Source organism: Cygnus atratus, chromosome 1 (assembly GCF_013377495.2).
Source record: "Cygnus atratus isolate AKBS03 ecotype Queensland, Australia chromosome 1, CAtr_DNAZoo_HiC_assembly, whole genome shotgun sequence".
In the NCBI taxonomy this organism is placed as follows: domain Eukaryota; kingdom Metazoa; phylum Chordata; class Aves; order Anseriformes; family Anatidae; genus Cygnus; species Cygnus atratus.
Window position 1 is genome coordinate 94154619 of NC_066362.1, and position 72089 is coordinate 94226707.

General features: G+C 41.1%; 1 protein-coding gene across 1 annotated transcript; it reads right to left on the bottom strand.

Moving 5' to 3' along the window:
* Positions 1-29438: 29438 nt before the first annotated feature.
* Positions 29439-32865, bottom strand: LOC118245075 (lymphotactin-like). Its single transcript, XM_035540635.1, has 3 exons — positions 32796-32865; positions 30216-30333; positions 29439-29544 (listed from the first exon to the last, which is right to left on the bottom strand). Exons 1-3 carry the CDS (start codon positions 32863-32865, stop codon positions 29439-29441), a joined length of 294 nt encoding a protein of 97 aa, XP_035396528.1.
* Between the last annotated feature and the right edge of the window lie 39224 nt (positions 32866-72089).

The window sequence follows — 72089 nt, forward strand, 5'->3', positions numbered from 1 at the left end:
GCCAAGAGGGTAGAGGAGACTAGAGGAGACTGGCTACAGAATGGCAAACTAACTCCTTCATAGCCTAGTTCTTGCTTTGAACTTCACATATAGTGGTGATATTTGATGGTCCTAGATTGTTTTATGCTGGCCAGTGTGAAATGAGTTAGTGTCATCAGTCAAGTCTGAATGGACTGGCACACAAACATCTACCTTGTGGGCTTCTGATGTGAGCTGCTGTGATCTGTGTAAAGGTCAGTATAGATTTTCTGCACAGAGCCACTCCTGTCTTTTATTTGCTTACATTTCCCATCTGCAGAGTGAGGAGAGTGACCCCTCTTGTAGGTTCAAGCCCAAAGCAGAGTCAGAAATGGCACCTCTTGGTCCAGGCATTGGACATCACAGGTAATTATGGTAGTTCTTCTGCTACTTCTGACTCTTCTGTGCAATCTCTTCATAGAGACTGGTATTTTTCATTTAGGAAATGAATCCTCTGTATTGCATTCCAGGTCTGTTTATGGTGGTATTTCTGCCTTGCATGTTCTCTGATCTGAGCATTTTAGTTTCTGAAGTTCTTTATCATCACTGCATTTGCTTAGTGTGACCCACTCTCGGAAATCATGGAGCTGGGACCCAAAGGCAGGAGCTCCATGTGGACTGGCCATTAATGCTTGCAGGAAGATGTCTGTAACAGAAATAGCAGTAAAAGTCTGCATGTCACAAGTGAAAGCATGGCTTGTTAAAGAGCACAGCAGCCTTGTGGCCAGGAAATAGTGTTTCTTCATGGTGTAAAGTATGTGGTAAGGTGGGGGAAAATACATACATGATGCGTTATACTTAGTGGGAAAGTGTTAGCTGAGCAGAAGGATGGAGTGTGTGGGGAAGGGTTTGCGTGTAGTACATGGGTAGGAAAGGGTTTGTGTGCAAGGAAGGCTGTGAGTTAGTGAAGGAAAGAGTGGGCTTTGACTGCTTTGTGTGCTTAGTAATGCTTTGGCTTGCAGAGGAGGAGAGTTGTGGAGAGAATAATGGTGTCATAAGGCCTCTTCTGAGGCAGTATGTAACCTGTGCTTTGAGGACACTTACCCATAATTATGGGTGGCCATCTGAATGGTTAGAGTGGAGAATATGCACTCTGGTTCAGTTTCCTTCCCTTTCAACTAGTCTTAGTAGTTTTAAAACAGTGGCTTGGGGTCAAGTCTTTCTGTTGAATCATGGACAGGTTGAAACATTGATCCGAAATCACGCGCACTACTTTTTTACTGTCTGGGCTGTAGAGGATGCTCTCTGAAACGGGGGCTTCCAGAGGTTACGATTGAGTCTGACATATAATTCTTGTCTAGCGACTTTGAGCATTAGGCAGTTCTTTGGTTCTCTGTAGACTTTTTGGCTAAGAGAAACCTTTTGATTCTTCCATCTTGCAGAGGTTCTTTTTGTGTGCTGTAGTTGGTATGGCTGTGCTCTTCCCCTAGGACAGCTACATCTCATCAGATTTAGGCAGTGGTCCATCTGTGCAGTCTGACACTTGCTCCAGTTAATTTTGTAGTATCCAGTAGCGGAGAATATTGTGACTTCAGGTACATAATAACACAAGTACAATTTAAGACAGCTCAGACAGAAGCTTTAATAGACATGATCATAGTGAGAGAATATCTGGGCAGCATTTCAGAGACCAGAGTTATAAGAAAAGAAAAAGAGGGAGGCAGGGGGTGGAAATCATTCTGATATTAACAAGGCCAGGTGTCCATCCCTTCAGATGATCCTTTGTATGTTAAAAAGACCCAGTACCTGTGCCTGGGAGAGATAGACTCGTTAAGCAGCATGTTAACTACCACAATTTACAATATAGGGAGATGGCTCTTGTTGGAGCCTATAGAAGATCCAGTATTATTTTAGTGTAGAAGTGGGGGGCTGAAAACAATCACAGGCTACTAGCTTTTAGTCAAAAGCAATGTTTCTCATGTTAGGATGAATTTCTTAGACAGACTGCTCAGATGTTAATAATTTTACCACCTCACCAGAGTACAGCTCAAAAGCCAAGCACTGATAGTCCTGAAGTGCTAACCTGTGGTCAGCGTATCCCTGAAAATTCAGGCTAAAGAGCAAATAGCTGATTTAACACTGCTAAGTGTGTAACTTAATGTTTCTTTCTATTCCTTTGTGAAGGAGTGTCCAGGCATAAGTGAAGACGCCTGTGAGGTTTTATTTTTAATTGAAAATTAAACAAATAATTCTTGCCAGTTAGGTTAAATCTAGTTACTTGCCAAGAAATGCCTTGTTCCTACAAGGCTGCAGGCATACATATTTAGCTGGCAACATTCAGAGGCATCTGTGGTGCCTGATGTTTGGTGATATTTACCACGTTGCAGACACTTCGCTAGTCTCCAAAATGCATTTTATGAAAGCCAGCTTGTAAACTGAAATTAGAACTTCAGGCTTTTCTTTCAGCAGAGCTCTCTCTGGGCAGGGGGCACTGAGAATCCGTGAGGGGGCAAATCAGACGTGCTTTATAAGGACAAGTTTGTTATCCTGCCAGCTTCAGCGTTGAGACTGGTATGGTGACCTCTTTGTATCCATGGCCTTTTTCACTAACTTTTCAGCCTCTCGTTCCAAGTAGGTCTGTGATGAGCCCCCGAGTTTTTATTTGTTACTGCAGACTTTTTCTTTGGTTAAAGAACAAAACAACGATAATTTTTCCAAAGGATGCATGGAGGAATATATGACAGTTTGGTTTTTACTGCATTGCACTACCTTAGAGCTGGATAGAGGGAATGTGTGATGGCTCACTTGCTAACTGTAAATTGTGTGAAGGCAAGACTTCAGAGATGGATTGTTGCAGGCACTTTAAAGTCTTTACTTTTATAGCACATTCCCAGGTTTGTTGGAGAGAAAGGATGGGGATTCAAGGTGAGGCTGAAACAAAACTTGCCAGCTAATATGCTTTCAATTCTACTGATCTATTTATGCTGAGGATATATACGGTACCTTCAGCTTCTGTTTCAGGTAGATCCAGTTTTATTGTAACTGGTTATTACTGTTGGCATGGGAAGCAAGGGAGCAGCTGCAGGCTCAGTTTGCTTTGCTTTTGAATTTAACTTTTGGCAAAGGCAATTTTGTACGCAGGATCAGTCATTTCTTTTCCATCTATTTGTTATAAAATCAGATAAATAGAAGTATGCCAGCACAGAAGTTGGAGGAATGGCATAGTACTATTGGATGAAAAGACAAAGAGGATGAAATAAACTAGGCACCATATTAAATAACCCCCTTCCTGTCAATTATGATGTTACAACATGTTTCCTACCCTGCCACATAAATGGTTTGTGTTTTTCTATTGTATAAAGCATTGTAGTCTTCTTTGACTTACCTTACATTTTTGTCCATCCATTGCCTTAATTCTTATGAGAAAACCCTTTTTCCTCATAGTCTGCAGGTCCTGTTCAGGAATTCAGGAAATGTACTGTGGGTAACTAAGAAGAAAAGGCAGGTAATTAAAAATATCTTTGGCTCATCAAGCCTTATTTCAGCCCACAATGAATTGTCTGAATTCTGTACTATGTTAAGATACTCAGCTTTGTATTAGATTTTTCCATGTTCAGCCCTGTAACAGGCTTTTTGACACATTGCTTGTGGTCTGGGAAATATAGCTTGTGTCTGTGTTTGTGCTGCAAATTCTCAGCTGTGTGCATTTGGTCTTTCAAGCCTATTTTAGTTCAAACTAATGACTTGAGAGAGCATTACCTAGACTCACAAGTGGTTTCCCGCACTTGAATCAATTGACTTAAATAACCAGAAGGAAAATAATTATGGAGCATAGATACGGGATAAAAATGGGTATACAGGGTAGATACATCCTTTTAGGAAATGCACACTGGGAACTTCTGGTAACAGATCTATTCTTTTGAAAACCCAAGTCTGAAAAATCTGTATGACCATCTCCAAAATTAAATGGGATATGCCTTCTTACACTGAACAGCGTGACAGACTGTAATGTAACACAGTTCAGACTTTGTTCCTTTAGGAACGTGGTGTGATTTTAATGTGCATAGGAAGGACAGGGGCTGGCTTTGAAAAATCTAACCACAATGCTCAGCTGAACATTGCTGGGAATCTTTCACACAGCTGGGTTATCACCTCAAAATATGTTCCCAGTCCAGAAATAAAACATCTTTCACTTGTGTTTGGTGAAACATTTAAAGCTGACCGTGAAGCAGATGTGACATATCAACAGCAGTTTCTGCAGATGAGTAACAAGGCTCTTTGGGAGTGCTAAAAATAATCATAAGCTATAATCACGAAGAGGCAATCCCTAGTAGCCAATCTACAAATAACTAAGCTAATGACTAGTATGGGAGGTTTACATCTTTCATATGTTTTTAGTATTTTTCAAAGCAGAGGTAATGTGATCAGGAGGTTAAAGCAAAGAATGGGAATGTGAGGATGGTTTCTAGTCTTACACCTGACTTGTGGGACTTGGAATAATCACAGCAATAGGATTTAGGATCTTGCAGAACTGTGATACTACTTTGTCTTCAGCAGTTTCAAAATTCAGACAGTTAATATGGGAGGTACATTTTAAAATGCAATTCCACCACTAAGTAGGGGGAAATAGTTATCTTGACAGTAGTTTGCAGCCCCCCTTATTAGAAGGAAAAGCTTTACTGTACATGCTGCTTCTTTACCCTGTAAGCTATTTTTAAACACGGTTCATCTGACCCAGTGTGGATGCCTGCAATCTGAGTGGGTCCCTTTGACTCTCTTTGTTAGATAGAGAGCAATAGCCACGTTGGTGGTTTGCTTGCTCTTTTCCTGAAGTATATCTCCATATCCAAGCTACTGAATGACACTGTAGAAGTGCTCGTTTCCCCTGTACTAAACGATAAAGGGGATCCTGAGGGGATTATCAGAGATGTCTCCATCTTCACTGTAGATGTCAAAAGGGGGATGAAGCAACATTTGATTCCCACACCATTTGATTTCAGTTGCAGACACGACCTTTCACACTCTTCCCTTCTGGGGGAAGCACTGTTTGCCTGCTGGACTGAAAGATGAGTGAGGGCCTTCCTCTATCTTTGAAAACGTGAAAGAATTTGGACAAGTCCATTCACTTGTTTCACCATCTGCCTCCTCTTCAACAGCCTCAGGGGAGTAGGGTTGCCTTGCCTATATGCAGAGGGCTCTTGCGTGCTGCAGATTGCACAGTCTGTCTCATCAGCGTCACAGGTGCTCCAGCTCTGTGGTTACAGCCGTGGGAGATTAAGGTTCATTTCCACACCTACTTCCTTCTACAAACAACTTTCGCTTTAACTCACGGAAATGTACAAATGTCTGGGGGGCTTCAAGTGGTTTTTTTTGGAGGCAGTACTTAGTTTTGTAAAAGTGCTGTCTGTTATGATACCGAAACCAATAATGTCCATTCAGGTAGTTCATTTTTACACAGGTATTCTTGAGAGACTTAGGGCTTGATTCAACCCACAGCAAAAAGTAATAGCAAAGTTTTTCTGAGATTGTGTTGATGGAAGGGGCTCAGGATCCAATCAACAAATCCAGATGAAATCCTGTGTTCAAATTTTCCAGCAAAAGTGCTTGCAATTACAGTTTAGTTGGAAGTTGCTAAATTGTTAAAAGCCTTTTTTTTTTAATAAAAAAAAGCTTCCAGTCTGCATTTCTAAAGGCTAAGTAATGTACTTCCCTGATCTTTGTTAATGCTAAGTTAAAAGGTCACAAGTTATTGTAACCTAGGTTGCTGATAGCTTCTCTGAAGGTAAGAAGAGAAACAAAGATATTTCGTCCATTCACATGAAAGGCTATACCTGCCAAAACATACCTAACATCTCAAATGTTTCAGAGGCTTCCTGCTTCCTCTCTAACATGTAAAAATGTGGTTTTACTTGCAAGCAGCTGATGGTGTGAAAACTCAGATACACCTTTCTTTTAGATATTGCTATTTTGTATTCAGTATTTCTTTGTCTTTAGAAGTGATTGGCAGTAAGTTCTCCTAATGGTCTTGCAGGCTTTTGGTAAAGGTCAATTTTGTATCTATATGAGCATGTACACAAAAAATAGAATTTTGAGTAAATCATGACATATACTTTATGTTTTGGGATGAATGGAAATATAGTCCATTCGGAAGGATAAATGCTTTTTTTCCCTTAAATTAAAGGAAGCTGTTTTTGCTTAAATACATTTCTCCCAAATTATCCCTTTAAAATGAAAGTCTGAAATCTTAAATTTTGACAATTTCAAAACAAAATAGTCTGTCTTCTGAGTTTTTTTTTTTTTAAGGTATTTTCATCCAAATGCATTGGGTGTTGTCACAAATTTTATCGCTTGTCTTAAAGACTATAATTTGGAGGAAAAACAAATACTTGAGGAGGGGGAAGAGGAGGAAAAGAAACCCCTCACCACCAAAAACTGCAGCAGCTCTTACAATGCAACGAACGGTCTCCTTAGATGAAATCCAAGGACAGGTGCCACTGCCAAAGGTGGAGTAGTTGCTTTAGATAGAAGTAAAGCATGCTGAATAAGCAAGGAACCAATTTCACTTGCCAAGACTGATAGCCTTGACTTTTTATTGCCATTATAACTGATTTTTTTATAAGGTCCAGTTGAGAATCTGGACATCTTTTCTAAGGTCAGGGGTCTGGCTGAAAAGCTTGTAAGGTCCTTCCCATCCTCTTTAGACAAGGACTTTGGCCAGACACCTTGCAGTAGTAGTTTTCTGAGTTGTTAGTTTTCCAGCATTTTACAATTCTACTGAAGCTGGGGAAAAAAAAAAAAAAAAAAAAAGCACCTTTCACTGGGAAATAAGTGTTCAACAGGAACTGTGAAAGAAATATGCTGCAGTTTCATGGTGGGAAGGTTATTTTTCTACCTGAACTATGATATAATAGTATTTTTAAGCTTTATATCATTCATCTCCCAGCCAGGACAGGATTGATCTTTGAGGCATAAATTTTTGTTCTGCCAGGACTACTCTGAGTGAGAAGAGTGTGATTTAGAGCGGAGCTGAGAGCCAGGAGTGCTGCATTCAGTCCCTTGATGAGTTTACGTGAGCAACTCTTCTCTTTGGTTTTGTGTCATGTATGAAATGGGCTGAGACAGACATTCAGTTGCTGTTCTTCTTGTCTCTGTAGGTTCCAGAGCATATGGCACATGAGTTGCCTCTTGGTGCCTAGGACACTGGGGACCCAGATCGTGGTTGTGACTTCCAATGCAAGTGATAAGCAATAACAGGAAACGAGGGATTTTTGGTCTTGCCTCTGTTTTGGAGTGACCTTGTTAAGGTCTTCATATTCCTGCATTTAATCTGTAAAGATGGCCAGCTAAATCCTAGATGGCGACTAGCCACTGTAAAGGTGAAAGGGGTATCCCCAAGTCATTGTCCTGCCAGGAGAAGCTCCTGCTTACCTGATCCTGCTCTCCAGACAAGTCTCCTCACTTTGCTCGTACTGAAACTGGCCTGAGCATGACTCATGAGCCAGCAGAGGGAGCCTCTTCATGAAGCAAAAAGGAGCGAGCAAGTGGGTGTGGCAAGAGTAAAGAAATGGATGCATAAAGCAGCATAAGTATTACCTCTTGTTAGGAAGGATGTTTACCAGCATGGGAACACAAATGGGACAGACAGAAATCTTATTTAGAGAAGAGGAAAACAGTGGTGGAAGTGTGTGTATGGGTGTAGCATGACAGTCCTGTACAGGGTGAATTAAGAGCTACTAAGTCCTGTATATTGTTCTGTTACTGGCATGGTAGTAATTTTAACGAAAATTTCCACAGGAAAAGCCTGTCTTTGATTTAAGAAACGAAACAAACAAACACAAACACCAAAACCCAGGCATTTCCTATGAGGAAAAACTGCCTAAAAATTTACAGGTTAAACCAATATTTTGAAGTGAAATGATGATTTCTATTTCCCTGTCTTAAAGTAGTTCTGTTTTTCTTATTTTTTAAACCAAAATTATAAAACAATTCTGTTTTAATTTGACACAGAACAAATCTTTTTGCATCTAACCAAAAGTGTAAGCTTGAAATGAGATTTTTCTTTTCTATTTGCAATTATTTGCCTTAATTATCAGTAAAGGTAAAAGTGTTATCACTTGAATTTATTACTGAAAAAAATGTGGGGTTTTGGCTCATTTTTAACTACTAGTAAGTCATGCAATACAGTTTAGGCATAGATAATATTTACGGATGGTTAAAATGAAGAAATGTTTTGTTGTGAATGAATGGCTGCAGTGCTACACACTTACAACTTGGTTCTCAAATAATCCTGCCTTGCATGATCTCCTGCTGAATTTGAAGGCAGAAATGAGGTACAGAACAACAACCACACACATCACTCATAAAACAGGACACAGAAATGGACGGCCTCCAAGTACCACTGAAATCCTGCTTTATGATCATCTGTCCTTATTTGCAGGGCCAGTTGTAGGAGCAATAAGCAGGCAGCTGCCCAAGGTAAGCAGGCTGCTGCGAGCAGCGAGAGGGCTGCCTGCTGGGCCTGTGCCAAAGCCCTGCTGCTGCCAGAGGTGTGAGCATGTGGCTGGCCTTGACTTCCCTCCTGCCATCAGCTGTGCAGCAGCTGGGGCTTCACATCATGCAGCTCTTCATCCCAGGTCCTTCACTTCATCCCTGGTCGCTTATCCTTGGGCATCCAAACTGAATCAGTGTATACCGAGGAAAAGCCTTGAGCTGTCTCTGCCTGGCTCTGCAATAAACAGCCTCCAAGAGTTTGCTTCTCACTGCGTTAAACGGTGCTGAGGCGTTCATCACCTGCAGCTGCTGATCAAAGAGGAGGGAGACTTCCTTGACAATACCTCCTTGCAGATTAAATTGTGCATGTTGCCTGAGTCGACCTAATTTTTAGCAGGCTGCCATAAATCTATGCACGTCTTTCTCTTTTTAGAATAGTATCTGCAGCTTTCCTTTTAAGATAAAAAGCTAGAAGAAAGTCAAGCTGACAGTAAAAATAATTCCTTATATGTATATACAGTTTGCATAAAATATATTCCAGCAATGTTTGTTCTGTCAGCTGGAGAAGAGAGCTACTTTTTTCATTTACACTTCTTTGAGTTTTTTTGGGGGGGCTGTGATGACATGCCAGACACTCTGGAAGAGACTGGGGAGCCTAGCCATCTCTGGGTTGAAGCAGTGTATAAACTGTTCCATTTTTGGTGCAGATCTAACATCATAATGGAAGTCTTTGAGATGTCAGAAGAGAAACTAATTATGGTCATGAGTTTTGAACTGTCACCTTCTCTTGACAAATGGCTTGGTAATTGGAAGCAGTAGAAGAATCCATGCATTCTCTAATCTTGCTGGGGGGAAAAATGTCATCTATCGTCAAATAAATCTTTCCTCTTGCCAAATGACTGTTGAAATGGGGGTTCTCTAGCATTTGCTCTAGACTGTTTGGAAATAATAATCCAAAACACTAGCAAAGTGAGTTACTGTGTTTGCATTGTATATGTGCAGGAAGCTGTAAACAAAGTATCAGAAGAAAGGAATTGGAATTGAAAAAGTAGACTAGCATTTGGAGCTCAGAGATGTATATTATATTCATTTTCTGGCTGCTGGGAGCAAAGGTCATGTTTGTCTGGGATGTCTTTTAACATTAGAAACTGTCTGAACTATCCGGTGAGTACTTGAGTAGGAGCCTTTTCACTGACATCCATACTTCTCTGGCAGTGATGGTGATGACTTGCTTACTTTCTGAACCAACTTCAGACTGATACAAAGGGGGTTTGTAGACTTCATGTTGCAGGAAATACCATCCTTTAAGCCATATCTAAAATTGAAGATGTAGCTGTGCTTTATATCATTTCATTCCACTCATTTCCCAAAATCTTTGTGTTTGCTATAGTTTTGTTATTTTTGTTTCTTGCAGTGGTAAGATCTGATTTGTCTGATATCCCTTGTTTCTTCTTTTCAGACTCTGTTTTGGATGTGAGTTATGTTTGAATTCTTCTAAATCCAAGTCTCTCTCTCTCTAACGCTCTTGTTATCTCTGTATTAAGCAGAAGCATGTCTGTTTAAAGGAGCCCCCTTTGGAATCAAACATAAGGAGTGCTTTGGATGTCACAGGTGCTATCTGTGTTTGACACTTGCTAGAAAATGGCTTAAGCTGGAGTGTAGTCCTAATGGGTTTAGTACGTTTCTGTTACTAATCGTAGTTGTATAATAGGAGTTGCCACGTGGAGATCTGAGCCTTGTTGCACCAAAAGCTGCATCACCTGTGGAGAGGCTCTCAGTGCTCAGGAGTGGCTGGGAGATTGTCCTTGCTCCCTGACTCTTGCACACAGAAGAGTAAAGGCAGAGAGGGCAGCAGGTGGGAATGGTGCCTGGCTCGGGGCTCCAGGGCAGAGCCAAACTGCCCAGCAGTCAAGGGCAGTTTCTCAAAGGGTAGAAACACATAATGTTCTACCTGCGGATGTGAGCTCCATTAAGAAATGTATTAGCAGGGACCAAAATGGACAGTAGCTCTAACTTCTGCTTTTAATGTTTTTTCATTCCCCGATTCATGTTTTAGTGGTTTTTATTTTAAGTTTTAAACATTTAGAAAAATCATTAATGCTAACTGGGCAGTGTGCATTAACTGTCCTTTCAGAGCTTGCTCTGCAAAGCTTATGGGACTTTTTACTGATTCAGCTTTACAGCTGTTGTCTTTGAGTATAGACTCTCCTGTCTTTAACAGTGGAGATCCTACTCCGCTGAAGTGCATCAGGCATGCTGTATTTCCAGACTGATAGGCCTCATATCTTTACAGACCAGCCCTTCTTTGGAAGACTTTGAGCATGTGCAGGATATCTATCTACTGGCGTATATTAGTCTGACATATTAGTTTACATTTCTTGGGAAATTAGTTTACATTGGGCTTGGGAACTGGAGCTTCAGACAGATGCACTGGTCTAAGCTGGTGTAAAGTTGGTGGAATTACAGCAGAGACAGATCTGGACAGCTGTTGCTCCTGACTTGGGCTCAGTGGACTTGAACAGACTGAGGGTGTCCGGCTTTTCTGGCCAGTTTAAGATGATTTCCATTGAGCTGTTTCATTAATGAAGCAGGTGCTGTTTTCCTCTGGAGAATGTAGTTTAATATTTCTCTGGTTTCATCTGTTCTTTCTTCCCTCTGTAGGATTTCTCAATGAAAGTACCAAGCATAAAGTTGAATTGGTGAAACTGAATCCAAAGGCTGCTTCAGGGATATGCTCACCCGCTCAGTCTTGATTGTGGCTGCACAGAGGTAGATGAGTTTGTGTTTCATGTAGCTAACATACCACGACTGCCTTTCTAATAACCTGTCCAATGTCCTTTACTCAAAATCCAGAGTATTGTGTATGGGTGTGTATAGCTTCATTAATAAATAACATTGGTACTGGACATGGTTAGCTGCAGGTTTCACTGCTTTAATACAGACAAACCAATTTACACATGGCCCAAGTCTGAGATCAGGACTGCCCAGCATCTGGAATGATCAGCTTTTAGCCATACTCTTCAGAGGGCTGGGTTTACCTTTGGCTTATACCTGGCTGCTGGCAGAGTGGATGTCTGTGTCCTTCACAGCTCATCTGGGGTCATGCTACCTTGGAGGAGGTTACATTACCTAATGCACATGTTAGGATGATGTTAGGAGGCTGTTAGGACATGTTCCTACAGCACACAAGCGTCTCTGGTGGTTGCTTAGATGAAGGCAGTGTTCATTGGCTGCTGAAGACAGACAAGATATCAGAACTGAAGGCAGCTACAGGATGGTCTGGAGAGCATGAGGAGAGCTGGGTGCCCTTCCAGCCCTGTGCTTTGAGCCGTGCTAATGAGATGGCTCCAGCTCTCACCGTGCTTGTCACTCCTCCTCTGCCCACCTGGTCAGTGTTCTGTAACGCCCTACTGCCTTGCACAGGAAAGCCATGCTGACCTGTGGAGCACAGGGACTCTCTGAAAGACTGAACAATGAAGACTAAGAAAGGAGCTCAGGGGTTGGCTGTAAGATTTGTTTATATGTTTGCTCTTGGGCAAAGCACAGTGTGTGAAGAGATGGATCTAAAAATAAGAAAGATGAGAACTTACCTACAGTAGGAATCCCTAGAAAGAGGATGACAAGGAAAGCAGCAGAAATAAATTGGACAGCAACACAGGCTTGGAACAGAAGGTATGGTAGGAAAACTAAGGTGAAAGCAATCACTGAAGCTCCCTCTTCCTACATCATCTTAAATGTAATTCTACAGAAGGCTCACCTTGCTTTCACACAAAATGCAGCCTGCTTCCTGCAGAGTTTTGTGTAGGTGTGGAAGATCCATCCTTAGAGCTGCTTGCCACTTAGTGCTGTTTGAGGAAAGGGACAGTTGCCAGGAGAGGATTAGGGACACACACACACAGAAAAAAATAATACTGGGATGTAGCCACATTTGCAGCATCTCATCAACAGCAGAGTACAAGCTCAGCTCCTGTGAGAGAAAATGAGATGGCCTTTTGATTGAAGATTTTATTGAAGAGAGATGCTGACTGACCTCCAGTATAGGCCAGAGGTTTGGCAAAGGGAAAATACCAAGTCAGCACTCTGAACTGCTGCTATTTTTTTGATTCCATTAAAAGCTCTAAAACCCATTTTAATATTGGGAAAATACCTGCATTTTTAATAGGCTTTTATCCATCATACGATCATAAAAGCTTTCAATGAACATCCGCTGCCTCTGGGAAGGCTGGAGAGACTAACCTTCAGATTTCAGAGCCTAGGATGACAAATATGCTGACAGGGCTTTAAAATAAGTCACAGAAGAACAGACTTGCTTGCAAACCTGAAATAGGCTGTGAAGGGGAAACACCTTTGCATACTTGCTGGAAAAGCTCAAGACAGAAAGTCTGCTAATCACTGTGCAGCTGAGCTGTCCATTCAACGCCTTTGTGGAGTTAACCTGGAATGTCAGCAACAAGCGGATCTTAGCTAGCTAAATGTGTTTATATATCTGTTACGTAGGTATACATTGTGGGCTGGTCTACAGTTACTGGGAGGCTGCTGTACCCCTTTCTGGCAGAGCACAGCTGTAAGAACGTTACCCTGTATGTGTGATTGTGTGTAAAATGTCTGTAGCTAATACAAAATGAGGAGGTTGAAACAGTGCTGGAACACTCATCTGAAACAATCTATGCTTCTGTCTAGATAGTGTGCATGTCTAATACACAATTTATTTCAAACTGTTTTTCAGAGATAGCTGGCATTCTAAAATCATTGCCCTCAATGAGGGTGGAGATATCATCTTTCTGCAGCCACCATTTATCAATGTTTTCAGTTGCAATTTGCTTATAATATCTTGGATGACATTTAGCCTCTGAAAGTGTGTGTATATATAAAGAAAAAAGGAGAGACTTCAGTGGTGTAAGCAACTTTGATTTATACTTGGGAATATTTTTTGAGTTTTCTACCTAAACAATGTAGTAGGACTTGCTGTACTTCAGACAAGTACTTGCTGACACTTCAGAGCTTCTGAGTTTCCTTTGTCATGAGTTTCCTTTAGGCTTGCCACCCTAGAAATAAACATAAACCAGAAAGTGGTTAGCCACCCTAGCTAGAGGTGATCTACATGTTTAGTGAATGCACCACTGACCTAATGAAATCGTCAAATCTTTGTGACTCTTTTCTTTTCTCACTCCTGAATTTTTGAAGCTTCAAAGAAGTCATTGACTTACAGGGTTAAAAACCTGTAGTGAAAAGCTTTGAAAACACTTCTCTTGCTCAAAGCCTCCCTCTCCACCCTCAAAGATGAGTTTTAGTGCAAAATGAGTGCTAGACACCACTGAATCAGAACACAGTTTTATAACAGATTTACGTGGGATTCCAATTCTACCTAAGAATTACCCATTTGCATTATTTTCAGGACTGTAGTGAACCAAAGCACAAAGCAATAGAAAATTTTCATAGAAGCGTCCACAACTCAACTGCGTTGTCATTCACGCAGTCAAACTTTCTGCTTTCTAATGTTCCACGTATTTTTTCATATGTTTTTTCCATTTCTTTTAGATATAGAAAACGTTTGTCCTCTGATGTAAATGTACGTACAAAATTGTGTGAAAAATGCATAAGATGGGTGCATATTGGATGGACTGCAATAAGAAAATGCTTACATTTCAGACAAAGTAGAGGTCTCTCTTCAGCAGATCTTTTTTTGGAGGTGGTTGAGACTTGATATATGTTTGGAGAATCCACTAAATAGAAAGTAAGCAACAGATGACATACTACTTGAAACTCTTGTGCAGTACTTAGGATATTTTTGAATTAGATGGATTGCTATACAGAACAGTAACAGAGACAAGAACCCACAGATTGCAGTGTTCTCCAAGACTCTTGAGAATGACTTGAAACAAAGACTCTTGCCCTGTTTCTAGGTCTGATGCTTACTAGTAGTTTATCAACAGATAGGCCAATCAACTTCTGTGTCTCGCTTTACTCATTGCATGCTGGATATCTAAGATATATCAATACCTGACTGCTGGTGTTGTCATGAAATCTTAATAGATGTTCATTATGCAGCAAGATACAGTCAGGTAGGAAAGGCTATAGAAGTGTTGCTAGGTTTTACAGCTAGGGGGAGTAGAGACTCAAGGTTATTGACCTATGGGAAATCATGAAATTAAGAACAAATAGGTGTTTCCATTTGGGAACAGGAAAAAAAAAAACAAAAAAAAAGGAACTTCTGTTACAACATTTTATTTTTTTTTTCTGTCTTGTGGGGAAAAACCTGAACCCTTTTATATTAAGCACATTCTGGCTTCAGGTCTAGGAATTTTCCACGCCACTGCCAAGAATTTAAGGACAAATGGCATGCCTTGGTAAGGAAGTGGATTTGGTAAATTGTGATCATGCTGACTTGAGCAAGGATTCTTTGGGCTTTCAGGCTCCTGAAGTTGAAGTCCATGTGTTCACCAGCCTATTTCTTTGGAGGAATGCTACAATATCTGCTTTCCTGATGTCAGGGACCCCAATTAACATTACACCAATGTCTGGTGCTTTGTGGTTTCCTGTTAAACTTTTGGGGTGGTCTGAGCTTGAGGGAGATCTCTGGAAGCCTGTTGGAGTCCTTGTGGAGTCTCTTTAGAGCTTGTTTGGCTGGTAGGAAGGAACCAGGCAATGAATCAAGAAAAGCTCTCTCAAAGCTGTGACGTTTCTATATTTAATCTTAATCTTAGTGGATCGCGGTTTTCTTTGTTATAAAACTCATGTTGAGCTCTAATTACAGTTTTGGGATAATGCATTTTCAAGTCAGTGCCCTGGTCTCCATTAGACTGACTTCAAGACAACACTGCTAGCATTCCCCAGCTTACCAGCAGGTCCTTAGCATTTTTCTGTCTGTACTGAATTGTTGAAGGGTGTTGCTAGAGAACAGTTTCACACAGCTACTGAATTTCAGTGCTTGTATAATTCTTTGTGCATTTGTGTGGAAGAAGTAAGCCTTTACTTCATAAGGATTTGTAAGGCTTTGTTTGTTTGGAGATGCCTTGGGTGAAAGATAATGTGGGTGCAAAGTAATGGTAATAGAGGTCTATTGTTTCAGAACTCGTAGCAAAGGAATATTGGTGTAACAAAATGCTTCCATTTATTGTACTCTGCTAAACAATGGGTAACATAAGGATATGAAGAAAAACAATGGACTGACTTGAATTGAAAATAAGAGAGGAACAAGCTCATCTTAGCATTGATTACATAAATAAACATGGAGAAAGGGCTTATCTGCCTCTGGCAAATAGCTGAACTGTGTATTTTAAAACAGGACCTCTTCTTCTCCTCAGCAGAAAACATCCTATTTATGTTGTGAGCTTGGCTTCTCTTTGCTGCTCATCGTATGGTTTAGAAGGAAGAGAGTATTATGATTTCAGTCACCTGAGCATAGCTGGAAAGTGTACTACACTGACATTGCAAGCACAGATTGAATTTCCAGCCTTGCATGTACCATCCCACCTTCTCAGCTGTAAAAGGGATAAGGCTTGTGAAAATTGCTATAGAAACACTATTGGCATCTTTACTGTTACAGCCCTTGGCTGCATTTCCTGGTAGTCACGAGCTGGTGACCACAGAGACAAACCCCCATGTGAAAAGTAATTTGGTTTTATAATTCAATGTGGTGGTATTGACATGATCTAGAGTCAGACCTAGCACCTGATGTACTCTTTGTACAGAGTGTTCAGTCTGAACACCTTCAAAACTAGCTGTCCTCAGGATTCTCAACACTGTTTAATGGGTACCAGATGAAGGAGCAAGAAGGGAGATTCTCTATACAATCTAGATCAGTGCTGCCCAAAGCAGGCTATGAAAACACCGAGACAAGATTGCGAAGCATAGAAAAAGTCAAGAGATCAGCAGCTCAGTTCATCCAGAGCATATTTGTGTGGGGAGGTTAGTTCTAGGACCTTGAGCTAGGTCTAGACCTTCCAGTGATGTCCAAAAGTAGTATTGGCATGGATAGCTGCCCATCGGCTGGCCAAAACCATTTCCTTAATGGTTAACAAGCTTCCAAGCATTTCCACAACTCTCTGTGGCTTCTCATCTACAGAAGGTATGGTCATACCAGCAATAAGGGAGTAGAACAATCCTTTTAGCCTGTTATCAGTCCCTCTTTTATCAAACTCCCTGTATCATGGCTTGCTAAACGGAACTGTAAGTTTTTAGGTGTGGATTGTATTGTTTCAATTGTTATGAAGGATTCTTTCTTGTTAGCAGTAGCAACCCAAGATGTCTTTTAGTCCATATAATTCATTATCAGCACACAATGCACTCAGATATAGACTGTGTTTTCCTCATCACATCACATATGGGACCTACTGTTCTTTTTTTTAGTGGAAAACTATCCTCCTGAATAGTTAACAGAAAGTAAAAAGAAAAAAAAAAAGTGCTTTTGATGACCCAAGGACCATTTGTGGTTGTGTGACTGAGTAGATAAATTTTGCTTATGCTTAGCTAAGCAAATAAAACTAGTAGAGTATTGTCTCTGGGATAATAATAGCTTTGTAGAGAGTGGGATGTTCTGACACTGCAGCCCTGCATCCCAGAGGAATCATGGGAGACCTAGATAGTCACCGGGCTTCCCAAATGCCTACCTCTTCTTTCCATAGAAAGACTGAGTGGTGGAGTATGCCTGCAGGGATTTATTTGGGTGCTTGGACTTTCTTCTTGACCTGTAAGCTTCACATCAGTTCAGCAAGTGTTTTCAGAATTAAGAACAGGAAGAAATTAAGTAGTTTAGGTTGTCATCTGGGAATTTAAACTGCAGGACTGTTTTCTGCCAGATGTGTTGAAAGTTAATGGGGCATCCACGATTTACACCAAAGAATCTGGCCTGCAGTAAGTAGAGACAGTGCTTTGCATGTCTGAAGTAGGTTTATAACTGGGTGTTGTGGTTTAACCCAGCCGGCAGCCAAACACCACACAGCCGTTCGCTCACCCTCCCCCCTCCCTCTCTGGGATGGGGGAGAGAAACGGGGAAGTGAAGCCTGCGAGTTGAGATAAAGACAGTTTATTAAGACAGGAAAATAATAATAATGATAATAGTACTACTACTAATAGTGTGTACGAAACAAGTGACGCACAATGCAATTGCTCACCAGCTGCTGACCGATGCCCAGCCTATCCCCGAGCAGCCGGCCCCCCACCCCGGCTAGCCACCCCTATATATTGTTCAGCATGACGTCAGATGGTATGGAATACCCCTTTGGCCAGTTTGGGTCAGCTGTCCTGGGTCTGTCCCCTCCCAGCTCCTGCTGTACCCTAGCCTGCCCGCTGGCAGGACAGAGCGAGAAGCTGAAAAGTCCTTGGCTTGGTGTAAGCACTGCTCTGCAACAATTAAAACATCAGCATGTTATCAGCGCTCTTCTCATCCTAATCCAAAACAGCACCCTGCCAGCTACTAGGAGGAAAATTAACTCTGTCCTAACTGAAACCAGGACACTGGGTTACAGTTAGCTCATTGTAATTCTACATGACTTGATCTAACGCCAGGAACGGAGATGGAGCAGCTCACGTAAAAATGCAGTCTCATGCAGTATTGTTTCATTCTTAGCAGTTCTTTTTCTTTCTTATCTTGCCTAGCTATATGTGGAGGATCACTGAGTGTACAAGCTTGCATTTGGAGACTTGGGAGGATGGCTCTGGCTGAAGGAAATGTGAATCTTGCACAGCTATGGCTGTCCATACCACCCAGAAGCAGAAAGGCAGTCATTCATACAGCGCTGAGTAAATTCACAAGAGAACTTGGCAGAGAAAAGGAGCTAAAGGTTAGTTGATTTGAACAATCTCAAACTAGCACCAGTCACCCACCTGCTACCCCCATAAGATCTGAATTACTTCTTCTGAAGTATGGAAACACTTTCCAATAATCTACTTGCACAACAGTGGAAAGAAATCCCATAGGACTACTCAGCTAAAACAATCATGATTTTGGCAAGTGGAAACTACTGGGCCAAATTCGGCAAGTCCTTCATTTGTGTTCTGCTAAATTTGTGCTGACATCAAGGGGAATTTTGCTTGAGTAAGAGGATACTAATTGTATGATGCTGCTAAACTGAGTGAGTAATTCTGGATCTGGTTTCAGCTTGAGTGCAAGAGCACCAGGAACGCTTGTCTGCCACAGGGATGACCAAGAAAGTGTAACTAGTGTTTGCCAAATAGTAAATCACACCAAGTGAAGGACTTGATTATGTCCCACAATCACAGCTGAACTGACAGATGAGGATTAGAGAAATAAATAGCACTGCATGTTTCATCCATAATATCTTTAGCTTGGAAAGAGGGTCTGGCAGCATTTTTAAAATTATAGAACTTGGAAGGTGTTTTTGCTTGTGTTTGCTGTGCTTTAGAAGGCTTCTTTCAGGATCCCTCCTCTTCCAGTGCTGCTTGAAAGGACTGCTTTGTTGGTGGCAAAAACAAGCCCCAGGTGATATCAGATAAGTGGATATATCCAGACAGAAAGGGAGGCTTCATGGAGCCCTTAGAAGTACCCTTGCTTTGCTCCAGCTGAAATTCAGGATAGGTTTTTTGTTTACTGAAAAACAGTGAGATAGGGACCATGTCCAGGGGAAATCAATCTGAAATAGTAGAGGTGAAGGGGGAGAGGAACTAATTACAGTGTAAGGCTGAACGAACTGTCAATGCTTTGCTGCAGGTGCTGTTAACTGGTGGTGGGCCTAGACCAAAATGGTACAGACCCTCCTTCCTTTGACAAGGTGCTGTATATGAAGGGGATATATATTTTCTGGGTGATCCTAGTTCATTTAGCAGCTTCTTTAAATTTGTAAGGAAAAAAAAATCTATATTTGTTAAATATATTTTCAGTCCCAGAATTGCAAGCTTCCTAGATTTTTAAGGGTGTTCTTCCGTCCTTGTTTACTAAGTTCTCTAAGGGATGAACTAATTGTATTAGTGTAAGCCGGGGCACCTTTTAAACATTTGCTGAAAGGCATAACGTGGCTAGGTGGTCAAAAATAATCTTTCACCATATTAAGTTACAAATCAATTGTATAGCTAAGTTGTGTTCCATTTTCTCTTCCTGCTCTTCTATGAAGGTGGTGTCTGTACGTGTGTCTTCATTGAGGGCAGTGCCTGGCTGGGATCAGGACAATGCATTGAACACTGAAGCAAGCTGCTTCATGCAAGAAAATTTCCATAGCCATTGAGTAAAAATGAGGTTTTGTTAGACCTTCCCACAGCCACCCTCATGCAACAATTGCTTTGTTCATTGTGGCTTCCCTATTTGATGTATTTTTCCCTCCATTAGCCCCCTTTTGCCAGCCCACCGCTTTGTTGTATGCGTAAATGTCAAGTGGCTTTAAAAATGAATCAGAACATTATATCTGCCGCCCTCAGATATCTGATCACCTCCATTTTTGTACTTGCCCTCTAAAATGCTCTTGGTAATTACTTGCATGGGCTAAGTTGGACTAATTTAGTAACAGATCGGCGCAAAGTGAATTACTGGAACTTATTCAGTTCCTCAGTCAGATTTCAGACTTCTCTCATCTTAGTTGTAACAACTAATATGTATAATACCTCATCCCACACCATATTAGCATCAATGCCAGGATTTGGGAGGGTTTACAAGAATTCCCTTTCCACATTTGGTCTTAAGTTACACCAAAATGCAAACTTTAAAAATAATAATAATAAAAAAAACCCAACATTGTCTGGGGAACTAATCTTTAATTTCTTTAATTTTCAAGGTTTTTAAAGTATTTTTAATTAAACATGAGATTTAAGTATAACTTTTAAAATAATATAAATTAATATTAATTTTAAATATTAATATTAATTTTAAAATTAAACACAAATCTATATTATTGAAACAGGTCATTATTTCAGGATTTTTGTGGAATAAGCAGTTTGTATTCTCAACTCAATTGTTTGGCAAGGTAAACATGAATTTGCAAATTGTTTTGGTCTACATGAGGCTTTTTTTGTAAATTTCAGCAAAGTTTAAACCACAAAATGCCCTCTTCACCTGCATAAGCAGCATTCTTTATTGGAGTAAAATAACAGCTCCTGGAAGCTAGAGCATATTCTGGCTTACTCAGTGAGACTGGATTTACTTGAAAAGTTCTGGACATTGAGAGAACTCAAACCTCATCTTTCCATCTCATTAGCAATGGTCAGTATGATATATGCATTCTGTCACAGGGTGTAATTGCAACTGGAGAGCCATATTAACCTTATAGTTAATTCCCCCAAAACTCAAGTGGAGGTGTAGGGTTGAATGGAGTCCATTTAGAGCTCGAGACTTCCTTGCTGCCTAGCAGGTAGCAGTTTCACGAAATTGGTGTGTGTGGTTTGTATGCAGTTTCCTGCTGTGTCTGGTGCCATGCTTAGTTAGCTGCTGTTTGTATTGTTGCTTATGAGCAGGTTTCAGAGAGGCTGTGCTGTGGCACAGCGTGCATTTGGGAGAGACAGGGGGGTTGTAACTTCAGGAGTGGTCTTAGAAATGGATGTGGCCTTCGGAGTTGGTTCCAGAGACGACATGGCCCTGAGGATACATTTTTGGGGAGCATCTGGGACTGGGAGGGAGGGCTTTGGGAGTAAATGGAGCCTTATGAATGCATTTGGAAGATGACATGGTCTTGGAAGCAGTATTAGGAGTGGGAATGACCCTTGGAAAAAATGCAGTCCTTGGAGTGCTCTTAGGATGTTCTTGGACTGACTTTGCCTAACAGTTTGGGATCTTGACTTGTGTCTTGTTAGGGCTGGCACTTTCGGCTGTTGGAAAGCCCTTTGTTGACATGTCTTACGTCTGATATTTTCACGTCATTCTGTACCCACTGGAGGTCAGTCCTCATCTTGCAGTGAGCTGTAGTAAGCAACTAGCAGAAGAGAAGCAAAATCGAGCAGATGTTACACTTCTGATTTCAAACCCACAGTGCACTATAAATGTTGCAATGAGATCTCTTGAATTCATTTGTCATCACATACACCATACAAAACCAGACAGCAACACCAGTTGTTCATAAATTGCAGATATATGTATTTGTACATACTTGTACTATACATTTATCGCTGTTTTGAGCTCATGGATAAGCTCTGGTTGAGGGTGAACCCTGAACTCGTCAGACAGCTGGTGCAATGTGGTTGAGAATTCTTGTCTTCCTCTTGGCTTAAAAACTTGTGTCTCATTGTTGTGCACAGTGAAGATACCAAGCCAGAGTGACCAGGACAGCTGTGGTGTGGAGTTTCTGGTGGTTTCTGTGTCAAGGCAGAGAAGAAAGTGATTAACATGAGCCCCCTTTCATGGAGTTTGTGCTGTTGTACGTTGGTCAGGTCCCTTTTTTACCAAAACAGGTAACGGAGTGGTGGGAAAGGGGTTACATATATAGATGTAAATTTTGTTGACAGAGGGCCACCCCTTTCCTGTCCATTACCTGTTAGTGACCACACTGTGAAGTCTTTTCCTGCTCAAACCCTGTTGTGGTTGAAGTTCTCTGAAGTAAGTTTTATTTTAGTGACTTTTCTGCTGTACTGTGCTGTCTAGATTTTGGACATTGTACATAAAGAGTCCCACAGAGGCACATAATGACAAAGTTATCTCCTTGACCAACAGAGCACTGAAAAAAGAGAACAGGCACCCAGGGAAAGCAAGTCTTATTAATGGAAACAGCAATGAGGTACCTCAGTCATAGCAGGCTGTATAAGTCAATGATCACTCTCAATGATACCTTTAGAAGCAGCTCTGCAAGAGGTGTACCACATGTCCCCCTTGTGGACTGGAACTCATCAAAACTTTTCTGCTTTCTCCTGACCTCGAGGAAGCCCAGGCTGATACCACAAAGTGCTTTGGCCAGCTGAGGGAAAGTGCAGAAGACTCTCACCTGCAGAACATAACCATCTCCCCAAGTCACCTCAGGAATCACACCTTTGTGTAGGGACTCTGTTAGATAGCCACAGGGAGGTTGGTGGGGCTTCATGTCTGCAAGCTCTCTAAAACATATTTTGCTTGGTTTCTGGAATTCCAGACTATCAGCTGAAGTCCTGAGATCTGTTAAATGATTTCTGAGATGAAATAAACAACCCAATTATAATCCTACTGAAATCCTTAGCTGTAACCACAAAGCTTCTTCCAAGATTTTCTGATAACTTTCTTACGATTGTAGTTCTAAAGGCTGAATTTAAACATTGTTTCATTCGCTGTGAGTAGTCAGAACAGGAAGGAATCAAAAATTTGAGTCTTAAAAGTGAAGTTTACACCAGTTTTTTATCCAACTTAATGTATTTTCATTTAAGAAGTTAAATATGAGCCCCTAAAATGTATACCTTAAACTAAAATCCTTATGTTATTTTTAAAAGTGACTTACTAGATCAACAAGCTCTTGTGAATGTTGATACATCCAATACAGCTTTTTATGTAGAAAATCAGGAGAAACCATCTTTACTTATGAATTCTGGGTTTATCAAAAAGGCAGTATTTGGAAGGGTTTTATCTCACCTAACTTTAGATGTAGAAAAAAGTGGACTTATTAAGTGCATCAGTTACTGTAGTGTCACTTTTTAGCAAATGGAATGAAATTGGAGCTTTTAGGCTGTTATCTGACATCTAACTTGATCTATCTTAAGTTCAGTCTGAGAATTAGATCATTTCTGTCCTGGAAGCATCTGTTTCTCTCTGACTTCAGAAGAGAGTCTAGAATGTTGCTATCTGCTTTTGCTGTAGTGACTGCACATTAACATTTCTCAGGTTAAGGTTATTCCTGTGTAATTATCAGGCTTTGAACTAGATGGAATTCAAATTTCATGGTCTCTACTGTTTTAATCCATTCCTTAGGTCATCCTCTATGGCACTAGATTTTGCAAATTGGAAAACAGAGGAAAAATTTATGAAAAATGACTTTAGGGTGTTGTGATTTACTATATTTTAAATGGAACTCTCTTTTCCTTCCAAATGCAATTTGACATAAACCATGACTAAAAGTCTTAATTACTATCCAGTAAATTACCACTTAACTTTTTTTCTAGCATAATAAAAATCTAGAAATAGAGATTTGCAGTATTTTGTAGGTCCTCATGAGAGATGCTCATGTTAGAAAGTCTTAAAAATCAACCCTCAACAGGCCAGCACCTTAGAAAAGACACCCTAAGGATAGTAGCAGGTGAATCAGCAGCTCATGCTGTGGCAGTTCCTGATAAGTGCTTATTTACTGATAGTGTTAGGATAACCCTGGAGTCAGGTTGTGGCCATAGTAAGAGTCATTTTCTTAATACACTGCACAGAGAGGCACTGAGCAATACAGGTCACTTGAGGACTTTTGTAAGGCAATGTTGGTCCCAATGGGGCAACAACACAGAGTAGGGCAATTCTCTAGTGATCTGAGAGCAGCAGGCATGTAGGAGTTGGCACCAAGGTGGACATCAGGCAGCAGGTGTTGGGAAAGATACAGGTATTTTTCCCCACTGAGAAGCCTACGGTAGCCTCATCTTGCAAGTATATTCATATGTATGCACATACAAATGATTGCCTACAAGTATATGCGATCTTGCTGTCACTCACTTCAACACCGGTCTCAGGGAGGCTTCAAGTCCTTGTTCTTATATTTTTTTTCACCTTATGCGGAAACTGTAACCTCAGTGTAAAACTAAAAGGCTCAGAAAACCAGAGACAAGGAGAAAGTTCTCAGATCTATCTCAAGTATTGTGAGACTAAAAGGTAAATAGCTTTTGTGGTCTTTTCTCTTTTCAGTTTTTAAGGGCTCAATGCAAGAAATATTCAATATGATATAGAACAATCAGCCCAAATCAAGTGAAAGCCACTGCACAAAAATGAACAATTAAGGACATGTACTTGTATTTTGGAGTCTTTTTCTTGTGACGGGTGCAGCCTCTTCTTTGCACAATGAACATGTGATAATTTGGTCTGAAATATTCTAAGACACAGCCTGACAGAGGAAACACAAAACTTCACTAGGAAAGGGCCTGCTGTGCAACTCTGTTTTCTTTGCTCTCTCTGAAGGAGCATAGTGGAGGAAATAAGCAGAACTTCAACCAGAGCACATGCTCTGGAAATGTCTCAGATAAGCCTCTTGAAGTTAGGAGGTTCATTTAAATGGCTTCCTCATACTTGTGTTAGGGTAGTTGTTTACTGTTCCATAAAACAGGCTTCTCAAACTTCCTGGAGATCAGGTGCTGGAAAGTGTGCCCATGTTTTGCTCTAGTCATGTTGTAGATGGGATCTTGTATGGGCCCATATATTCTCTTTCTAACTATGGCGAAATTAATAGCAGAAGAGTGAGTTTGCAGTACTTCCTTTCCTGTTTGGAGTGTAGAAGTGCATAGACAGATTGTTTGAATGTGGAAACACTATTTTTTTTGTTAGTGTGAACATGCTGGTTTATTTTTTTTTATGTTTTCTAGACCAGAAGGTGAGAAGGATAAGGAGAAATAGGTTTTCTTCACTGCTTGGGTGTTAGCTCTTTGTTGTGCTATTTCCTCTCTCTCTGCTGCCTTTAACTCTCAAATGAAACAAGGGAAGGGTGAGCCATGATATGACAACAGAATGCTGTTGAAATTTTTTGTACAGCCTCTGTAGCTGTTGTCCTGGCAGGTTTGTTCCCTTGTTCTCAGATGTCCTAAACCAAAGTACAAGTTGAGGGTAAGGGTGGCTGGATAGGATGGAGTGGGAAACAGCAGGCATAAATAGCTCTTGGTAACTGCACAGGCATCGTAGCAGGCAGTAAAGAGAATCAGAAGAGTGCCCTCAGAAGAGGTCAAGTATTTCTGCAAGAAGAGCCTTAGATAAGCCTAGAGAGCAGATGGGCTTACTCAAGCATGCACCCGTGATGTCATTCATCATAGCACTACCAGTCTTATCCATGGGTGCAAATCAAATGCTCAGCTGAAACTTGGATTCTGAATTACTGATGACCATTTGCATTATAGTGATTTCAGATGTTTTCCATTTGTTGATTCCTAGAGACTTGCTAGTGCGAGTATAGCTTAAGGCCTCCGGGTTTATGGCACATCTTTTGGGCCTCTGTTGCCCCAAGGTGATTAGAGACTTGCTCTAGCACACGTGATACAAAACAAAGGTAATAAGGGAGCAAGTCAGCTGTTTAAAGACTTAATAAGGGCTTAATGCAGCTACCTCATACCACTTATCTCTGTAACAAATCCAAGCCACTCTTTTCTTACGTTATTTCCCTACCTTTCCCCTTACCTTCTACTGTAGAATTGCTTGCCGTAAAATTTGAATCAGTATCTTTGGCAGCAATCCTCAAAAACGTGGGTGAAGTAACTAATTCTTTTGCTATTTAAAATACAAGGTTTAGCTTTCCCAGTGCATTACTCCGCAGGGGTGAGAGAAGGAAAGTATTTGTATTTGCTGAATTAACATGCCTTACTTTTCATGCCATGGAACAATATTTGTCAAAATAGCATCACTGATGCATTAGTATTTGTACAGAGGTACCCAGTCCTCTTCCATTTTCTTCTTCCCATGTAGGGTCTTGAACAACCTGTTAAAATATGATTGATTAATGAAAACCTCCAGTGTAAAGTAATCCACAAATGGTGGAGTCAGGAGGCATGTAGAAATCAAGCAATATCCCAGCTCATCACAGGGGGTTTGGGATTGAGTTAATGGTTAATAATGGTTTCAGCAAGAGCTGATTATTGTAAATCTAACTTTCTAGTTCCTTAATTATAAACAAACAGAGAAAATAGTACAGCTGCAGTTACGTAATTTGTTGCCCAGGAAGTATTTTTTTTTAATGCAGAAAGCTGCTGTGCACAAAGGGATAGTGTGTCCTGTCTATCTCTAAATATAGTGAAGCTATGAATGTTTACAGTAGTTGAGGGTTTGTCTACTGTGCTCTCTGCTGTCTTTGTCTGGTGCTAAAGGTCTATACGCAGCACATCCTTTCAGACCCTTCAGAAACTCTGTATGGTAGATGAGAGATGGATGATTTTTTCAAATACTGTTGCCCACTGATCTGCCATGTATATTTGGAGAGTCCTTTCTGGCAACAGGAACCAGATTGTACAAAAGGAGTTAAAGAAAATTAATGTTTGTATTACAGGCCACAGTCTCACAGAAGATGAACTGGGAAGGGAAGCAGTCACCTTGAGCCCCCTGTTCCTTACTTCATTTGGAGAAGAAATGGGTGGGCAGCCAGGTGCAAGGAGGACATCAGTGCAACCACAGCCCCAGATCTTCAAACATACCCTGGAGCCTTCTGTTTTCTAAGTGAGATGTTTCCCAAGGATGTTATGGAGACTGAGACTGGGGTTCTTACTTGCCTCCATCACAGCAGCAGCACTCTAGTTCTTCATTTTGCACTTGCCTTTAGTGTGTGTGTGTGTGTAAAGGAGGTTTCAATAATATTTTCCATTCTTTTTAAAGCAGTTTGAGAGCCTCAGGGAAAAGTGCTAGGCGGGAGCAGTACTATTACATATAAGCCTCCACACAGCTAGAGATGACAAAAATAGCACACAGCTGGGACTGTGCTAAGGACTGGGGTAAGGAATGGGAAGGGAAGGACAGGAAAGTCCCTGGGGTTTAATGGCTGAGTAGGAAGAGATGTTGTATGTACTGGCCACCCACAATAAACTTGCAGGAAGGGCAGAAGGATCATTACAGATCTTGCAACGTATAACAAGCAAGATGCAATAATTAAGTAGGATGATTCATTCTTAAAAACTATTATTAATCACTTTATGAACTGTGATGATGATAAGCAGGTATAAAATATTAACTGCTATGTGATGTTTAATTAATACATCCTCAGGTTGTGATTCTCCTAATTAAAAAAATGCCTATTCACTTCAGCAAGATTAATTCCAGGATAAGGTACTACTGAGTATGAGCAAAAGTTGCCAAAAGCAACTTTTTAGTAAGTTCTGGTCCAGGATGAATTTGATCCCTGGGGTTGTTTAAGGAAAGGTTGGACGTGGTGCTTAGGGACATGGTTTAGTAGGTGATATTGGTGGTAGGGGAATGGTTGGACAACATGATCTTGGAGGTCTTTTCCAACCTTAATGATTCTATGATCAGTGGGAGCTGATAGTATTCTTCTGAGATAAATTACCATAGAAATGCTTTTATAGGTGACCTGTTTTTGTAGGCTGCTAGTATTCTGATGATGCTGAAAGGAACAGAATTGTTTCTGTTGTCTATAACATGAGGGTCTGGGGTGTTCAGTTAAAATGAATGAACAGTGATTTGTAAATTGTCATATTCCAGAAACATCTCAGTGTTTCTTTCTTCCTTTGGAACTCTTTTTAGCAAGGTTGTTGTAACATCTATTTTTTTCTAGTGTAGCTGTTGACAATTTCAGCAAGAAGGTGTTGCTCCACATAATGAAGGCTCATCAGCCTGTCTTGGCTTGTAGTGTAACATATACAGCCATCCTTCTCTTCCATGCCTGAGCAGTAGCACTGCTTCAAAACCTTCTGTCTTGGATAGTGAAAACTAAATGAGTTTCCCCATGCAAGACTAAGCCATGATAAAACATGAGTCCCAAGAGTCAAATTTGGCCTGCAAATTTGACCAGGGCAGGGAACTGTAAAGACTGGCTTTTAGAGGAATATGATTTTATTTCTGTAGGATAGTTTGGAAGTGTTATAATTTCACATGCATCACCAAGATGTTATCTGTAATGAAAAGCCCACGTTTTAGATAATGCTGGCTACATATGTGTGGGTAGTACAAGAGAAGGTTTATTCCTGGAGTACCTGTGCCTATACTTCTCCTCCACCCCTCAAGTTCCCCAGACACCAGGAGTTGTCTCTCTTTATTGAGAGCTCTTCTGTATCTACTACTGATAATGTGACAGGCTTCACACATCCCTAGGGTGACTGACAGTACCTAAACTTTTGAAGAAAGATTGTCTGAACTGAGGGGTTTTACCATTGAATATGGTGTATTTCAGCCCAGCATCTGATTGTTTGATGACAATCTGAGTCATGAGTTGGAAGTAGTGTCAGCTCTAGCTGGTTTGCTCAAAAGGTCTCCAATTTGTGCTGTCATCTTAGTACCTGTTTCAATAGTCTTCATCTGCGTTATGTACAAGCAGACATGTACCATTTGATTCCAGGCTCATAGTAGCTTTATTAAAATCCAAAACTTACTATTAGTAGAATTTATCAAGTTTAAAAATGTAAGAGACATTTACATATACAAATTCCCTGCCCGAGAGAACTAAGTATGAATTCATGAAGTAAAGACTCCAGCTATGGTTCATTCTTGCTTATTCAAAGAAAAACAAAGGGGAAAAACAAAACAAAATATATTTTTTCAATTCTGTCCCAAATGAAGGTGAAAGCAACTTCACAGAAGTCAGTGAATAGGACAAGTCTTCCAAAGTACAAGTCTGAATAGGGTTGCGTTCTTAAAGTTATCCTGAATTACCCCAGGTCATCCCTTGGTGAAAGTATCCATACATCACATGGGCCCGAGACTAAAGTCAAAGCTAATAGTGCAACATATAAAAATAGAAGGCCCGAAGATCCCCTTCTTAAATACTGCACTGATCAGGCTATAGCCTGAAGCATGATATTATCTTTCTTACAGTTTATATAGGTATGAGTAACCATACAATTATATAGAACCTCTTGAAACCCAGCACTCAATGCAGAACATTGACCTCCATCATCACAGAAGTGTATATTATCCATCTCCGTGAGAGGTAATCTATTCTATAGCATGTGAAACAATCTGCCGTTCACCCTCAAATGCTATATGGGTCAGGACAGCAAGGATGGGAAGATACCTACATTCAGTTGTAAATAAATATTAACAAGCATTTCGGAAAATAAACAATGTAACAGAGTCCAGCTATAAAATTAAGTCAGCAGATATTCAGCCAGTGACGAGTAGATTCTGATGAGTTCATGTTTGTTCAGAGAATTTATTGCCAACAAGGACTACAAGCAGATACTAAGGCTTTCTTCCCTGGTATGTGCAGCACTGATGATGATTCCATTTTGTTGGTCTTAGATGGTTGCCTGGGACAGGATTATTTTTTTTTGGCGGTACGTTTTTGGTCTATTCTCTTCATAGCAACCTGCACCCATTTCTGATCAGGGTGTACACAGATCTTGATACCTTTTGCAGTGATAAACCTGCAGGAAGAAAAAGTCAGACAGCAATTAAATTCTGGTCTACAAAGCCAGGCTTGAAGTGCTACTTTTATGCAGAGCATGAGGACCTGTATGGTAAAACCATATCACACGCTTGAGTTTGTAGTAGTTACTTGGTATAAACAGTGCATAGTAACATCAGTTCCATATCCGTGGCATAGGTATGTATGTAGCATATATGGTCATATGAATATATGGTGATATTCAATTAAGAAAAAGGAGCAGGTCCCGGATTTGATTAAAAAGCATGTGCTTGTGAAATCAAGAGACCAAATGTCTCCTAGCAGAAGTCATAGTTAATACAAACTCTTTCACGTGATCTTTCCCCTTGGCTGAGTGTACTGGGCTTCTGGCTTTACCCTACCCCCTCACTGAGATTTCTTCAGCTTTCTGGGCAGAAAGATGTAACTGTTCAGTGAGCCTTTTACCAGCATTCGTGAACAACATGTGTTCAGGCTCTCCAGGATCTCCCCTTTGTCTCCCTCACCTCCTCAGTTGCTGATTTACTGTTTCATGTGGGAACTGGAAGGGTGACCTGAACTAGCCTGATTTAGCAAGTTGGGCTTTGAAGTGTCTTCTGATGCCATTTTCCTTTTGATGGTAGCTTGTTTGCATAGATGAGTCTGAAAGTGGACACTGCACCAGATACTTACATGACAGCGTTTAATGGAACTTGTTGCTTTTCGTAGTTGACAAGCTGTCTGATGTCCAGTTTCTGTGTAGATAGATTTACACAAGCAAATTTGCGCATTGGTTGACTTCCAACGCTTCCTACAAGGAGAAAAGTAGACAGAGACAAAGGTGGTCAGTACTATATTCACATTTAACCATAAAAACTGCTTTTAAATTACAAATTCCAGATGATTTCCAGCTATGGTTAGAACTGGGGTGTCTCATGAGATGTGCAGTCAGAATACTAATTATACAAAAGAGCTCAAGGTGTGTTTTGTGAGACTATCTCTGAAGTTTCATTGGTATCATCATGATTAGGTCTGTATCATCTGCACATAAGTGCCCATATGGAGTAATGCACATTTACTAGGTAGATTTCAAAATGTTATCTAAATGTGGATCAATATAATTGCCCCTACTTTCCGCACGAAGGAAAGGAAAGCAAGGCTACTTGTCTCACACTGGGCATCCAAAACTAGCCTAAAAAACAACAACAACAACAAAAAACACTTGAAATATAGATTTAACTGGCAGAATGCCTAGTATTTGCATACTCTTGCTACATGTCTAGTGTTATGGGTAGTGGAGTGCTACCTAATCCTATATTTTCTTCATCATTTAGATATGTTTCAAGGAAATGCAGTGGAAATTAATAAGGAGGCAGCATCAATATAAAATTCTTTGTGCAACTGTCATGTTGCATAGTAATAATGAAAAATGGCAGCTCGTTTAAGTGAGATGGTACGTATATATTACTGGAAGCCTTTGCTTGATAATTTCTGGTTTTCCCCCAGCCTTCAAAGACAGGTTTGGAAAGGTGCGATGAGGACAAACAGAACGCTGCTGTATTCTGAGGTTTATTTTAGAGGAATTTATAGAGAAAGTGCCTTGAAGTCCAAGAGCTGCTCAGGTACAATTTGCTAAGTATAAAACCTGCTTCACATAATCTCATTATCTGAGAGTTTTTCTTTGTTTGAAGCAGTTGCAATAGCTGAAGTAAATGCGCTTCAGCCTCTGCAGAAGCTGTGGCATGGCCAGTGCATGGGTACTGGCAGAGCTGCTAATTCTTGGGATTTTCATTGCCTGAAGGAATATCTCTTCTGAACTTGTATTAGTCACGTGCAATGCCATATATTTTCTTGAGATTCAGTATAAGTACTGCATTGCTCAAATTGTTTTTTCAAAATGTTAAAGAGTTCAAAGATAGTCAAACAATCCTTAGTATCCCTGAAAATATTCTCTTCTACTAAGCCATTTCCAGGAAATGCACACAAGGAATACCAGCAGAGCTTCTGTAAACCTGGGAACAAAACCAAAGTTTTCGCTGGCACAAAATCTGCACCTATAACTACCCTTTTTTCCCATTCTTCTCCTATCCTTTGTCATTCCTCCTTCTAATCCTTTTTCTATCCCTTGCACACCATCCCAACATAACGTTTCAGACTTGGGTAATATTTATGACAAATCAGGCATCCTGGAGCATGGCAGTACAAACTGCCAGTCTGTGGTACTAAGGCACATGTTGCTTCGATGGACAGCAGTAGCACTAGTCAATCTATGAAGACGTAGCATGATCCAGCTATAGGGGCACTAAGACAAAGTACTCAGCATGTAGCTACATAATCTTGTGAATGCTTAGCAGGTCTTAGTCTGGTTTTGGTGTGGTTTTGTGAAGATGCCTTTTCTGGGTGTTTATATCTGCATGCTTTTGTGGGTTTGCATATGGCTTGCATATGAGTGTTTTCTGTGATTTTTATCAGCTTGTTTGCGTAAAGCTGATTATAAGTGTACGTGTTTGTGTGTATGTTCTACATGTAGGTCTTCTACAAGATGCAAGTGGGTTAATCCGAAAGTCATAAACGTCACTACAATACAACCCCTCTTGAAACATGGCTAACAAACGTGGTTCATTTCAGTGCTCATAAATGTTCTTAAATGATATTAAATTGTATGAAATCAGGAGAAGAGAGAGAACCTTGTATAGATCCCTTGCTTTCCTTTACACTTTTTGTTCTTAGTTTGCCTGTCTGTATCCAAAATATTTGTCTAGAAACAAGCACGTAGGTAATATGCGCTACAGAACTGGAAGAACTTCTAACAACTGGGGACATTCAGTTGAGAAAGGCTTTATGGTTTCAGAAGGACACATTAAAAAAAAAATAGTAGTATACCTATTTAAAGGAAAAGAATAAATCTGAAGCTGATTCAAGAAATAATGTATAAAAATGTTATTAATGCATATGGCATCAGTGAGATTAAAAGATGTCGTATCTTCAAGCTTCCACAATTTTGAGAGATAAGTCACAAAAACCCTGTAAGAGTACTAAGGTATAGAAATTCTCTTTGCGTTAAAGCAGAAGCCAAGCACTAATTGATAAGACATCAGATGAGATCTCCCATAAATTCCCTCATGCTATAGTTGCCTTTCTTGTAGTTCTGATCTTGGTTTCTCGCAAGTGTGATCTTATGAATCAGCTCTGAGAATGAATCCTGCCTGAATGCAACAGCCCACTAGTACAATGTGGAGCAATTCCTGTCTTCCTCTTAGGTTGCAAACTTACCTTTTGCTGTGTGCACGGTGAAGACACCAAGCCAGAAGATGACCAGGATAACTGCAGTATGGAGCTTCATTGCTGGTGGCTTCTTTGTCAAGGCAGAGAAGAAAGTGGTTATCGTAAGCCCCCTTTCACAGAGCTTATATATTGTCACTCAGTGGTCAGTTCTTGTGCTCGCTTATTGGGGCGTCATGGTGGGGTTGACTGTCAGTGGAAAAAATTGAGTGGCAGTACTTTTTCTGGTGACAGAACCACCTCCTTCTCCCCACCCATTCTTTACTAGCCCCCCTGTGAAGGCTTTTCCTGCTCAAACCCTGCTTGTGGTTGCACTTGCTTCTTTGTTGCAAGTTAGGTTTATATCAAGCTGCAAAAAGTGAGAGCTCTTGTTCTGTAGTGGAAACCTTTAATAAGAGTTCCTGTCCTTTCACACCTCGAGTTACAAAACTGCAGCTAAGTCCCACCACAGAGGTACAGAATAACATTCAGAGTTACCCCTTTGACCAATGGACCACTTGAAAGGGGAGTTGTGAGCTAATGGATGATGGAAACAGGAAAAAAATGGCATTTTCCATAGTAGCTATAGTCACTTGGTCACTTGAATGTGCGACTTAACATGTAGCTTTCACAGAATCACAGAATGACTGAGGTTGGAAGGGACCTTTGGAGGTCATCTGGTCCAACTCCCCCTGCTCAGGCAGGGTCTCCTACAGCCAGTTGCCCAGGACCATGTCCTAGAGGGCTTTGGAATATCTCCGTGAATGGAGATTCCACGCCCAAAAGAGTCCTGATCATGTCAAACATTTAACTTTTACCTGAAACAAATCAAAATGATACAAACTTGAATCTCTGGGAGCAATTAGATCTAATATGTAGTTATCTTCAATTGTGGAAAAAAAAAAGGCTTGATTTTTTTTTTTCCTTTTTTCTTTTTTTCCCTCAATATTTAAGATCTGTTTTTTTGTAAGTTGCCTACAGATGTACAAAATTAATTCAAATATCTCCTACACCAAAGAGGATCTCATTTGACTTTGTATTATCCACAAAAATATGTGCTTGAACACACACACACAAAAACACCACCACCACCACCACATACACACAGAAAATGATCTCCCCAAAAGCTTTGGAGGGCTATCAGTCCCATTTCCTATGTGTGGTAGAACTTACCAAAACTTCTGTTTTCTCTGTGATTTATGGCCAAAGCTGATATCACTAACGTGCTGGGAGAGGGTAACATTCTTTTATTTATAGAGCCAGATCCACTAGCCCTTGTGCTAGTCATATATAACTAAAATACTGTGGTTTCACAGATAAGAGGTTCATTTTATATATATATGTTATGCTGTGGTCTCTCTAGTACAAAGAAGGGAGGTTACTGGACTGGTCTGGGTTACTGGACAGCATTGTTACGTGACAGTGGTTTTGGGTTTTGCACCAGCAAATATTTCCCAAGCAAGTTGTGGAACTCCAGTGAACACATTTAGCAGCACCTGAGCTGGCATCATTGTCTGGAGCCTCTCAGGAGAAATATCCGCTCATGCCCAGTAGAAAAATCCCTGCTTTGCTAGGCCCAGCTGGGCCTTGTATGAATAGGTGATCACTAAGCTGTCTGATGCATGAGCTAGTAAGGCAGTGGTATAGAGTAGCTGTCAGTGCAATCCTGAAGCAAATGGGAATCTGCTCTGACTTCTAGGCCTCATCTCAGCAGGTTACTTCCAGCTTTGGAAATTTTTATAACATCAATATAAATTGCTTTACATGGGAAAGTACAGCATATGGAAGTCACTTCCCAGCGATTGCTCAGGAAAATTAGATGGAGCTAAGAACTGAGCTCAGATACTTGGCTCCTAGGCTGTAGTGGGTGATCTGTAACCCCAGTAATAGGCTGTAGCTCTTACTGTTAGAGAACATGCTACTTGGTTTACTTATACATATATGCATGTTATTTGTTCCTTGTGGTTTGATTCTTTCATCTTATATATGACATGCAAACTGGAGAAGAGTAGGGGAAAAGTAGACTGTAAGCAGGCATAAGGTACTTGCTGCTTTGGCTGCTAAATCCACTTGTAATGCCAACGTAAGTTGCAATAAAATAGAAAACTAGACCCATAGTTTTGAAGCCAAAGCTTCAACGCAAAATACCTAAAGTCCATGTCTAATGCCACACAGGGGAGTAGTTGTACTGACCTTAGCAGTGCTACTAGGAAATTTAATGTTACGTCTTTGTCCAAGCATTGCCGAACACTGCCTGAAATAACTCTCTGAATGAGATATTCCAACTTGTTGGTATGTGGCAGCTTTGGGATGCAAGACAGCAGCCCTGTCATTGATGAAAGAAATTTTCTCCCTGTTAGGACAAAAGATGCTCCCCTGCTTCTCCTCACTGATACGGTGCACATCTGTGTATTCACTGTTACAGTAACCACAGCTTTGAGCAAAAGGGTCGCCAGCTGCATTGAGCATGAGCCAACTCAGAAAAAGTCAGTCCTTCTCACAGAATCTCCTGCAGTTTGTAGATTGATCCTTGAGGTGGTGTTAGAAAGTCTGTTGCTTCTTCAGTTTTTCACTGTTCTTGATGCGGGGTGGAAAAATTGCCTTGTGGCAAGTTTTTCCTGTCTTCATAGTTCTCATTTGCTGTGGTCTCTAGGGCTGTTCTTATGTGAAGCTGCCTTTTGGCTGCCACTTGGCTGACTCTTGTGTGGTTCACTTATCATAGTATGTTTTGGAAGGGTGCTGGAGTGACATGATCATTTGCAGTGTGTGGTAAAGCCACAGTTGAAATGGATAGTATGATTTTGTAGTTACTTGATTGTATAGTCTGAATTGTGGATAAAGATGATTAACTGGACCATGATGCTTTCCAAGCTCTCGTCTACAGGTCTGCTGCTTTGCGTGCCATGACAACTGCCCTTCTCTGCCATACCTCTCGCTTAACATGTGCCCTCAGTGCCTACAGGGAGCAGGTACGTACAGTGGATAGGGCAGGTACGGATGTGTAGGTGTGTCAGTACCTAACATTTGAAGCCTACTGAACTACAAAAAAACAAAGGCTTTGAGTTTGACTCCCAGGCTTCCTATACAACGCGGGGAGAGAACCCATCACCTACAGTGTGCCCAAAGCATTAGGAAGTGTCTAGTAAGAAATACGGAAGAGATGGGATTTGGTGTTGTGGGAACAACCTTGCTTCTCATTGGGATCTGCAGCCCTGAGGTCTTTCCTGGAGTGTTGCTCGAGCTACTCTCCTAGAACGCAGCTGGTAGGATGTGAGGTAGTGGGCATGCTGCTCTCTGCTGTCTCTCTCTCTCACTCTGTTTAAGTGAAAGCACTTGTTCAGGATGATGGACAGCCAGTTTGAAACTTTTCCTCTGCCTAAAGATACTTGACCCCACAGCCTTCATTTCCTTCACAATAAAGTATTTTGGGTTCAAGGTTGTAAGAAACAGACTTTTCAGTCTGAAATGATGCATATTTTGAATAGAATGAGTTAGTAAATATTAACTGATACGAAGAAGACACTGTACAGCTGGGTCAGACTCTCATGTGGAAGAAGGGAGACGTAAGCTCTAGTCGCTCTTCCAAAGAGTACTGGCTGTAAAACATTCACTGTTGACCATGCTTGCTTTGCCAGCAGTTGCAACAATGCAGATTAAACAGCCCCAGGGCAGCAACAGCAAACTCCTGCTTGAGACACTCAAGGGCTCTTCTAAGCCCTTTAGCCCCTGTTTGTGTGGACCAGCCTGCCTCCATTTCACCAATAAAGCAACTGGGGTTTAGAGGGGTGAAAGGGGTATGTGACAGTTATCACGCACAGCAGGAGGCAAAGTCAGAGCCTGCTCTGCCAGTACGGCTCCTAACCAACTGATGAATGCAATCATTTTCTTAATTTTTAATAAGGTCAGGTCATTTAAACTGAAATAATTATTGTACATACCCTGCTTCATGTCAGCAAACCTGCTGAAGGAAAAAGAATATGCACAGAGCAGCATGTTGGGCCTGATATCAGAATTTCCTCACCACGGTAAAGAGTCTGAAGCATTGCACCTTCTCATACTGTAGTTAGCTTTCAAAGAGATGGGCCAAGGTCTTTACAAATAAGTAAATTATATACTCCTAGAAATGGGTGTCTTCCGTGAATATTCTGCAGCCTCTTGAACTTGAAGATTTTCAGCATCTGGTCATCCAGTCATCATCAGGGCATCCAATGTCTTTAAGAGGAAACATTAAGAACCTCAGTTTAGATGCATGGTTTTGAAAAAAGCTGGACTAGATATCCCAGTAAGGAAAAGATTTTGTTGCCTTTATCTTTTCTCTGTGAGTATGTATACTCTTTCCTCTCTACTTACATAATAGAAAACGCTACAAATTGTTCTTAAAACTTCTAATGTAAAGCTATAATCATGTGCTTATTATTGGCCTTTTTTCCGCTGCTGTTTATTAGCATGCTGTTTCAATAGGCCATCTCCCTCAGTCTACTCTTACTACAGGTATGTGACTGAAAAACAAATTACTGAAATTACATTTTTAATGAGCTTGTTTTCAAATGGTAGCCTTCAATTTCCAGTGTACTTTGGAATAGTAAATGAAGAAAATACTTTTCCTTCATCTCTACTTCTAATTCAAGTAGGTTGTGCTTACCATCAGTTTTCCATATTACCATCTCATTCTCTATTTCTTCATCTTCTCTTCTGAGCAGATGATACGTTTTCTGGCATTACACTATTGTATGGTCTAATGCATAGCTATCAGGTCCGATGGGTGGCATCCCTTCCCGTGGCAGGAGGGTTGGAACTAGATGATCTTTGAGGTCACTTCCAACCCAAACTGTTCTATGATTCTAAGACAGGTAAGACCATTTCATTAGAAGTATCTTTGAAACTTGCAAGATTTCTGTATGATCTGCAGATCCTGTCCTATCGAACAGCATAACAAAACACCACCTGACTTAACTCAGGGCAGATTCAAGTATTATACAGTGTGCAGGCTACTTTCACTCTTCCAGGTTACTTGTCTCATGTGTTCTGGGATACGTTGTCCAATGCTGTACTTTAGTGCGTGCACGGTGACCACAGCAGTTGTGGCGTTTTGTATCTGTTGAACTGCTGCCTGAAATTCATTTGTGTATTCTCTCTCTCTCCACCCTTCCTTCTTCAGGCCTGAAGCTGATTACAAATGTTTGCTCCAGGTTTAATTCTTATTGAGCTCATTTAATCTTGACCAACCAACCTACTGTCTGTACAGAAAAATACCCTCTTTCAGGAACATATGTATCTCAAGCTACTGTTTTTAGGGTGGGAGATATTAGCATCAGGAGATATGTTTCTGTTAACTGAAGATCCAATATACACGTCTTATGCTGAATGCAGTAAGCAAGTAAATTAGGTATGATGAATCTGACCCTAATATATTTTGGTGTTGCATTGTTTCTTAACAGTTGGAGAATTGGTTAAAAAAATACTGACAAATAACATCCAGTTGTGATTTCCACATGATTTCACTCCTCCCCCCCTTCTTTCCTCTCTTTCTCATTGCTTTTGGTCTCAGATTTTATGCTGATTTCGTAGGTATTTCTGGCATTTAATTTCACTTTCTTATTGAAATTGGTTTCAAATTTATGTTGTGCCTTTCCACCAGGATTGTTACGTCTTGCTCCATAGTTCAGCACAAGTTGAAGTATTTACTCTTAAACTCATAAATCAGGATTAATCTCTGCTAAACAGTCCAAATTAGGTGTATAATAAAGACCCACTGAAAACAATGACCCACTTCAGTACTCTGTTGTGGTTTTTTTTTTGTTGGGTTGTTGCATTGAAATATGGTCAGGTAACAGCTGATGACAGCATTAGCATGATTTAGGAAGCTTCTGCCTCTCACCTGGAAATGGTAATCTGTGTTCAGTCTTTTTCATTCACACTGAATCGGAGTGGAAATAAACACATGCTCAGTGGTTACAGCTCAGAGGCAGTGACTTTTGAACAAATTTGATCAGTTAAATCACATCTTTAATAACTAGTCTGTTTTGTGCTGGTTTTGGCAGAACTCTTCCTTTTGAAATGTAACCATATTAACAATGCTTTCTCTTAATCATATTAGAGTTTTTGCTTGTAGGCCATCTGTTTCCAGTACTGTGTTGCCAGCTTTTCCTTACTCCTGCTAACACGTTCCTCTCCTGATGTAGCGTGTGCTCTTAAATAAGAAGTTGTTACAAAATCTTTCCCTCAGGCATCCAACTTGAAGCGTTCAGATATGTAAAATTAGACTGAGAATGATTTGGTTTGAAAGGGACCTTGAACCAAACATACGAAGGCAGCTGAATGCAGTCATGCTCCTATTTTGCTCCTGTTTTAGTCAGCTTAAATGCATGCTTCCATACAGAAGAAGTCTTTCATTTCTTTCAGCATGTTTATAAATGAGCAGTTTTACAGTCACCCAAGAGTTTCCAAGAGGAAGTCTCTGATCCCCAACTTTATAACCTTAGTTAATCTTGTATGTTATAGTTCTTCATGAGATCCATACCAGCAAGCTAACTGAACACCATGCAAAGCAATAGCTGCAGAGAATTGTAAAGGTGACTGTGACTCCTGTTTCAGCATGTACCCTATTTAAATACCTTTATAGAATTGTACTATTTTTTTCTGGGAATTCATGGAATATTCTCAGGTCATCCTAATAGTTTTTTCTTCCTTTTTTTTTCTTTCTTTCTCCTCCTCAGTTCTCAAGTAAAACAGACAATGGAGATTTTGATTAGCTTTTTTTTTTTTTCACCATGTGTGCCTTATCTGTAGGATCAAGGGTGTGGGAACCATGTCTTAGTCTGTAAGTCTTCAAGAGAAGAGTCAAAGCTTTTGAGTGAAAAATATACTTGTCTGACCACAGGTATCTATGTCTGTGCACACTGGGGATAAATCTGAACCAATATCTTGCTTCTGGGTAAACCTGAGCTTTCCTCAGAAAACTGAAGAAACTCAAATTCTTATGTTTTCTCAGTGGGGACGGTTTCCTCTACTGTATCTCACGCTCTGGAAAGAGCCACTTGGCCAGTTGCTACGAGCTCAAATTCCTTTGCTCTGTGATGGTCACCACAGAGAATACGTTGAAGAACTAAGATTGTTGGGGAGAAGAGAGATAAAAACACAGATCAGTGATATTTATATGTCTCAATCTCATCTGTTGTGTGTGTAGTATTATTTACAAGAATGCAGGGTTTTTCTTATCATTGTCAGGGATTAATTTTTGCAGTTTGTAACTATTTTAGCGTTTGGAGTTGAGGGCTATATAAAAAGAGCATCACAAACAAAGTGACAGGTTCCTGACAGAAAAACAATAAGCAGAACCAGGACGCTTAGATTCAACTTTCAGTCCCTTATCTGCTAACTCCTCTTGTCTCCACCAAAGAATTATTCTAACTCCTTGGCATGAGTTCACCAGCTAAAGAAAACCCTACGTACTCTCTGCTGTCCTGTGGCTGTCCAGTTCATGTGTGCTGACTGGACTGCTGCCAAGCAGTGCATGCCCTTATTCTCCTGGCGTTTCCCCACGGTGGAGGCACTGTGTTGAGTCTTTCTCTCTATTCAGAGACTACTCTTTTGCAAAGCTTGTAGGGATTTCTTTCTTTTAACATCAGTTGAAATTGGTCAGCGTATAAAAGTAAAGGGAAGGCAGATGAATACCGCAGAATTATTTTTTGAAAAGGTTACCTTCTCTGAACTTTGTAAAAGGGAATCCTTGGGATTTATTTCTTCTGTTTTTCTCCACATAGGTGATTTCATTTGTTTAAAAAAATAGTTGTAAGTGTTTTTAATAACAAAACCTTCATGAGGTCCTATGACAGAATTTAACAAACTTGCTAGATTTTAATTTGCAGTTATAGCTTCCAGGAGAGGAGGAGAAGAGGAAAAAAATAAAAACAATAAAGCAAAGGGGAGAAGAAGGAAGGAAGGGACCACTCCAGCATTTTTGCAAGAGAAATTCAGGGGATTTCTTTTTAATGAGGACTTTTTTTCCTTCCTTCAAAATTCAAAAGAATTAATAACAGGCATAGCCATTATAAGGGGTACTTTTTTACTTAATCTCTCAGATGAAGAACTGTCACACTTTCTAACCACACTACTGGTGAGGTGCATTGCCTTTCTTCATGCTGGTTACTATAATCTGACAATTTTGGGCCACATCCTGTTCTATGAAGTGTTAAAATATTTCTTAAAACTGCTCATAGCACTTGACCATCATCTGCTCTACAAAATGAGACTTGGTGCTTGTGCAGTTGTACCTTTACACTGCACAGACTGAGAAGAGCTTTCCTTTCATTTGGCTTCCATCTTTCCTTAGCCATTTGCTCAGTAAGCCAGTATCAATGGGAGGGTCGCAGTGCAAATGAAGGCTTAAATGACAGGGGTGAGGAAAAAAGAACTCAGCTCGCACGGGCCTGCAGCAGACACCTACTCTTGATAATGTTCCGCTCAGAACTTTCTGAAAGAATCCTTGGGGTTTATTCGTTCTCTGGGTTTTTCCCCTCAGCATCACTATGAGTATGAAAGCCTGTGTTAGACAAATGCACCAGTCTATATTATTCACCTGAGCTCACTGCAGTGAGTGATGCAATGTGGGAGGCAAGATGGGAAAATTCCTCCCCGCCACCCCCCAGATTAGCTTTCATTTTATACTTTGTAATTTCAAAGAGCAAGCTGTGGCTGTTAAATGCTGTTTCACTTTTCCTTTGCAAACTACTTTTATCTCTCGCTAAGGGCTGCAGAAAACCCCACCGTGTCTATGACAGCAATAAATTAAGAGCTCCCTCCCATGGCTGTCACATTTCTTGCATTTAATTCAGCTGATTTTGGCATGGCCACGGGCCACTTTATCCCTCTCCTATGGTTCAGTGTGGCCCAATGTGCAGCACTCTGCACAATCTAGCAAAGCACACCAAACCTGGCGACTGCCCTCACTTTCCTCCCATAAACAAAACCACCCCAAATTAACCATGTCCCAGTGGCCAGTAAGGCCACCTGTTTGTGCCAGGTCTCGCTTCAGACTATCAGTTTGCTGTATGTGCACTAGCTTACTTATTGACCTATGATACTTATTTCTTCCATCCCATATATTACCGTTCTTTGAGATAAGCAGCTATTTTCACGGAATCACAGAATGGTTGAGGTTGGAAGGGATCTCTGGAGGCCATCGGGTCCAATCCCTCTGCTTAAGCAGAGCCATCTAGAGCAGGCTGCCCAGGCCCTGTTTAATATGTGGAATGAAAAGGCTAATGACTTCATAATATACAGGCATGCATAGCAATAGATGACCTAATCTCTGCTTGATAGAGCAATTTGTACTTCTGAACTAAGCAGGTATTGATGCAGCCCCAAACTAGATAGGACAGGTGTCAGCTGTTTGTAGCTAGTTAGAAAAATCAAGGACTGCCCTATTTATCCCAGTCCTTACCTTGCTCTAGCTCTTCTTGTTGTCAGTCCACCTGCGAGCTGAGCTATTTTACCTCCTTTCACCATGTGCAACCAGCAGATTCATTTTGAGTAGCAATAATGCTTTTGCACAGTGTTTCTTTCCTGAGGTTCTCAAAAAGTTGTAAGAATATTAGAAACTATAACTGGGACCCCTCATTCTAAAAGGGGAAACAGGTCTGGCAGAATAGAGAAGTAGTGCTGTAGCAGTGCACTGTTCCTCAAACAGGCTGTGGAGAGGGTGTTATAGCTGCTAGGCACTGCTTCTCTTTGCTGGAGTCCTCTGCTCTGTCAGGGGATAAGGCTTTGTTGTTCAATTAGAAGTAAGATAAGGTCTACAGCCTCAGTCTCAAAGATTTTAGGAAACAACTAATGTGAAGTAAGTAAAAGCCAAACTCTCACCTTGAGTTAGTAATATCATTTTTCAGTGGCAATTAGCAGTGGTTTTTAAAAGGAGTAACCAGAGATGGGAGAGTGCCTATATTTTGGTCCAGGCTATAGGGATGCTCAGGTTATGCTGCCCAGACTTTGTCACATTCCTTTATTTTTATGGGGACCTGCAAAACCGATTTATCAATCAGAATGCAATATTACCAGCAGCTTGTTTCATATTCAACTAGGAGGAATTATTTTGCAGATAAATCTCCTTTATCCACATATTGTTTAGAGAAGCATTTGGTGTATATATACATTTGCTGTGCCTATTCCAATGCTGGAAGTGTTCAAGGCCAGGCTAGATGGGGCTTTGGGCAACCTGGTCTGGTGGGAGGTGTCCCTGCCCATAGCAGGGGGGTTGGAACTGGATGGACTTTAAGGTCTCTTTCAACCCAAACCCTTCTGTGATTCTATGACTTGTATGGATGGTTTTATTGTTTGGCAATGAAGCCCACAGGAGATATGCAAATCTGGTGCTCCTTGCAGAAATGCAGGAGTCCCCTCATGGGGAACCAGAGCTGGGAAGTTAGCAAAATCTTCATCTCTGTCTCTGAATTTGTACCTTGATCCTTCTGGCAGCAACTTGGTTGAGCCTCACAATCATGATTTCTTATTCAGCCTTTAAGCACTCTCGTGCTCCCATCTGATCTCTCCTTCTGTGCCCTCTAACTAAATATATTTCATTCCTCTGTATCTTCTTCATGAAGGGAGCACAGCTCTCATTGAAAATCAATTTGATGGGGTTGAGGTCCGAAGCTCTGCCAACTCTCTAGGCTCCTGAGTGCCCTTTTGCTTCTCCTGTGAGTGAGGTGAGACAGGTGGGTCATGGAGGCTGCTGCTACTCCCCACACTCTTCCTTCAGACCTAATGTAGGTAGCTTGTGACATGAGCATGGGCAATGTTGCAGTTCTGCTGTGCCATTCTTCTCCAAGGACTCACTGCCTTGGTCCGCAGTGGGTAAGTACAAAGAAAAGGGGAGGGAACATGGTGCTTTCAGGGAATAATGTAGGGGGAAGTGGCTGGAGGTAGCTGCAATCTAGATCAAGTAAGCCGTAGTCTTTAATGACTTACCTGTTCACCTATTTCTTATTCTCTGTTTGGTGATGTAAGCATTACCTTAGGGAAAGAAAAGGTTGAAAGGTGTGTCATAGACCCAGGGCCTTAAACATAACGTTTAGCAAGTGTGAAGAATGGGGGGAAACAGAGATTGCAGAGAGAGGAAATTGGCAGGCAAGTATTAAAACTCCTCTCCCCAGGTAGAAGTATTGGAGGGAGGAGAGAAGAGGAGGAAATGTCAGAGATTTAGAGGCTTAGTTGCCTTGGGGAAATGCAGCCTAATAAAATGAATGTCAAGGGCAACCTGAGTTGCCTGCTTTTGTTGTGAGGAAAAAAACCGAGAGTGTTGGTCAGCTGTGACCATCCCTTATTCTTCCCAGTCAGGGACTGGAGAGACTGATCTGGGACCTGCCCTGGCCTGCCAGTACCTCACTGCAAGGTAGAAGGAGGAATCTTCCTCTCAGGAAGGTCAGGTCAGATGGTCTGCTGCTCCTTCCTGGCCTGAAAAACTGCTAAAGCACATTTGCCTTCAGCAGAGCTTGCCATTGCAGCAATCCAGTTTCAGCTGACTTTGGGCACATCCTTGCTTAGGTATCTTCACAGTAGAGGGAAGGGGACTAGAGTTTGAACAGCTGAGAATAAGGTTTTGTACATTCATGATCCTGATGTTGTGCCTTGAAGGCTTCCTGCACTTTGCTCCCTCTGTGTGGGTAGCTCTAGCTGGAGCCCAGTGAGGCCTGAAGCTGGTGAAGCAGAACAGAGGTGGTTAAAAATCAGCAGGGTGTACTAGCCAGAGATGAAGTGCCAGTCTCAGAAAGAAACAGAAATGACTGCCACGGCTGGTTTTGCAAGGCCTTAATTTCAAGTAACAATGTCTTGGTATGAAAACTCTTCTTTTTAGCAGCTGACTGTTGAGGAGCATCTCCTTTCTAGTGTTATTTCTATGCTGTTTTTTAAGTCTGGTTTACAGGCATATATGTAAAATACAGAGTCCTGAACTCCTTTGCTTCTTGCACTGGTAGGGCAGGCTTGCAAGACTTTCCACAGGCTTGGACTGTTCGCTGCTTGATACGCTGCCAAAACCTACTGAGGTGTAGTTCATTTGTGCTTGAAATTGGACCGGACTGTACACCAGCACTGACACCAGCCTGCCTGTGCTACCACTTTGTAGCCAAATTTACTGCCAGTGGCTGAACTACCTGGTGCAGACAAAGGTGTGAATAATGTACCACAGAGCAACAGGGTCTGTCTGCGTGTCAGACCCTGCAGTACTGGACACAAGTGGGATCTCTGGGCTGCTTCTAAGGGTTGTGCGCAGTGGGACTATGGCAAATCTAGCAGTGGGTTTGCTTTCGTTGTGTGAAGTCTATTTCCCCAGGTTAAATTTTTGGGGGGTGAACATGTTGAAAGCATTCCAGATTGATGAGGGATCACAGCTCTCATTGAAAATCATTGTGACTGGATTGGGGTACACTTGGGTGATTCTAATTTCCAGGTTAGAAAATAGGGGCAAGTCATTTGATTTGGGCAGAGCAATAAAAACAATACGTTTTCCTGCTCAGCCACATCGAGATCTTATTCCTGAATGAACTCAGTGGTTTATGCTGTTTTTCTAGATACTTCTAAGGCACTTTTCACTATAGGGTTGACCTGCTTCAGAGGAATTTTTTTCCATTTCCCTCAATATGATGATGAGAGATCAAGCCTGCTTGGTACAGCTGCAGTGTGAACAAGTGAACACGTGAACAGCGCTTTATGCATAAAGGAGTGCATGTGTTTTGTCACATCTTCTGTGTAATGTGTGGAATTGTATCCATTTTACCTGACTGTTAAAGGAACTGGAGAGTAGAGAAAGACATTCAGCTGAAGTAGAGAAGGGAAGAAAAAGCTGCTACTCAGGATCTTCCAACATCTTTGCTGTAATTGTTAAATGGGGACCTCTCCTTCCCTTGCCATGTGGGTTAAATAGCCAGGTTCAAGCTAACAACAACCTGTCTGTCCAAAGTTAACCATTCTCATCCATTTTGGCATTTCAAAATCCTGATCAGGGTCAAGAGTACTTCTTTGCTGGTAATTTTTGAAGGCTCAGAAATAAGATGCATTGGCTTGTCAAAGTATTTAAGCCCATCTAGAAGCTGATTTGGATGAAGCCGGACAAGCTTTCCAGAAATCTGCAATAGTCTGTTATAAAAGAGTAAATAATATTCCCTACCAGAAGTATGAAATGGTGATGTAAATGGACCTACTGACTTTGTGAGGACCACTTGGAACATTTCTAAAAGCCTTCTCTCTTCATTCCCTCTGTTCTGTCCTGTTTCATGCCTGGGGATTCAGCTTGTGTGCAGAGATCATACCTCACTGCCCTTCACAATGGGGTTGTGCAGTAGGCTCTTTCCAGGAGAGGTTTTGTTTCGCCTTGCTGTTTGATAGTGGCTTTGGTTAAGAGATTCTGTTATCACAGTTGTTCTTTATGCAAAGAAAGAGGTTCATATATATACATATATATGCATATTTTTTTTTTTTTCAGAAAGCACTAGAAAAGTACTCAGGAAGTCCGATTTCTTCCTGTAACCTTCTGCATATTGCGTATGTTGGCTATGCCTGTCCAGTGAGGATATTTTTTTACTTTCTTTGTATTCTTTACTTAATACATATACCCAAATCTCTTAAGAGTGTATGATATTCAGCTTTCCAATCCTGATCACTTAGAAGCTGAAGGCCCCTAAGACAAGGTTAGATTAAAAAATTATGGCACTTTTTTTTTTTTTTTTGTGTCAAGGAAGGGCTTTGCTTTTCTGTGCTGAGAATTTTAAGTATTTAGGGATATGGTGCTCACCTTGGGAGTAGGGAGGCAAAGTTAGGAAATGCACCTGGCCTGGCTGGACTGGGAGTTCTGGCACTGCTGAATGTCAGATGACGAGTCCCTTGGGCACTGCTCTGAAATTACACTGTTCTTACGGTCTCCCTGCTGCTTCAGTTGGGCATATGGTTCAAAGTAATGAAAAAAATGAGATGGGTATTAGCCCAGCACTACCTTTGCCTGCCGCTGTGCCTCTGACTTTGTTTGAAATGACACGCTGAGCAGAGGTCTTGTGCATAAAACAGCTGGTTGTTTTGAAATGTATTAAAGCACCCTGGAGCAAAAATGTTCTCAAATGGCAAAAGCTGGAAAGGCTTCATGATTTTTCCTTTCATTGCTGGGTATTCTGTGTGAGCTCAGACTTCTCTCGGGCTGTTGGCAGGTAAGTGCATGCTAGCTTAGCAAGGTGCCTCGGTGCTGGCTGGTTGTGCCTGTGCTTGTGCTATTGCAGCGTGGCAATTCCAGGAGGCAGAGAGCTTGTGGCTGTTTTTTTTTTTTTTTTTTTTTTGCTTTCTATAAAAGCCAGGACTCCAAAGAGGCTTTGATCAAGGTGAGCTTTCCTTCCAGCCCCTGCCTGCATAGCTGTTATCCAAACAGGGGGCGAGGTGCCCCTCTAGGTGAGCTGGCTTGTAAACCAACCCCGTGGCGGGGTGCAGAATCCCACACGCTCTCCAAATTGTGCTCCCACCCCACCCAAAAGCGGCTGTTTCTGTTTTCCCAGGGAAACAATGTGGTAGCAGCTGGCTGTGGCCTTGGGTCCATTTTTACCAGAGGCTACAAACCTTGCCAGTGATTTTTGGGATCCTATTCTGAGAACGTGAAAAGCTGTCAGCTTATATAAAGTCTTATGCAAGAAATTATTCTAGGGAGAATTCAAAGCTGATTTTTCCTCCCACCTGTGGCTATCCATTACATTTTGCCTACGTGTTCTTTCCATGCCTTTTTTATACTTTAGTGAACTTAATACCTAAGCTGCTGAGCACATTAGTAATGCTTCATTGCAGCCCCTAGCCCCTGCGCTTCGGTGCCACTGCTGTGGTATTACAGGAGAGGGAATGTCCTTGGCCTCTCTCTCGGCTGCTCTGTGACCAGGAAACAACACCTCATTAATATCTTTTACTGACCGGTGATTGCTGGGTGCCGCTTTGTGGAATGAGAGAACGAAAAGGCTCTGTTATGGCATTTGGCCTATCTCCTGGATATTTAAAGGTCTGCCCTGCCTATAAATAAACTCTTAACAGGAATTGTCTCGGTGCAAGTTATTGATGGGCCTGGTGTTGTGACAATGGGGCCTCTGCTCTGAGCCAGTGCAGGCCTGATTGAACAAATGAGGTTTGGGGGCCTGCTGCACCGCTGATGTGGGGTGCCGGGTGGCTTGGGGGAAGCAGCGCTTCCATCCCATGAAGCAAGGGACCCCCACGGGCATGCACTGCTAGGGCCTTGGGTGCACCAGGGCATGCAGAGCCATGGGTGTAGCAGCTTATAGCAGGTACAGGAGCACCCACTGCTGCTGAATTCTGTGCCTGCCTTCATTTAAATCAGGAGCAGCTTGCTGCTGGTGTGATTAGATATCCCCTGTTCCACTAGTTCTCATCTTTCTCATGTACCATACATTAGATTTTGATCTACTGTGATGGAAATTCCTCCATGATATGTTTTTATCCCTGTGGCGAAACTGAATGGTGCTGTACTGTAACAATAAAACATACAAGTACAGAAAACAGCTTTTGAGTATGGGAATAGTACATAGTCCAATTTCTATTTACTCTTGTGCATACTCCAAATCTCTGTGGGATGGATTTAAATGAAGAGCTTCTGTCACTGACTTATCTATTTAGAAGGACCTTCCTTCTGGGATAATTAGTGACAGGACAGTATTCAACTTCATTCTGCACTTCCCTCTGAAAGAACTGCTGAGATTTTTATACCATTGTACACAAATGATACATTTCTGCTGGGGAAAGGCAGACACCTCTGGGTTCAGCGCATCCTAATAGTCAGAAGTGATTTGCACTTCATTTTTTCAGTTTAGCATAAAAGCATTAGTCCAGGTACTCTGAAAGAAAGGGACCTTTGTTTAGGTTCCTTCACTGTTGTTTCTGCTTGCTTCTTAGAGATCTCTGGCTATTTGGCAGAGGTTTTCATAATAAGTATCTAAGCAAAGGTAGCTGATAAGTAGAGGATATAAGTTGAAAAAATAGTAAATTCACAAGTGCAAACATTTCTGCTGGAAACCTAAACATAGGAAGTGTGCTTATATGGTGTATAAATGGCAGACCGCAGTTTGACTTGCATAATGTATCCAGTTGAGGCCGAAAAAAAATCACTTCAAAATTTAAATTTTGGTTTCTCAGAACTGAAATCATCTATAGAGAAGGCATTGCAGTTCCACAGTTATGATAAATTTATGCTTAATACAATAAACTAGTTTAGAAGCTATTTCACAAATTATTCTCAATTTAGAATGATGGAAACTTCATTGGATTAAAGCGTTTTCTACCAGTGACTCTATTGGATCAGAGACACTGTTTTAAGTCACTTTCACAAATCAACAATCTGAAATTTGTGTTTGAATTCAGTGACTTTAGTTATGTATCTTTTGTTTACACATCAATCAAGATTTGTAACATTAATTATAAAATATTTTATTTGATTATTGTAATCCAAAATCATTACATGATTTTTTTTAGCTAGTAAGAAGTGTATTCTATAGCTGTATGTACTTAAGCTTTTTTTTTTTTTTTTTTTTAGTTTTAGTATTTGCATTCTAGTAGACAGGGAAAGGTGAATGATATGTTTCATATTTATGCCGTAATTAACTTCCTACCTACTCTTTCTATCAAGTTAATTTTGGAAGGAGACTGGAATTCAGATTCATCCATTGAAAACTAACATTTTAAATTCTCTAATACAGCTTAATAGATTTTCCACACTGAACAGTTTTTTGAAATCTTCAGTGAAAGTTGCACTCTACAGAATTGGGGATAACAGCAGTGAATGTGCCAATATAGAAACTCTGTAGGTGCTGACATTTGAATGAATAGAAACTTTCTTAATTCAGGAAATAGTTTATTGTACTTTAATTAGGAAGTGTGATATGGTAATTTAGTTAAAGATATTTCACCTCGTTCTTTCTATAAAAACTTTTACTTAACTACTTCAAAAGCTCACTGATTCAATAAATGGCAGTTTTCAATGTCTTAATTTACTGTAATATGCTTAATTACTAGCATTTACTTTATATTCATTTGGGATATAAAAAGGTTCATTTTTTAAAGTAACGATAGTAAAGTAATAATCTAATCAGAGAAAGATTTAACTAAAATGAAAACCTCTACTTCTACAATTTTGAATAATTGATTTTCCTCTGCCTTGTTTACTTACAATAAATTGAAGTTTCAAAAAAGGTAAGGCTTCCTCATTAAATATAAATATATCTGAAATCAAAGAAAATAAGTCAGTAGTGATTACAGTAAATTGTTGTGGGTGGTTTGGAGTAAGAGCTCAGGTTTCTAATAACAATACAAATCTAGTTTTCCTTCGTGTTGAAACTAATTTAAGAGGTCTGTTTATCATGGGCCTGTATTTTAAATTACCAGAATCTATCTGAGCTCTGTGCAGGAGGTGTATGTTTAACTGGTGTTGGATGTATGCCTCTTCAGGATGGGGCATTCACGTGGCAGAAGGTTCTGTCCTTCCTCGGATGGCTTAGTGTATTTGTGATGTGGAGCTGTACCAGTGGGATCCTCCTTGCTGGTGGCAAATCTACCTCTCCTGCCGGTTCAGAGGGGTTGCATTGTAGATGCAGATTTGAGTAGATATGGAAACGTCTGAAAAAGTGGAGAGAGAACTCAGATCTTAATTATATCTTTTATTTAATAAATTGGTCTATATTTTGCTCCACTTTTGGCACTGGAGGTTGAACTAGTACACAGAAGTCTTGGAATATTGCTTTGGTTGCTTCATTATTTTATTTTTCCCTGTTGTTTCTAATGTTGTCAATCTGCAGCTTTGATCACAAAAACTTTCTTCTTCAGTTGCTCTTAAGAAACTGTAACTGTAGATCAACTGACTTCATAAGCATTAGAGCCCAGCTCCCTCCTATTTAAAGAAAGTCAGCACTTCTCAGTGTGGAAACGTGCACCTCTTGAATGAGAAATCCACGCCAGAGGATTAGGAGGTTTGATTCATCTGAAAGGATTCTGCTAAGTAATTTTGTAAAATGATGGAAATAAAACTGGGTTTAAAAAAAAACAAAAAACAACCTCCTCCCCCCAAAACAAACAAACAAACAATTCAACATACGTTTAACAGAAATGAAAAGAGACTTTTTGCTTTCTCTTTATAATGTAGGCATAGTGAAAACGTAAAGTTGCATTGTGAAAAGATTCCACGAGCCCTTCTCAAGTTCAGTGAAATACAGAAAGTGAGCAAACAGATTTGCCAATGGTTCCATTTTACTGCCTTAGTTATAGTAATTTATCCTGAATCAGGCTCTGCTATTTTACCAGTTGCCTTAGTTTTGTCCCTTGCAAGAAAAATAATGTTGCGTCTGACATCTACGACAGTGATAGGATCCATAGTATATTACAAGATGGTAGTGTTTGTACTTTCTCTGCTTTCTTCTGTCCTTCTCCAAGGTCAATTGGCCTCAGCCTCTCCCATTTTCTTCAGGTTATCTGCTGTTGATGCTTAAGGTTGGAGTGATATGACAAGCAGGGCAAAAACGCACAAAGTTTCCATAAGATAAAAAGAAAACTTGAGTGTATATGCAGAGCATTTAGTTTTATGTGATATGCCAATAATTGTCCTAATCATGAACTCCTATTAAAATAGAATTATCACTGCATATCATTCTCATCTTTGGCATGCTGTATGAATTCATGATGTTTTATCTTAATCCTGGGTGCAGCAAGATAAGTGGGCTCAGGATGCTATCAGATTAAGTAAATTATCTTCGCAGTAAAAGACTGAATACTGACAGAAATATTCAATCTAGTTTGTGTGTTGTTAACTTCATTTCAATTTTCTTCCTAATGTGAGGAATTTGTAGTTGAAGATAGCTTACACTTTTTTGTCTAGCAATTTATTACCTCATGGACAAGGAGTTATAAGGCATTTTTGTAAGTCCTTCTCAATGTTTGATTTGTTGATTTCTTGCCAAGGGAGAATCAACGAATCACTTCTGATTCCAAAGGAGATGGCATTGGCTGCATGAACTCGGAGATGGGTATTGACTACCTGATTACGTCTTTTCTTATACACAACTTAGATCAATGTAGGTGATCCTTCCATTGCACTGTGCATCTTATATTTTCTGTGTCTGTGATTTCTTCAATTATTCAGAGATAACTGCTTCATACAAATGTAAGGATCACTTATTGAAAGCTTTAGGAAGGCTATTTTTTTTGGCCTTGGGAAAAATGTTCTTTGTCATCACAGTAAGATCCAGGAACCTCAGTCTTGCACAAAGAACCATTTTGGCAGATAATAAATATATGTGAGAAGAATATTCTGTGACGGGCAAGACTACAAACTAAGTAAATAAGCTGAAAGACCCATGTCAAACAGGCACCCAAAAACATTTTTAAAAGAAGAGCCCTCAACAGAACATTGAAGTTGTCACTATGTCAAGTGATTTAGGTCTACTGCACCACATAAATATTTATTTATATATATTATAGACATATATGTTTCATATGAGATTTATAGAAATATTTTTACATAAGGATGATAAGTCCTCTGTGTGTCTTTTTGAGTATACAATATTAATAGCTCTTTGTAATAGCATCAACTAGATTATTTACAGGATGGAAGGAAGACCTCTTAGCCCTTTTCTCCTTCACTCGCCTGTCAGGAGGTAGCGCAGTGCTTTCTTTTCAGGGGATTTCTGTTACAGAACTTCATGGTCAATGCTGGCCTGAGCCAGAGTTCATTGGATTTCCCCTGTGTTTCCTTCTGTGTGCTTTTACTGCTCACATACACAGAGAAAGGAATAGCAAAGTAGATAAACTAATTCTGAATCTAGTAACAGAATAAAAAATAAGAAGTCAAAATTGCTCTTCTTGGAGGAGGCAAAGCTAGCTAAACAGTCTGTTTAGCACAACAAAACAACTTGGGGTTCTCAGTTACATTCATAAAAGTTCTCTCCCAACTGACACCTGATTTAAAGATGAAATTAGCACATATGAAAACTAAAAGGTAGTACATACTAATGTTTGTAAGGATGGGGAGTATCCATTCAAAAGGGGGGAAATGGTATTATTAAGAATTAAATCCAACAAGATGAAAATTTAGAATGAATACCAAGAGTATGAGTAATAAATGTAGAAAGATGCAGACTAGGATACAGTGGAAGGGAAATGTTATCCTTGTTTTATAGCTGAAGTACCAACAGGTAAAACCCACTGCAAGGCTACCTATTGAGTATCTTGAAGGGCCAGGGATGAAATATCCTTTGCCTTTTAAGAGTATGGAGGACTGAGAATTATTGCCTGTAGTATGGGGAGTGGCTGGAATTGCTGACATTTAAAAAAATAAAAAATTGTCATAGTTTATGAACAAGAAACTCTGCGAGACCTGGCTCCACACATTTAATTTCAGCCTTTTTTTCATTCTCTACATAATCGTGTGCTGTGTTGGTTTTGTTTGTTTGTTTATTTCATTAATGTTGGTCTATGGTATAAGGAGTGTCTTTTGCTGTTGTGGTTTAACCCGACAGGCAGCTAAACATCATGCAGCCATTTGCTTACTGCCCCCCCCCCCCGTGGGATGGGGGAGAGAATTGGGGGGAGTAAAAGCTTGTGGGTTGAGATAAAGACAGTTTAATGAGATAGGAAAGGAAGAGAAATAATAATAATGATGATGATAATAGAATGTACAAAGCAAGTGATGCACAATGCAATTGCTCACCACCTGCTGACTGATGCCCAGCCCATCCCCAAGCAGCAGTCCCCCTCACCCCAGCCAGGCACGCCATATTAACTGTTCAGCATAGCATGATATGGTATGGGACATCGCTTTGGCCAGTTTGGGTCAGCTGTTCTGGTTCTGTCCCCTCCCAGCTCCTTGTGCACCCCCAGCCTGCTATCAAGCACTGCTTGGCAACAGCTAAAACATTGGTCTGTTATCAGCGTTATTCTCATCCTAAATCCAAAACACAGCACTGTACCAGCTAATAGGAGGAAAATTAACACTATCCCAGCTGAAAGCAAGACATTTGCATATTTCAGTAGGCTCATTTCTGTGCTTTCCTTGGCCATGTTGTGTAGCTGTGAATAATTAGTATCTGAAGTCACCACTGGCATGTATGAGAAGCACGAGTAAAGGATCTCAAAAAGCAAGTTTTCTTGTTCTTGTTTACAAATGGGTTCTCACTTCTACTGTCTTACTCCTTGGATTTGTGCTCATAAGCCCCTTGGTATGAGAGAGGGCACAAATTTTGAAGGAAACAGTAACATCTTTTATTATACCAATTTAAATATTCAGAATATAGAAAGAATATCAGGGTCTTGAGAGGTTTAACTGGAGGATGAAGAAAGTAAACCTACCTTCAGCCTCTGAGGGACCAAAATGAAAACAAAGGGCAAAGATGGACAATTGTAATATCCTTAAACTCAGTGACTTCCTGTATACTAATAAATTGAACAGTGCCAGAGGTTCCCAGATGCCGAGTATCATTTTGTTTATATTGCTCTAGTGGTGTCAATGGCATGTTTTGGCCCCAGCCAACTAGCACTCTACCAGACAATTCCCATGCTCAGCTTGAAAGTTAACAAGGACCAAAATGCTTTGGTCTGTAAGAGAGGATAGCAGCTAAAGAGGGAAAGTCTGTGCTAGAGAACAAGTGTTGGGTGCATTTACCTTCCTGGTATAGATGTGGCAGGGGGGTTGGAATTAAATGATCTTTAAGGTCCTTTCCATCCCAAGCTGTTCCATGTTTCTGTGACGGGCATTAGGTATCTGGTGTGTTAATATATTTTTGTCAGCAGTCCAAGGTGGACGGTTGTGAAGCTGTTGCATGTTATGAATTAACCAGGGCTGAATCTAATATGGACTTGGAGAAGACAGGTTTTGGTCATCTTATTTGCTTCTGACCAGAAAGTTTAGCGTTACTTTCTTTTCAGAACAGGTCATCTTCTCCATGGTGTAGAGTGTGCGTCGTCATCTGTATAAGAAGAAACAATTAATGTTAGGTGGTGTTTTCATTTGTTTTGTATTGCATAATAATTCTACACCTGGAAACTGTTCCTCGTCATGATCTCATTTCATATTTGAAAAGACTGCAAATAAATGAGAGTGGTAGTGGATAAATGTGACTCCTTTGAAATTGTGAAACAAACAAAAGCAAAGAAAACAAACAAGCCCCTAACCATTATGCTTCTGAAATTTCATTGTAATTCCTGAAAAGAGTTTTGTATCAGCTGCTTCCAGTGCTCTGGTTGCCTGCTTAGTTTGGGTCCACATCCTTGAACTACATCTCCCATGGCGCTCCTGCAGGTTCTGCGTATCCTCTCCCTTCAGGCAAGGGGGGTCTGATGCCTAAAGGCAGTCACCTGCCTTTGCTGAATCATGTGTGATGGTTTCCCCTAGGAAAGCTGTTTATAAGCAGACATTTTTACGCCCAGTGTTTTGATCAAAACCCTGTATTTGCAATCCTCCCAGTCCTTTGTGGCTTCCCAAAAGAGCCAGGCAGCTCAGGTTAATGGCTTTAACTTTTTGCTGAGCACTGAATATGCTCTGCAGTGGGGGGAAATACCGCTAGCCCCAGCTGATAGGTAGGGAAACCGAGGCATGTTGTCTAATCCCTGGTGAATAGCACAGCTTGGGAACAGAGTCCGGATCGTGTGCCCCCTGCCAAGTATGCTAGAATAGGTGACTTAGAGGTGAAAGGCTGCAGCTGTGTAGGCCGCCTTGTTTAGCAGTGATTAACATTCCTGAAAAGCCTGCCCAGGCTTATGTCAGGTAGTCGTGATTTACTGCATGTGAAAGTCTTTATGCAAGGCTTTACATGCCAGCTTTAGCCAGCTCAGGTGCCTCCAACTCTGAATTTTAATTTGTATTATTCCTCTTCTGATTTAAATGAGCAAAATTCCTAAATGTTTTACAGGAATAACAGGGGGATATGTCATTTCTTGTGGAAGAGGTGAACAGCCTGGTGCTGTAAAACCTCACTATGGCACCAAACAGATCTATTTAAGAAGAAAAAAACAGAGCTGAACTTTCTAATTCAATTCCTTCTTGCACTGGCACAATAGAGCAGCAGCTGCTACTGCATCACCCAAGCTTCCCTGCCTGCAGTGGTTTTGCATTCCTGTCTCCAGTCAGGAGGTACCTCCCCTTCTAACGCAGCAAAGCTAAATTTAGCCCCTGCAGAGTGCACGTTTCCTATATTTAGTGTTCTGAAAGTCAGACTTCAGCAAGTAACTGGCTAACTATGAGGTGCTCTGCAGTCCAGGAGACAGAAATAGAAACACAGCTAAGGGCCTCCTTGGGTTTTCCCCCCCCGGCCAGGCAGCAGTGACAATGGAGGGGCCTGTGCAGGGCTGGATTTTTTTTTAAATATATTATCAGGGTAGTTATCTTGGGATTCCTGAACGTGAGCAGACAGAGCTGCAGAGCCGAGTGGTGCTGGGAGGAGGCTAAGCTTTGTGATGGAGGCGGGCTGCTCACACTCTTGCAGCCCTGGCAGCCTGGTGGGTGCACAGAGGCAGTGGCTTTGGGTGCTTGGTGCAGCATCCTCAGGTGCCCAGCCCTCTGTAGGGGTCATTTAGGCTGCTTTTTACTCCTCTGCTGTGCAGTTTTATATATCTGTATATCATATCTGCAAATGTGTGTGTGTGTGTGTAAAGAAAGGGCCTGATTCTCATTTACCCAAAGCTTGGCTAGTATCAACTTGGCAAGATTTGTAAGGCCGTGTAACATCATTTGCTAAGCCAAATGATGTATTTGGGGATGCTCTCCTTTGGGTCCTGCATCAGTGCAGGTGATGCAGGCTGCAGGTTTCCAGGGGTGGAAATATGTCGCGTCTCTCACTCACTTAGCCCCCAACCACATGAATAAGCAGGGTGGGCATGGTGGCACCCTGACTGCAGCCATGCTCCCTCTGTGCGGCTCCACGCCGGTCCCTGAGCACAGTATGCACCGCTAGAGGGCTCACAGACTGTGCCTCACTGTGTCTAAAAGCAAATCTGAATTCAAATGGTAAGGGGTGCTGGCACTGAACACCTTTTGTGCTACCAGGGGGGTTAACAGAGTTAGTATAAACAGGTATTCAGTGATCACTTCAGACTGCCTCTTGTGTACTGCAAGCCATATGATTAATTCATTTGTGAATCTGAAAGCATCTTTTGGACAAACATCAGATCAATTTGGTCAAACAAATCACTGTTGTCCTTTTTTCATTCAAGTCTGCAAAGTCCGCACCTTGAACAAGATTGGATTAAAGTTTGATCAAAAAGCCTGCTGCATTACAGAGACAAGTCCCCATCAGGGTATTTGAAGAACCCTGTGGGAACTTGTTTTCAGAAGAAATGTAACTGCTGTAGAAAGAGAAGTATAGAGGGCTAGAAAATTCCCGAAGTGATCCCTTGCTGTTATAGCCATCAGGTCATGCAGTGGTAAAACTTTCCTAAATTGATCCTGTTCTTTCCTGAAAGTAGCCACAGTTTTTTGCCCCCCTGTACTTCTCCTGGAAGACTCTCCCAGAACAGCACAGGAAGAATCATTTTCTAATCTCTAGCCTAATGTTACTGTGGCTCATTTATTCCCATTTGTTCCTGTACCATTTGTTCTTCATTAGCTCTTCTTCCTCCCTGATGTGTCGCGTCTATAAATATACCTGGAATAATCATGGTTTGTGCCAGCCTTCACTTGGCTGGGCTAAACAAGCAAAGCTATTCGAATTGCAGATTCTAAAATAGGCCATCAAGTTTCAGGATGTCAGCCACGAGGCACAAGTACTTCCTTTTTCACCTTCTTTTACCCCTTTGTCCATTAGAGAGCATTGTACAGTGGGGTTACTACAGCAAGGGGAAAACTGGCCGTTAGGTCTTATTTTGAAGTGTGGCATTAGAGCAGTTTTCTGAGAGAGCATTGCACTGAGAGAACCATTGTTATGATGCAGATTGCTGGGTGCTGGTCTAGATGGGCCATTTGTCCCTTCCAATACTTTGATCTCTAATTTTTTTAATGAAGAATTAGGTTAGTTGCTGTAGAGGAAATCATAGTGTTATAAACCAAGGAGCACAACCTCAGCCAAAGGTTGAGAACAAAGCAGCAAGAGCAGAGAAAAAAAGAGCAGAGCTTGCAGAACACCTCAGATTTTCCCAGATTTTCTGTGAGATGCCAGGAGTGTGTTAAAAGCATTCAGGACTGCATTCAGATGTTAGTTGCTTCTTGCATATGGGCTAGTCCTTGGAAAGGGGAAAATGTTTCTAGCCTGGTAGCAATATCCCAGACTGGAATGAGCACTGCATTCCTTTTGCCTCTGTCTCCTGGCTTAGTTTCTGTGCATGTAATGAGTTGCTGTTGATGGCTTTTGACCACTTCTTTGAGCTGGACGCAAGGAGCTGGCAGGGTCTGAAAACTGAATCTGTGCAGCAGTGGAGAAGAGGGAAGCATCTCTGATGGCTGGGTCCAGGCAGCAACGCAAAGCTTGTGGCTGAGAACAAACTGATAAGCAATCAGTAACTGCTGCTGTCTGTGGAGTCATGAAACCTGAACCATCCTGGGGCAGGACTGGTTTGCCGCACACTGCTCCCATGAATGGCAGGCAGAAAGATTATCCTATGCTGCTCCAGTTCCGATTTCCCTTGTCTGTCACCCATAAAGTGCGCTCTGACTTGGGTGTTCATTCATATACACAATTATTAAACGTATCTGCAAAAAAAATCTTAACGTCCTTTGGCCCCCATGTTCAGGGCAATGTTTTGATCTAAAAACAGGGGGAAGGGGGTGTGGGAGAAGAGAGGGCATTATTCTAGGTGGAGGCCCAAAGCTGCTAGAAAGGAATGGAAATGGAAGGGGTTTCCATGCTGAAGGTAATTAGGGAAGATGAAGTACTTAAATGACGTGAAAGCTTCACTGTGCTTAGAGTTAATGCTGAATTTCACTGGTCTGGGAAAAATGCTGAAATATCGGTGCTCAGATTTGTGTTAATAATTCTTTATGTGCTGCTAAATGACCCAACTCACTTTGTCATGGGAAAAGGATAGTAATGATCCAGCCGCTGTCCTGAGGACTCCGGGAAAAGACTCAGTACAAAAAAAGCCAGCTCTGATGTGTGATCAGACAGCATGTGAACGATCTAATGTTATCTGCCTGGTAGACCCAAGACCCAAAGGAAAAGGAGGCCTTGTTTGCTAAATGGTGCTCTTCCCAATAAAGCCGTACTTAAAGAAAGGCAATGTCAGGAAGGTGCAGCATAACTGCTTCTACAGCAGCAGGCTGATGCCAAGTAGCTTCCTATGTCCTGGCTGTGTGGCAGTCACCGAGGTGATGCCCTAAAGCTCAGGTCCCAGGGTCTGTATCGCCCTTGTATCACCTCAGCCGTGGGGCGCAGGCAGAGCTGGGCCACCAGTGCAGGGCCAGCGGGGGGGTCCCGGGAGGTATGGCAGGGTGGGCCCCTCTGGGCAGTAATGTGGCTTGGCCTTTGCCTGGGCTTCCAACCTGTGATGTTCCTCTGTATCGTATGGTACCAAAGCTGTGGTGAAAACCAGCTCTGCCCAGGTCAGCAGGCAAATTCCCAGTGACTCTAAGGCCAGGATTTCCTCTTGGCATGCTGTTTGGTAGTGCCATTCTCCTCACAGCCGTAGCCAAGAGATACAAAACGGTGATTTTTCCCTTCATGTTCCTAGTTCACCTGCTAACTAGCTGCTGAGTACCAGTTTCCCATTTTCTGTCTCTCAGGTGCTTATTTCTGTTGCCAAAATGTCTCCCTCCCTGGCAGGCAGCATGAGAGAGGATGGCACCCCTCTCTCCTTCCCCAGATGGTCACTGCTGTCTCCTCCTCAACCACCAACTGCTGAATGTGAAAAGATTCATGACATGAGTGTTGACATAGTGAGAGGCTGAGAAATTCCCTGGCTTATAGTGCTGTCCTCAGCCCGACCTTCCTCTTCATCTACATTTTCGTTTGCCGCTCGGGGTGGAGGGGGGAGGCCGTGAGTCACCCCGGGGGCCGATGACTCATATTTTCAGTCAGGGCCTGAGGTGTGCTGAGGGTGTCTTGAGACTATGCCCAAGCTCTATGCCCGGAAGCTCAGCAGAGGGGAGGACTCTCTCTGTCAGGGGTACGTGCATGGGTTTTCCTCACAGTGATTTCTAGCCCCCAGTTGTCTTCTCTCGATTTCACTGTTTCCTCCCTTGCCAGTAGCTTTTCTCTCTCCCACAACCCACTTCTGCTTTGCAGTTCCAGAGTGAATCTGCCTGTTTTCCATACATGCTAATATTTTCTTTTAACATCCCATATTATTTTGCTGTTCAGAGAGAACACACTAGTATTTACTGTTTGTATGCAATACAGCTCTGACATGGCTTGATGAGCCTGTGTCAGTGTGCTTTGGGTTGTGCTAAGAAATACTGCATTCTTTTGAGCAAGCAGTTGTTAAAGCATACATGCTACTGTGTGTCATCCCTCACAGCTGGTATCACCATGGGTTAAACAGGCTGGTTTCCAACCGTGTATCTGAGGTTCTTAAAATACCCATCCAGTCCCCATTTGAAGTTTGCCTACCATGCATAGTGACTGGCTGAAGCTGCTGCTACGCCCAAGAACTACTTGTCTCCTTCTGTTTGAGACTCACCTTCACATCGGAGTACAGTGTCAAGAAGCAGCATGTATGGGATCTTGGGGAGGAATGGCAGCTAAGATGCTGTCCACAGCTGAGGGAAGTCTGCTCTGAAAGGAGGTGGAGACAGTCTTGAGGTGATTGGTGAGAAGTTGCGGGAAGAGTTCTGATTTAAGTTTAAGTCATTGGTGATATTGGAAGTGTATTTTAATGAGATGGGCATATAAGAGGTGCAGTGTGATGGGGAAACTGGAAAAGAGGACAGTATTGGAAGGTAACGAGTAATTGAAGTAACCCTTCTTACCTCCTTTGAACTGAGGAATATCATAACGTTCAAAGGCACCTGAGAAAAACAAACTGTTTGTATCATGTACTGCATGGCTGAGGTGTTGACAATGCTTCATTGTCACTCTGTGGCTTTTAGTTGAGGTTACCCAGAAACAATAGGGGGTAAAAAGTGTTTCACCATGACTGAGTTCACCATGGAAGAGTTTGTAAAAAAAAAAAAAAAAAAGTGTCATGGAGAAAAACAGAAAAACAAATTACGTTTTCCCCAGTCTTTTCAGTTTCTCCTTCACTTGTAGACCGTTTAACTAAAGCACACAAAGGGAAGTGATGCAAACAGATTACAGTCTAATTCCATCATGTTCTTTCTCTGATTTCTTTCCTTTTCCCCAAACTGAAATAAAAAGAGAGAGGAAAGGGAAAAATAATTTAGTCTGGGGCTCTTCATCCCCCCCAAAAAAAAAGAAGTTAAATTTTAAATATTATTACAAATATTATTATTATTATTATTATTTTAAGATAGCCAGAGGTTGTTTGTTGGAGAAGCAAACAAGAACAATGTGAATTGAAGCTTTCAGCCAGTCTGTTCTTGACAGAATGAAACAATGGCTCCTCATCTCTGCATATATCTTTGCTACAATAGATTTAAGGTTGCATTATACATAAGAAGGACATAACTACTACACCATTTACCAAAATGCAGCACATCTCGCATTTTGTGTGATAGGTTAAAAAACTTGTATGTCATCTGAGCCAGCTCACAATGGATAATAATTAAGAAGTTGTTAACAGGTTACCAAGGAAGTGAAGTTGTTTTGCACCCTTTTCTAATCTTGAGGTCTAAAAATGTATATCAGATCAGGAAGCATGCATATATATATATAAATATACACATACATACAGATATAAAGTTCTCAGATCAAAGTGTCCCTACTAGAAAAAAAGATTTGTTCCAATAAAGTAGCTTCTAAAGAAGTCTGGATAGTGGCAGTGTTACTGGAGCCAAGCCCCCTGGAAGCTGCCAGCTGTGTTGTGTGTCTTTTGGCACCTCTGTAACATACGTAAATAGCTGGAGACCTTTCTGCAGCCAGGAGCAAGTGAGATGAGAAAAGGCTCTGTTTCTAAATTTGAAAAGAAAGCTGTAAACAACAGGCATGCTGATTTTAAGTGTGCTAGGGGACTTCAGGAGTCTGCCCTTTGATCCTCTCTGCAGACAAGGTCAGCCTCCTCTCTGTTTTTTTGTAAACACAGACAGTGCATGGTCTGGGATGGCTCTTTCATGAAGACATAATCCCAAACTGGGAGGAGAAAGCTTATCCCAGAGTGATCAGAAGCCCCAGACTCATACCTAAGCTTTGTTAAGGCATTGCTTACAAATTGTTCAAAGTGGCTGCTTTAAAAATACATGCTCCTGCTATGCAATTCCTCTGCTTAATTGTGCCTCTATAAAGGTCAGGCAAGATTGTTTTTAGGAGAAATCAGAGCAATAAATAAAGACCTCAGGCTATGCGTCTCCCTGCAGGGCTATGTAAATGGAAGTTCACTACACTATAAGTGACAAGAGTCCTTATGCTACCACTGTCCAGGACCACCATGTTTTTGGTATCTGTCCAGGTGGGTTTGTAACAGATATTAGAAATCTTCGCTGTTCCCTAATCCTATTTAAATGCCAGCCATATTTCCACCCTCCATGAACTCTGCACAATCCCCACAGTGGGACACAGATTCTGTTGATGGTAGTTTTAACCACCGCTGATCCAGTCAAGGGAGAGCATCATAGTTTACTGAGGTACACAAAGCCATATGTTGAGGAATCTTACCCCATATTTCTGTTATTTAGAGTCTGTGTCTCATTTTAAAATGATAAGGTTTATTCCTAACTTAAAATTCTGCTACATTATTTTGCAGAGGTGTTTATAGAATTTCACGTATCTGCAGAGAAACATAATCCAGCAAGGTAAGTGTGAATTCTTCTGGCCACAGCGTTGTGTCAATAGCATTTTAGTTCCTTTAGAAAAAAAGAAAAAGGTTGTGTAGTACACTAAGAGCACAACTGAAGGCAATGGCTACCTGGGTGGTATTGTGTGTCAGTGAAAACTATAGCTGAGTAGGAAGCTGCACATGGTACATTTCACACCTCATCTGCTCATAGCCACTAGAATAACTTCAGTTATTCCTTCCTGCAGGCAAGGTTGTGAACTCTAGAGAAAACATAAACTAATTCCTAATCCTCCAAATTGCTCAAGGTGCTTCAGGTTATTGAGACTTTCTGGCTGCTTTTTGCATGCTTTGCTAGTACACTGAGGTGACCCTTCAAAGTTTTCGGCAGTTTAAAGGAACTCTGGCTGCAGGCGCTTCTTGTTATCTTTGCTTTGCTAATATATTTCACATGCTATTCTTTTGAGAATTCTTTAGAGAACTATTCTTCATTATTTCATCAATTTTCTACTTCTATCTTTGCCAAGATGCTTTTGCAGATGATCAATGTTTATGTCTTTTTTTTTTCATTTTGGGTATAGACTTGATGTAGCAGAGAATGAGTTAGTTCTGTGGGCCACAGAAATGTTCTTGGTGCCACTTTCTGTTCTGTGGTTTGAGACAATGCGTCTTCCTCCATCTGCCCGGTTACGTTTACCCAACTGCTTTGGCTTCATTACAGTCTTTTCCAGAATCCACAGCCCATTTATCAAAAATGGTCCACGGGTATTCAACCACATGTACAAAGCTTGTTTTTCCCAAGTTACCTCTAGCCTGTATAGATTTTGTTTTTTTTCATCTTTTCTGTGGCATTCTTGGAAATGTCATGACGCTGTTCATTGATTGCACCTGTCACCACAAGACACTCAACTTTATTAATTGTATGTAATAATGTTTAATAACATCTACAGCATCCTCTGGACACCACAAATGAGATCAGCTTCTTTGTTTCACAAGGGAGCACTGTTCTTTCTGTTTTATAGACAAAGAATAGGGCCTTGAGGAGACTATGAGGGAAACCATGGCAAAACGAGGTTTGTTTTCTGAAGTCTTTTCTATTATCCTAGTCAGAGGGCAATCCTTCCTAGTTGGCATTTCTCTGGTGCCGTGCATTGCAACTTGCTTAATTACCAAGTAGTGTTGTTCTTCATGCGAGAATATTTTGTTCCCAAATCTTCATAACTTCAGGACACAAGAAATAACTGTACGGATGAAAGAGCTGTTGCTTTAGAACAGCCATTGAAATGCACATAAACACGCTGCTGAAATTGCTCTGGCTATTTGCATATCATTTACATTACTAAGAAGCCTTGGTAAAAGTTTTTAATATGAAATCTCAGCTCATGCTTGTAGTGAATGCTGATACAAGTTGGAATAGGTGAGAGTATTGCCAGAATTCTGTTCAGCTGAGTTACACATTGGTAGTGGAAGTGACTGAGGGGAAAATTGCCCTAGAAACAGGTAATGGAAGACACTTCTTTTCACCTGTTGCATAATGTATCCATTCTATCCCACAGAATTCCTGCTTCTAATGGCTTCCTAAGGTACTCTGTGCTAGGCATTTGGATGGCTTCAATTACATTCCTGGTGAAGAGTTTCAGTAGTAGCATAGCTGCTGCCCTGTTTGTTTTTTCATTATCAGAATGGGGAAACTGTTAGGATGGCAGGGAGGCAAAGCTGTTCTCTGAGTGCAGGGCTGGACTAAAATCTCATTGTGGTGTGAAGGAAACATATCTGAAGTGCGGAAAAAGAGACTGCTGCCATCTCTATGACACTGTTCTTTAAGGTGGATGTTTTCTTTTTGCTCTAACATAATGAGTTGCTAAGTGACTGACATAAAAATACAGAGATATCAAAATGATATATACAGCTGCGTTTCAGACATTTAGTGCAACTGCAGAGAAAACTATATGCAATGATGCTTTACCAGCAGAAGTGGATGTATACATATACAGGTTGATCAGATCTCGAGTGGGTAAACATCTGCTCAGTGTGTTGACCTGCATGGAAGTATACCAGTTAACTATAGCTGATGATTTGGCCAGAGGTTCTTTAATTTTTAACATAAAATGCTCAGTTAAGTATAGATTTGGTATCTGATGTTTATTCCATGTTATTATTTATTTCTAAAGCAATTTAATTTCTGTGGTCTAGTAGTATAACAGAGCATTTAGCTATCAGAAGAAATCTAAAAATCACCTTACTAGTGTTACTGTAGCAGCACAGCTCTACAGCTTTAAATTCATATCATAGATACAGGGTGGAAATTTAAAAATGTCACATTTACTAATAGTATGTGTTTGTTGTTTTTTTACAAACTTTCAGACCTTTTTCCAACTTTTCCAACTTTTTTTTCAAACAGGTGATGATTTGCTGAATACTGCAAACTGAAGATAGACCTCAGCTACCAAGGAGTATAGTGGCAACCAAAAGCATTGTTATTTTGCCATGAACTTCATGTAAGACCAGGAACAAACTTTCTCTCACTTTGCTGTGGCTTTCCACTTACAAAATGGAGGATAATTGCACTGCCTTGTCACCAAGAAGCTTGAGCAAATATACCTGGTTGGTGATGATGAAGGACAACAAAAATGCAGCCATGTAAGTAAATAGTGAATGTTGTCAACATAGGTTATTTATATGTTTTCTTTTTTTAGTGTGTACGTGCCTCCTGCTGTGTCTGTTGTAACAATTTATTGTGGGAGCTGGTCCTTTACTTTCCAATATACCAACTTATGCTTTTAAGCTCTCAAAGTCATGGTCTAGTTCCTAGTGAAAAAAATATTGCCGTCTGTCTCTAGATTTATGTGGCAAGATTTTGTCAGTTGGGGACTGTAGTAGTGACCTCTGTGAAAAGAGGCCAGGGGTGCCTCATGCTGGACATGGTTGGAGTCAGCTGACCCCAAAACAACTCATGTAGGATGCAGCTGGGCCCATCAGCAAAGATGGTGGCACCTCTTTGAAAACATTTTTAAGAAAGGGCAAAATGTTTCACAACAGTGAGGAACAAGGAAAAAAAGTGTGAGAAAAAGCCCTGCAAGCACAAAGGTCAGAGCAGAAGAAGGGAGAAGAGGTGTTCCAGGCACCAGAGCAGAGATTCCCTTGCAGCCTGTGGAAGAAACCATGGTGGAGCAGGTAGATATTTTCTGAAGGAACTGTGTTCGTGGGGGACTGATTCTGGAGCAGTTCGTGAACAACGGTGGCCCGTGGGATGCACCCCCATGGGATCAGGGGCAAGGTGTGAGGAAGGATCTTTTCTCCCCCTGTACTGTTGAGGATGGGGAGTGAGAGAGCAGCTGGGTGGTGGATGTCTGGCAGCCAGCCCAGGTCAACCCATCACACCATCAGATTTCAGAGTTTCCCAGCACATCACTGCAGCTTTTCTCTAGTTGCTTGACCTCTACCTGTCAGGCAAGGCAGACTGACTCACTGAACAGCTGTGGCTTTAGAGCTCTTCTCTTCATTGTGTCTCTGTTCCTCTCAGCTGACAGTGTGGAAGGGGCAACTGTATCAGGTTACGTGGCCATGGCCATGCAGCTGTGCAGCACCCACATTCTTGCCATCAGTGTGTCCACTCCTGGCAATAACATACACCCCTCTGAGGCCTGTTGGGCCAGGCAGTTTGTAGACCTCAGCACTGCACTGAAGGGCAAGAGATTTCCATTTGGAAGCTTTTCTTCGTGACCCTACGAGATCACATTTTGAGACAAGATGTTGCAATCTAAAACTGTAGTCTGCAGTGAGGCCATGTTCTAGAGCTCATTCTTCCACTCCAAAGCTGCTATTAGCATCTCAAATTGAAGATAAACCCAGTTCAGAAACTGGGAGTCATCAAGGTTTGTGAGGTTAAAGAGGGATATAAATTTAGGGGCTAACGAGTGAGAAAGGGAGTTGATTCTTATGTGTTTGTCAGGTAGTTACATGGCTGTATAAGTGAATACTCTCTTCTGATTGACCAAAAGTAATGAAATAATGGTCTTCACTCATCTTTGTGGTTATACCGCTTTATTCTTCTTGCAGACTGACAGATTGTCTGTTACACAGAATGAAAAAGAGATACTTTCAGTTTATTTTCTGAACACATAAGTTGGCTTGGCAACCAGGGCGCCCTGAGGAAGGACAATATAATGGCTTTCTTGCATAAGGACAGTACACCCATGTAAACACATCTTTTTCTGTGTTCTCAAATTTGCAGCTGTTGTTATACTGCTAGTGCCAAAGTTTTTTTCAGTCGTTTGGATGTTACTGTGTTTTTACTGGGCTCCTGGCTTTCTGGAGAGATGCAAGCTTCTGAGCAATCTAGATGGCTTCCTTTGAAAGTCAGGAGAGTTTGGAGAGTTAGTCACTCAAAAGACTGCTCTTCTCAGGTCTCTGTGTTTCTCAAAGTGGTAACAAGGTTTGTGATAGAGAAGTGCAAGGAAATGGAGCGTGAGGGGAAGTAGACTATCATCCTACAGGGTCAGGCTCTCTGCACGATACAATCTCCGATACAACAAAGGACCAGCAGGATCCTGCTGCAGACCTCTTCCCGGTTGCAGTCTGAGCATTTTATTACATGTAAAATCTTTGCTTTTTCAGTGGAGTGGTTGCTGATGCTGAGGTCCCATCTAAGTTCAGGTAAAGCCCATGGAGCAATTCTATGGAGTCCCAAAACTTTGGAATGGGCATCCTACATTTTAGTAAGTCAAAAAAAGAAAACCAGAGTCACACCCGAAGAGTCTCTCTGGGTAGGGTGAACCTGATAAATGACAATATGGCAGAATGGTGTAGAGGCTAATAGAAACAAGCATTTTGAGAAGAGAGGAGAGGGTATACCAACTATCTCAGAGGAGAAGGTCATGGGAGGATATATTTGAAGGATGGAGGGCAAAGCTTTACCTGGCAAAGAACACTGAAGAAGAATACTCTTGTGCAATTTTGTTTTGATGAGCTCCTACAGATTGGCATGAAGGTATTGAGACAAGCTCAACAGTTAATCTTCACCTACCAATCAGCCACTGACGCTGTGATACATTGCAGAGGCAGACTTTGGTTTAGAAAAAAAAATAAAAAGTGATTTATTGAGAGCAAAACATCACAGACCTGTGCAAAGATAGAAGAGGAACAAAGAGACCGATGCATTTGCAACTTCACATTCCCAGCAGCCTCATTACAGAACCTGCCTCATTTAAGTGAAGGGTATCACATTTTTACACACAATTAGATCCCTAAGGATGCACAGAGGGTGTCTACGCATCCTACTTAAGGGCAATAAGTAAAGTAACTTTCGTTTCCCTACTTGCATTTTAGATGCTTAATTTTTTAAAAAAGTTAATGCTAGGAGGTCACATATGTCACAGCTAATGTTTATTTCATGATTAATGTGCACCTGTGGCCATGAATATTGTTAAATATTTTCACCATATTATTCATAGCCTTCATACAGCAGGATTATTTTAAAATTGGCTGTATGTTTTTAAGGAATTTGTAAAGATTATTTTCTCCTTACTTCCCAGTTCTCATATAAAATGAATAAACAATAAAGGGCATTCTGATGGTGATATGTAAGTTGTTAGTTGGTCTGAATCCAGAATTTTTCCTCTCATGGCACCTACTGTGATTTCCTATCTAAAGAATTCTTGATCTCTTCCAGAGAGATTTGATCTCCTAGTGATTGCTTAACCATGCTTCTTATTGTAAATATGGTGTTGGACTAGGCACGGAAATGAAACCTCACAGTTAACAGAGTTGAGCAATCAACAAACTGACTATGTATGTTGCAGAATGCTCAGGTTGAGATACACAGCAAATACAACAAACTGTTAACCAAACAGTTGTTTTTCTTCTCTCATTGCTACTTCCTTTGCTTTTCCCATCTTCCTCCTTTTTCTCCTTTTATATTTTCTCTTCTTTCTCTTTGCCTTCTTCCTCCCTACTGTCTTATGCTTTGTTTATCTTATACAGGCCCACTTGACCCCAGGTAGGCAGCTACATTTTTAGAACTTGATTCAACACAGGACTTACACACAAAACTAGGCTAGCTAGGTCAAGGTGGTAGGTCTTAACCCCCCATTAGACATATCCTTTAGGGAAAGGAAATGTAAGGAATACTGGTTACATTGACACTAGAGGAAGAATCATCCCTTTTTGTAGGCAACCGTCAGAAGTGCAGGGGGTTTTCTGTGTATAAGCACAGAATCAAATGCATGTTGTTACCATAGGCAATGAAGAAATCTTGCAAAAATCTCTGCTGAAAATAGGGGATCAAAGAGTTAAGGACTATTGCTGTAGCAATTGCAGATATTAGTGTGAGTTTAATAAAGAGAAAAATATCTGCCTTGGGGTGCTGGAAAACTACTCTTTAATTATTCATCTGTAGGCTAGTTTGCTTGTCAGACAAGAAAATCCATATGTCTGAGTTTTCAAGCCATGGTCCAATTTTTTTTTCAGCAAATTTAAAGCAAAATACAGTATCACCATGCTTGTTTAAAGGCTGTTCTTGCATTCCATGTGTTTTGTTCTGAGATGATGATTTGAGAGGTTTCTCATTCTCCTGTCTCGAGCCAAGGTTTCTCATATTGCCAGTTTCGATCATACTTAGATATGTGTGTATTTAAGTTCTAGTTTTGCTGTGAGGTAAGTTGAAATGCTTATTGCTGTCACTCTGGCAGTAGTGAGGTGCAATTAGTCTTATTAATGCAAGACTATAAATCCTATTGGCCAGAAGAAAAATAACTGTGATGATGTCCCTGAAGTTTGCTGGTTGATTTTGGGTGTTTTCCTGTGATTTATATGGTCCCCCAGTGCAAAACCATCTCAAATCAAGCCATGCAACCTCTGCAAAGTCTCCAGAGTGGATTACTCATATCACAGTAATAGCTAAGGTCATTAGAGCCTAACAGGGAACAAAATAAATGAAAAAGACAGAATAGGTTTATGAAGAATTGTGGTGGCAGGTAAGTGGTCTGCAGCACTTGATCGCTAATAGCTGTGTACAGTTGTATCTCAGAAAGCAGCAAAGAAACTGCTGCTGCAAGAAAATGCCAGGCTCACAAGTGCGATTTTGTTTTTCCTGTTGGATGCATTTGGTTGTTATTTTGAACTGCGTACTACCCTGTGGAATTAGCTCTCTCATCTGATCTTAAAAAGAGTATTTAGACTTCAGAATTGCAAAGAGAAACAAAGGAAAATTTCCAGGAAACCAAGCAGGCCACTTACTTTCCTTAGGGGACATAGGGCAGTAGGGTCTGCAGGTAACTCTGGTTCATCAGCCTTCCTGCAGAGGGGAGACGAACCTCTGCAGCGCTTTCTTGTACTGGAGCTGTGCCTGGCAGCATTTCATTGTCCTCCATCCACAGAGTTGGTTCCCAGAGAATTGGCTTGAAAAACTGCTGCATGAAGTATCCTTAATGTCCACCAAATTGCTATCTGGCCCTCAGTGGTGAAGAGTCGGAATTTGTGGTTGAAGTGTGAGTCAGGCTCCGGTACAAGCCTGGGAGGAGGCAAAAGAGCCTGAGAACAGGTTTTGTATTATAATTAATGCTTTTGAATAGCGCTGGGTAATACTTGCTTTTTTTCTGTAAAATCACTGCGGGTGATGGCTTGAAAATGCAAATGTTCTCCTGCTAGCTGGCAAAAAGATGCAAGTAAGGCCAGCTGCTTTCCAGATAGGGCACAGCAGTACCTGCCTGTGTTACTGCTGCTTCAGCTCTTGGAGGAGAAACATGGGGAAAGTGGGGGAAGACAGAAATCTGAGTGAAGGCAAAGAATGGGAGGCACATGGTCCTTCCTGTACAGAGGCTGTGGGCTTCCCCCTTCCTGCCGCAGTGATGGAGCTCTGACCAGCTTCCTCTCTAGTGGAGCACAGAACTGGCACAGTCCCTTCTGCTCAAGGTGGAGGTACACACAAATAGATGAGGGGCAAGAAAAGAGCAACAGCCTAAGAACATGAGTTTGCTGAGAGACTGGGAAACTTATGGTATGAAAACAGCACTCCTGTGCTTATTCCATAAAAATTCTTGAAGTTATCTTTTGATCAAATCATATGAAGTGGATCATAAGCAGAGAGATGAGAGATCCGAGAAGCAAAAAGGTTACTGGATGACATGGGATGGATTTACATGTTATTAAGAATTAGCAGACTTCAGTTTTTTTGCTCCACTTTTCTGATGCAAAGCAGTTAGAGCAACAAAGTTGGAGAGTAGTCTTTCAGTTGAAGATCGGTCTGAATGGGAGATGCTGGTGGTAAGGCACAGGCTGTGGGAATATTTAGAGCTTGCTTCTGCCCTTGCTGCAAATTTATACTTGGAAAGGTCTTTACTTTTGCTCTTTAATTTTGTGCTGTGGTACACTTTTCCTGACTGCTCTTTGTGTAGCCTCAGAGTACTATAAAAGTAATATCCTAGAAGCAACAATTCACAGCAGTGTTTGTGGTTGACCTGCATCTTGCAACACATTGTCAGTGCCCTGTTATCAGCTGCTCTTGTGTGCATTTCCCACTAAAATTCCAATATGTGATTCTCCCAAATTCATACTTAGAGAAGATGTGTTTTGCCATGCTTCTAGCTTTCCATGGGCTGAGGTTTTCATAGCTGATTGAGAGTCTTACACAAAGTATATTTCTTTTTTCTTTTTTTTTTTTTTGGCACTCATGTATTTGAAGTAAGATGGGTATTAAAGCATCAAGTAAATGACACAGTAGCTTTTCATTTCAATTTCATTATACAGGGAATTACAATCATGAAACTGAACTGGCTGCCTACACCTTGTATATTGGCCAAGATAGGAAAAATCAGGAGATTATCAAGAGGTCCTTGATACGATTGAGGGGACAGGTAATCTTCAGGTAAAAATGCTCACCTTCCCCTGGGCCTGACACAACTGGGCTTTACTGGTGACATTCGTTAGGTAGTAAAGCTAGGATTTGACTGGCTTCTTCAGCAGGTTTTGGCTGAGTGGAGGTGGTGTGTGAAGGAGCCGTTCTTCTAAGACAAGGGAACCTGGTGCTATTTTATTTAGCCAACTTGTGGGATGCATTCTGAGTCCTGTGTGTGTTATAATTTTAACAAATAATATAAATATTTACAGATTCTGCTTCCTTGTAACTCTCCAAATGGACTTTGTCATAAGACAGAGAGACAAATATTGTGTGCTTCCCATGCAATCAGCAGGGTTTGAACTGTTTTTTGACCTTGTGATGATTGGGCCTGTCAGAATCAGAGGTGCAGGACAGCAGTGACATGACCTTCATCTAAAGAGAGAGCTGCAGAACGATGACTGTGTCACAAAATGCCGGACTAAACTTTGCACTGACCAGTGTTGGTTTAATTTGCTGGCAAATGTGTGCTTGAGTTTGCAAAGCCAGCATCTGGGGAATGAAAGGAATATTATCTTGGCTTTTAGAGGCCTCAGTTCCACCTGCAGTTAATGAAGGCAATAAATGTTGAATGAAAAAGTACCATACTT

Excerpts from the sequence above, each read along its gene's own strand:
- LOC118245075 (XM_035540635.1), bottom strand. The coding sequence starts at position 32,865 with ATGAAGCTCCATACTGCAGTTATCCTGGTCATCTTCTGGCTTGGTGTC. Across the intron at positions 30,334-32,795 it reads CACCGTGCACACAGCAAAAG|GAAGCGTTGGAAGTCAACCA; the intron begins GTAAGTTTGCAA and ends TTCTCCTTGTAG. Across the intron at positions 29,545-30,215 it reads GTTCCATTAAACGCTGTCAT|GTTTATCACTGCAAAAGGTA; the intron begins GTAAGTATCTGG and ends TTCTTCCTGCAG.